This window comes from Oryctolagus cuniculus, chromosome Y (assembly GCF_051225735.1).
Source record: "Oryctolagus cuniculus isolate XC-2025 breed Fujian yellow rabbit chromosome Y, ASM5122573v1, whole genome shotgun sequence".
Lineage (NCBI taxonomy): Eukaryota > Metazoa > Chordata > Mammalia > Lagomorpha > Leporidae > Oryctolagus > Oryctolagus cuniculus.
The window spans coordinates 28,787,675-28,859,057 of record NC_142889.1 but is presented as its reverse complement, the minus strand read 5'-3'; the positions used below and the strand labels follow the sequence as shown (position 1 = coordinate 28,859,057).

At 49.6% G+C, this 71,383-nt stretch overlaps 1 long non-coding RNA gene and 2 pseudogenes across 2 annotated transcripts; 2 read left to right on the top strand and 1 right to left on the bottom strand.

Moving 5' to 3' along the window:
- Window positions 1-18,866: 18,866 nt before the first annotated feature.
- LOC149119449 (uncharacterized) lies at window positions 18,867-28,062 on the top strand. Of its 2 annotated transcripts, none has more exons than XR_016228634.1 (3): window positions 18,867-19,153; window positions 21,285-21,371; window positions 27,244-28,062. It is a non-coding gene; the product is annotated as an uncharacterized LOC149119449 (long non-coding RNA). The 2 variants fall into 2 exon arrangements; XR_016228633.1 differs by lacking the exon at window positions 27,244-28,062 and adding an exon at window positions 23,046-23,318.
- Window positions 28,063-37,182: 9,120 nt separating this feature from the next.
- Window positions 37,183-47,926, top strand: LOC149119448 (telomerase reverse transcriptase-like; annotated as a pseudogene).
- Window positions 47,927-51,511: 3,585 nt separating this feature from the next.
- On the bottom strand, window positions 51,512-59,328 carry LOC149119447 (sodium-dependent neutral amino acid transporter B(0)AT3-like; annotated as a pseudogene).
- Window positions 59,329-71,383: the final 12,055 nt, after the last annotated feature.

The window sequence follows — 71,383 nt, the reverse complement described above, 5'->3', positions numbered from 1 at the left end:
CTTGTGGAACATGAAGTCTGAAACAGAAACTTATTGGTCATACAGATGATAGTATGGCTATGTATTTTCAGAATTTTCCTGTGTTTTCCCTTAATTACCTTCTGTTGGGCTCATCAAATTTTGAGTTTCAAAAATTTTGTTTACTTCAGAAACAGAGACTCAGAGAGTTCCCATCCACTTGTTTACTCCTCAAATATCTACAGTGGCTGGCCAAATTAAAACCAAGTGCTGGAGGGGTCCGGCTTTGTGGCATAGTGGATAGGGCTGCTGCCAGTAGTTCTGGCATCCCAGTGCCAGTCCTGGCTGCTCCACTTCCCATCCAGCTCTCTGCTATGACATGGGGAAGCAGTAGAAGATGGCCCAAGTCCTTGGGCCCCTGCACCCATGTGGGAGACCCGGCAGAAGCTCCTGGCTCCTGGCTTTGGATCAGCACAGCTCTAGCCATTATGGCCAACTGGAGAGTGAACCAGTTGATGGAAGACCTCTCTCTCTGTCTCTGCCTCTGCCTCTCTGTAACTCTGCCTTTCAAATAAATAAATAAGTCTTTAAAAAAAAGTGCTGGGAATTCAATACAGATCCTTCCCCTGGGTATATGGAACTCAATTACTTACTGTCACCACTGCCTACCAGGGCTCACCCCTCCTGGAATCTGGAGTTGGAAGGCAAAGCTGGATGTCAAACCCAGGTACTCCAATGTGGTGCACAGACATCTTAACTATCACCTTAACCATTAGGGTGAATGGCTGTGCCCATAAACTATCTTAAATACTTTATTGTGGTACTTATATAGACTATTTATAGACTGAATTATTTTCTCCCCAAAATCCATTTGTAGAAACTCTAATCCCCAAATGACTGTATTTGGAGATAGGGTCACCAAATGGGCAATTAAGGCTAACTGTAGACCTTTGTGTGAGTCCTAATGCAATTCAACTGGTGACTTCATAAGAGATATACCAGGAATGAGATGATGCAGAAAAAAGACCAAGAGATTACATGGTGAGAATTTGGCTATCTTCATACCAAATAGAAAGGCCTAAATAAAAACCAAGCCGGCAGGCATCTTTCTCTTTGACACTTAATTTTGAATTTTAATTCTCCAAAACTTTGAGAAAGTTAATTTCTGTTGCTCAAGGCACCCAATCTATGTATGGAACCATATTATGGCTGCTCTAGCAAATACACTGCTTTGGGCCTGGCATTGTGGCATAGCAGGTCCCTGCACTACCAGCATTCCATATAGGCACCATTTTTAGTCCAGGCTGCTCCATTTCTGATCCAGTTCCTTGCTTATGTGCCTGGGAGGGCAGTAGAAGAAGGCTCAAGTGCATGAGCCCCTGCACCCATGTGGAAGACCTGGATGAAGTTTCTGGCTCCTGGCTTCAGCTTTTTGAGGAGTGAATCAGCAGATAGAAAATCTCACTCTCTCTGCCTCTCCCTCTCTCTACCTTGCAAATAAAATAAAATAAAACTTAAAAAAAATACACTGCTTGTTGCATTTTCTCTGAATGACATGATAATTTTATTCATTAATTTGTTGATAATTGCTCTACTGATTTAAAATATGCATAATTTATCATAATATTCTTGGAGTTATATTGTGCTACTTCACATACAATGTAGTAATTATTCAATAGAATAGTTCCTTTGACATCTACATATGGTACTCTTTCATTATAAACATACCTATTTTTTTTAACTTTTATTTAATGAATATAAATTTCCAAAGTACGAATTATGGATTACAATGGCTTCCCCCCCATAACGTCCCTCCCACCAACAACCCTCCCCTTTCCCACTCCCTCTCCCCTTCCATTCACATCAAGATCATTTTCGATTACCTTAATATACAGAAGATCAGCTTAGTATACATTAAGTAAGGATTTCAACAGTTTGCTCCCACACAGAAACATAAAGTGAAAAATAATAGGTGATTTTTTTTAAATGATGATGAAATCAGATCAGACCTGTTGTCATGTTTAATCCCAGTGAGAGTCAAGTTGGGAATTGATAATTTCTTTTTTTTTTTTTTTACAGAAGATCAGTTTAGTATGCATTAAGTAAAGATTTCAACAGTTTGCACCTCCATAGAAACACAAAGTGAAATATATTGTTTGAGTACTCGTTATAGCATTAAATCTCAATGCACAGCACATTAAGGACAGAGATCCTACATGAGGAGTAAGTGCACAGTGCCTCCTGGTGTTGACTTTACAAATTGACACTCCTGTTTATGGCATCAGTAATCTCCCTATGCTCCAGTCATGAGTTTCCAAGGCTATGGAAGCCCTCTGAGTTCTCCGACTCTTATCTTGTTTAGACAAGGTCATAGTCAAAGTGGAGGTTCTCTCCTCCCTTCAGAGAAAGGTACCTCCTTCTTTGATGACCTGTTCTTTCCACTGGGATCTCACTTGCAGAGATCTTTTGCCAGAGTGTCTTGGCTTTCCATGCCTGAAATACTCTCATGGGCTTTTCAGCCAGATCGGAATGCCTTTAGGGCTGATTCTGAGGCCAGAGTGCTATTTAGGACATCTGCCATTCTATGAGTCTGCTGAGTATCTCACTTCCTATGTTGGATCACTCTCCCCTTTATTCTATCAGTTAGTATTAGCAGGTACTAGACTTGTTTATGTGCTCCCTTTGACTGTTAGTCCTTTCATTATGATCAATTGTGAACTGAAATTGATCACTTGGAATAGTGAGATGGCATTGGTACATGCCACCTTGATGGGATTGAATTGGAATCCCCTGGTATGTTTCTAACTCTACCATTTGGGGCAAGTCAGCTTGAGCATGTCCCAAATTATACATCTCTTCCCTCTCTTATTCCCACTCTTATGTTTAACATGAATCACATTTCAGTTTATTTTCAACACTTAAGAATAACTCTGTATTAATTACAGAATTAAAACAGTCATATTAAGTAGAACAGACTAAAAAACTACTAAGAGGGATAATGTATTAAGTTGTTCATTAACAGTCAGGGCTATGCTGATCAAGTCACCGTTTCCCCTAGTGTCCATTTCACTTCAGGAGGTTTCCTTTTTGGTGTTCAGTCAGTTGTCACCAATCAGGGAGAACATATGGTATTTGTCCCTTTGGGACTGGCTTATTTCACTCAGCATGATGTGTTCCAGATTCCTCCATTTTGTTGCAAATGACTGGATTTCATTGTTTCCTACTGCAGTATAGAATTCTAAAGAGTACATATCCCATAATTTCTTTATCCAATCTACCTTTAATGGGCATTTAGGTTGGTTCCAGGTCTTAGCTATTGTGAATTGAGCTGCAATAAACATTAGGGTGCAGACCGCTTTTTTGTTTGCCAATTTAAATTCCTTTAGGTAAATTCCAAGGAGTGGGAAGGCTGGGTCGAACGGTAGGGTTATCTTCAGGTTTCTGAGGAATCTCCAGACTGACTTCCATAGTGGCTTGACCAGTTTGCATTCCCACCAACAGTGGGTTAGTGTCCCTTTTTCCCCACATCCTCACCAGCATCTGTTGTTGGTAGATTTCTGCATGTGAACCATTCTAACCGGGGTGAGGTGAAACCTCATTGTGGTTTTGATTTGCATTTCCCTGATTGCTAATGACCTTGAACATTTTTTCATGTGCCTGTTGGCCATTTGGATTTCCTCTTTTGAAAAATGTCTATTGAGGTACTTGGCCCATCTCTTAAGTGGGTTGTTGGTTTTGTTTTTGTGGAGTTTCTTGATCTCTTTGTAGATTCTGGTTATTAACCCTTTATCTGTAGCATAGTTTGCAAATATTTTTTCCCATTCTGTCGGTTGTCTCTTCACTCTCCTATTTCTTTTGCAGTACAGAAACTTCTCAATTTGAGGCAATCCCAATAGTTGATTTTGACTTTGACTGCCTGTGCCTCCCGGGTCTTTTCCAGAAATTCTTTGCCTGTGCCAATATCTTGAAGGGTTTCTCCAATGTTCTCTAGTAACTTGATGGTGTCAGGTCATAGATTTAGGTCTTTAATCCATGTTGAGTGGATTTTTGTGTAAGGTGTAAGGTAGGGGTCTTGCTTCATGATTCTGCACATGGAAATCCAATTTTCCCAGCACCATTTATTGAATAGACTGTCCTGCTCCAGGAATTAGTTTTAGATCCTTGATCAAATATAAGTTGGCTGTAGATGTTTGGGTTGATTTCTGGTGTTTCAATTCTGTTCCATTGGTCTATCCATCTGTTTCTGTACCAGTACCATGCTGTTTTGATTACAACTGCCCTGTAGTATGTCCTGAAATCTGGTATTGTGATGCCTCCAGCTTTGTTTTGGTTGTACAAGATTGCTTTAGCTATTCGAGGTCTCTTGTGCCTCCATATAAATTTCAGCACCATTTTTTCCAGATCTGAGAAGAAGGTCTTCGGTATCTTGATTGGGATTGCATTGAATCTATAAATTGCTTTTGGGAAAATGGACATTTTGATGATATTGATTCTTCCAATCCATGAGCATGGAAGATTTTTCCGTTTCTTGGTATCCTCTTCTATTTCTTTCTTTAAGGTTTTGTAATTCTCATCGTAGAGATCTTGAACGTCCTTGGTTAAGTTTATTCCAAGGTATTTGATTGTTTATGTAGCTATTGTGAATGGGGTTGATCTTAGAAGTTCTTCCTCAGCCATGGCATTGTCTGTGTATACAAAGGCTGTTGATTTTTGTGCATTGATTTTATACCCTGCTACTTTGCCAAACTCTTCTATGAGTTCCAATAGTCTCTTAGTAGAGTTCTTTGGGTCCCCTAAATAAAGAATCATGTCATCTGCAAAGAGGGATAGTTAGAGTTCTTCCTTCCCAATTTGTATCCCTTTAATGTCTTTTTCTTGCCTAATAGCTCTGGCTAGAACCTCCAGAACTATATTGAATAGCAGTGGTGAGAGTGGACATCCCTGTCTGGTACCAGATCTCAGTGGAAATGCTTCCAACTTTTCCCCATTCAATAGGATGTTGGCTGTGGGTTTTTCATAGATCACTTTGATTGTATTGAGGAATGTTCCTTCCAAACCCAGTTTGCTTAGAGTTTTCATCATGAACGGGTATTGTATTTTATCGAATGCTTTCTCGGCATCTATTGAGATAATCATATGGTTTTTCTTCTGCAGTGTCTTAATGTGGTGTATCACATTGATTGTCTTGTGCACATTAAATCATCCCTGCATACCAGGGATAAATCCCACTTGGTCTGGGTGGATGATCTTTCTGATGTGTTGTTGTATTCTATTGGCCAGAATTTTATTGAGGATTTTTGCATCTATGTTCATCAGGGATATTGGTCTGTAATTCTCTTTCAACGCTGCATCTTTTCCCGGCTTAGGAATTAAGGTGATGCTGGCTTCATAGAAAGAATTTGGGAGGATTCCCTCTTCTTCGATTGTTCTGAATAGTTTGAGAAGAAATGGAGTTAGTTCTTCTTTAAATGTCTGGTAGAATTCATCAGTGAATCCATCTGGTCCTGGGCTTTTCTTTGTTGGGAGGGCCTTTATTACTGTTTCAATTTGTGTCTCAGTTATGGGTCTGTTTAGGTTTTCTATGTCTTCCTGGTTCAATTTAGGGAGGTTGCATGTGTCCAGGAATCTATCCATTTCTGATAGGTTTCCCTGTTTGCTGGCATACAAGTCCTTGTAGTAATTTCTGATGATTCTTTTTATTTCTGTGGTGTCTGTTGTTACATTTCCTTTTTCATCTCTGATTTTATTGATTTGGGTCTTTTCTCTTCTCTTTTTGGTTAGTTGGGCCAATGGGGTGTCAATTTTGTTTATTTTTTCAAAAAACCAGCTCCTCGTTTGGCTGATTTTTTGTAATTTTTTTGGATTCAATCCTGTTGATTTCTTCTCTGATTTTAATGATTTCTCTTCTACAACTAGATTTGGGTCTGGTTTCCTGTAGGTTTTCTAGATCCTTGAGGTGAATTGAAAGCTCATCTATTTGGTGCCTTTCCAATTTCTTGATGTAGGCACCTATTGATATAAACTTTCCTCTTAACACTGCTTTTGCTGCATCCCATAAGTTTTGGTATGTTGTGCTGTTATCCTCATTTACTTCCAGAAAGTTTTTGATTTCTCTTTTGATTTCTTCTATGACCCATTGTTCATTCAGGAGCATGTTGTTCAATCTCCATGTGTTTGCATATGCTTTAGGGATTCCTGAGTTGCTAATTTCCAACTTCATTCCTTTATGGTCTGAGAAGCTGCATGGTATGATTCTAATTCTTTTGAATTTGCTGAGACTTGCTTTATGGCCTAGTATGTGTTCAATCCTAAAGAAGGTTCCATGTACTGCTGAGAAGAATGTAAAATCTTTAGCTGTAGGATTGAAAGTTCTGTATATATCTGTTAGATCCATTTGGGCTATAGTGTCGTTTAAATCTACTGTATCCTTGTTGATCTTCTGTCCTATTGATCTGTCTATTTCTGAGAGTGGAGTATTGAAGTCCCCCAGTACTATTGTATTGGGGTCTAAGTCTCCCTTTAAGTCTGTTAATAAATCTTCTAGATAAACTGGTGCCCTGTAGTTAGGTGCATATACATTGATAATTGTTATATCTTCCTGTTGAATTGATCCCTTAATCATTATATAGTGCCCCTCTTTGTCTCTCTTAACAGTTTTTGTGGTAAAGTTTATGTTGTCTGATATTAAGATGGCTACGCCCGCTCTTTTTTCATTTCTGTTGGCATGGTATATCTTTTTCCAGCCTTTCACTTTCAGTGTGAACATACCTATGTTTACATATTAAGTCAATATATGCGTGCCTTAATGTGATACATATTGCTTCAAGTAATCATCTATGCTTTAAATTAAGAGTTTAAAAAGGTATATAGTCTCTTATCTTTAAACACATACATGTTTACATTTTTTTTTATCCTGATACTTTCCTGTACAGTCATTTCTTTTAACCTGGAAAACTTCCTTTAGCATTCTATAGTGTAGTTCTACTGATAATCAATTTAGAGTTTTTTCATTAGAAAGTGTCTTATTCACCTCATATTTCAATGTTTATTTAAAAATCACAGTCACACACACAGGGAGACAGATTTTTATTCACTGGCTCAGTGGTCTACATTCCAGCTGGGCAAAGCAAGGCTGAAGCTAGGAGGCTGGAAATCAATCCATGTCTCCCAAGAGTGTGGCAGGGGCTCAAGTATTTGGGATATCACATGCTGCCTCCCTAGGTGCACACTACTCAGAAACTTTATTAAAATCAGAGGTAGGGATTGAACACAGGCAGTCAAATACAACATGTGGGCATCCCAAGCAACAGCTTAGTGCATTTCACTATGATATCCACTCCTGTTCACCTCACATTTTAAAACAGTATCTAGAAATACTGAATCAGGGATAGGAGGAGATGTTATTTGAATACTTTGAAGGTGTCATCTCATCATTTTTGGAGAGAACTCAGCTATCATTTAAGTCTAGTTGTGCCTAGTGTGTCACAAGCTAAAATTTCTCTCACTGCTTTCAAGACCTTTTCTTTGTATTTGGGTTTCTTCAGTTTGTGGTTTGCCTAGAATCATTTTCTATCTTTTCTGAATAAGGAGTTGTTGGACATTTTGATGAGATAAATTGATGTCTTTGGGGGCTGGTGCTGTAGCATATAAGGTTATTTCTCCACCTGCAGTGCCAGCATCCCATATTGGCACTGGTTCTAGTCCTCGCTGCTCCTCTTCCAATCCAGTTCTCTTCTATGGCCTGGGAAAGTAGAAGATGGCCCAAGCTGGGCCCCTGAATCTGCATGGGAGACCCAGAAAAAGCTCCTGGCTCCTGGCTTCAAATCAGCTCAGCTTCAGCCTTTGTGGCCATTTGGAGAATGAACCCGTGGATGGAAGACTTTTCTCTCTTTCTCTCCCTCTCACTGTTTATAACTCTACTTCTCAAATAAATAAAATGTTTTAAAAAATTGATGTCTTTTACAAAGCTTGGGAAGTTTTATCCATGTCTAAAAATACATTTTGTGATTTATTCTTTCTATTTTCCTCCCAAAGTCCAGTGGTATGTATGAGAATATTTCAAAAAAGATTGTGGAAAGTTGAAATAAAAAATGAGGTTGTTTTGCTGTAAGAATTTTTTTTTGAAATCCATACATACAAGGAGTTTTTGAGAAGTTCATTGATGAGAACAATGTTGTGGCAAAGCAGGTAAAGCCACTGCTAGAGACACTGGCATTCCATGTCAGAATGTCATTTGGGTACCAGCTTCTCTGCTTCTGATCTAGTTCTCTGGTGGTATACCTTGGAAGACAGCAGATGGCCTTGCCACCCATGTGAGGGACCCAGGTAAAGTTCCTGGCTCCCTGGTTCAGCCTGGACAAAGTAACAGCCTTTGCAAACATTTGAGATGTGAACCAGCAGATGAAAGATCTTTTGCTGAGTGTCTACCTGTCAAATAACTAAACAAACAATTTTAAAAGTTAAAAAGTGTCCATATGTGTTGCCATTGATTTCTCAACAATGTTGCAGTGGATTCATTTCTGAGAGGAGCAGCATGGTGGGGGCAAGAGGCGTGGAGTCACCACACAGACCCCGGGAGTCAGGTGAAAGCAGGCTTGAGGCGAGCAGCCCGCAAACTCATTTATTTCAGTTGGTACAACATCTTATATAGCCAAGACCAGCCATTCTGGTCAAGGGGTGGTCTATGCCCCAACCAATCACAGCCTGTTGCCAGGCAGTTTCCAAAGCCATCCAATTACAGCCTGTTGCCAGGCAGTTTCAAATCCATCCAATCACAGCCTGTTGCCAGGCAGTTTCCAAAGCCATCCAATCACAGCCTGTTGCCAGGCAGGCTCCATTGCCAGGTGGGTTTCAAAGCCATTCCTGAGTAACTGATGCTCACTTGCCAGTGGCCATCTTAGCATGGCCTTCTCATTCCACCACACATATGGATTTTTTAGATTTATTTTACTTATTGGAAAGGAAGAATTATAGAGAGAGAGGGAGAAACAGAGAGAGAAATAGTCCATCTGCTCTTTCATTCCCCAAATGGCTGCAACAGCTGGGGTTGGGCCAGACCAAAGGCAGGAGCTAGGAGCTTCTTCCCAGTCTTCCATGTGGGTGCAGGGGCCCAAGAACTTGGACTATCCTCTGTGGCCCTCCCAGGCACATTAACATGGAGCTGGATTAGAAGTGGAGCAACCAGGACTTGAACTGGTACCCATATGGGATGTCAATGCCACAGGCCAGGGCTTTAACCCACTTACCACAATGCTGGACCTGGGTCCATGTGGATTTAAAAATGTTTTTAGTCAGGTGAACTTATCTTTAATTTCACTTTCTGAAAAGTTTTTAAAGTAACATTTGTTAATTTTTTTAAGATTTATTTATTCAAGAGGCAAAATTACAGACATAAAGAGGAAGCGATAGAGATGTCTTCCATCTGCCTTTTCACTCTCCAAATGGCCACAACAAGCCAGAGCTAGGCTGATCCAAAGTTGGAAGCCAAGAGCTTCTTCTAGGTCTGCTATGTGGGTGCAGGAACCCAAGTACTTGGGCCACCTTCCACTGCTTTCTCAGGCCATTAGCAGAAAGCTGGCTTGGAAGTGGAACAGCCAGGACTTGAAACAGTGCCCACATGGGCTGCTCCTGCTGCTGGCAGAAGCTTAACCTATTATGCAATAGTGCCACCTCCATTTGTTAAATTTGTCTTTAAATTATTCCATAGTTTCCCAACCAATTTCCTTCTCTCTTTCATAAAGATTAGGCAACATCAATCTATTTTTTTCTCATTTTATTTTGTCTCATAAAAATACCACTCAATTACAGTCTGGAGGCTGAGAAGTCCAATGTCAAGAGGCCATATGCCTGCATCCTATCATGGCAGAGGTCATTACATGGTGAGAGAGCAAGCGATGGAACTCATAGCCTGAAATTCTTTTAAAATTTGGGTTAACTAACTCTTAAGGACAGAAACCTTGAGAATTAGGTTTCCAACAAATTCTTTTGGGAGGACATAATAAGGTCAGATTGTATTTCAAATTCTGTGGGTTTTTTCAATTTCCAATATTGTGGGTTTTTTTTCTATTCCAATCTGTTATTTAGCCCATATGTAGATTTCTATTGTAGTTGTTCTATTTTATAGCTATAGAAATAAATTTATGGTTTTTTTAAAACTTTCATTATTTATTGTTCTTTATATTTATCTTGTCATTTAAATACTAAAAGGTATTTAGTTTAGCTGTCTTTTATGCTACTTACAACATCTCAATACATTTCTTTCTAGGGATTTTTTTCCCTTGAGTATGAGTTAATTTTTCTTTCTTACATGTACTGATTCTGAATTTTATCCTGACTATTATAATGAAATGTAGAAATTGTGGACACTATTAAATTCTTAGGTGAATGATTTCTGTCTCATAAGGCAGTTACTTGGTTCAATTGAAATCCCAAACTTTTAATTTTTACAGTGATTAGTAACTATTTCTTTTTTTTTAATTTCTTTATTTGAGAGGTAGTTACAGACAGTGAGAGGGAGTGACAGAGGGAAAGGTCTTCATTCCATTGGTTCACTCCCCAAATGGCCACAACAACTGGACATGCACCAGTCTGAAGCCAGGAGCCAGGCACCTCTTCCTGGTTTCCAATGTGGGTGCAGGGGCCCAAGGACTTGGGCTATCATCCAGTGATTTCCCAGGCCACAGCAAAGAGCTGGACTGGAAGAGGAGCAACCAGTACTAGAACCAGTGCCCATATGAAATGCAGGCAGAAGATTAACCTATTGCACCACGGCACCGGCCCCAGTAACTATTTCTTTCACCTCCCAATAGTCCAATGCTTTTTATTGGTTCCTCTGAAATTTCCCATATGATTGCAGCTTAGGCGTCAGTAATTTTGATCCATTTTGCATGCAATTTTAGGAGCTTTCTCTTCTACAGTACTTAAATTTCTGTTCCCAGTATTTTTTATTGTCTTCTCAGCCCTGGATTTTTCCCTGTTACATCCTGAGTCAATGAAAAGGCAACTTTTACTTCCTTGATCTGTACATGTGCAGGAGTGTGTCTTCTGGTAATATCTCCCAAATGTGTGAGTTTCCCCTTTATATGTCCCCTCAGTCCAGTTCCTGCCTTTTAGTTTGATTCCTCCTCTCTTCCCCAGGTAGTTGTGCTACAAATTTCTTCTAATTTCAGTTTCTTTTTCTGTTAAGGGTTAATCTGGCTAAATATGTTGTTATCACTATGATACTCTAGTTATTTATATTTAAAAACATGTCCTGTACATTTAATATTCTTCATTATTCATAGTTTCATTTTTTCTGTCCCAGGAGTCACTGCTTCAGGTGTATTTTTTACTGTGCAAGTGAAATATTTCTTGCATAGGGATGATTTTACAAAGCAGAAATAGGGAAATAGTCCTATGTGCCAGATTTAGCTCACTTCCTATTTTGGTGTGGCCTTTGAGTTCATTTGTTGTAACTTTTTCAAGGTTGCTCAGAAATCTTCATACTTACAATTTCTGTTTATTACCAAAAAAAGGACCCACTGCAATGAGCCAAGGGATGAGCTTCCAGTTGTGGAACCTTATTGTCATTGCCTGCTACTCCCAACAACAGTGGGTGATAATACCCATGGGACATTGACAACCAATCTTATATGAGCCTATGTTCAGAGTCCATATTGAGGTTTCATAACAGAGATGTTTGTACATCCATATGGCTTTTGTTAGTCACCAACACATCCAGAGATAGAACTGATACCACATGGCCCAAAACCTGTCACCAGAATTACATTGTAGAAGCAAAGCGTCCATGTGGCCAAAAACCTGAAGGTCAATTAAGTCATCCTCCAGGTGACACATTCTAAATGTTGGAAGAAAACCTACCAGGAGCAGAGCCAAGGGCCAATCCTTTTTTTTTTTTTTTTTTTTTTTTTTACAGGCAGAGTGGACAGTGAGAGACAGAGAGAAAGGTCTTCCTTTGCCGTTGGTTCACTCTCCAATGGCCACTGCACCATGCTGATCTGATGGCAGGAGCCAGGTGCTTCTCCTGGTCTCCCATGGGGTGCAGGGCCCAAGCACTTGGGCCATCCTCCACTGCACTCCCAGGCCATAGCAGAGAGCTGGCCTGGAAGAGGTGCAACTGGGACAGAATCTGGCACCCCGACCGGGACTAGAACCCAATGTGCCGGCGCCACAAGGCGGAGGATTAGCCTATTGAGCCGCGGTGCCGGCCCCAATCCTTGCTTTGAGAAACATATCCTTTCTTATATAGCTTGTGATCTGTAGCTTAAGCTTTCTGTTTCAGTGAGCTTATGATTTTCAGTAAGCTTGTGTGGTTTATCCTGTTCCAGGCTGGAAGACTGCCTGCCTAGCCTATGCAGGAGGCCAAGAGGACATAGCACACCATGCCCCATGGGAAAAACCCTGGGTGAGGGCTTAGCACACTGCGACCCACATATGGCATGACTGCTGGCAGGCAGCAGGGGCCCCAGGTACATATCTCCCACCCCCACTTCCTGCTGGGGGCCTTCTAATTGTCAGCTAAATGATCAGCTCTGAGATGTGGCCCAGACCCATAAGGCCACCTGGAAGACTACATAGGCTACATAACCTTCAAGCTGATTGGAGTAGTATAGTGGCACCAGTATCGGCTTTATCCTATAGAATTAGTGTTGCTACCCTGAGCTAGATACTCCCCTTTGCCTGCCATATAAAAGCTTGTGCCTAACTGCTAATAAACAGACATGTTCACCAAAACTGTCTCTGGTGCTTCTTGTCAAGGAACACCATCGCCCCACCATCCTGACAGCGTGGGCCCCACAGGACAAACCCACAAATTTGGAAAATGTTGTTTTTACTTTGCATATTTTCAGACCCCCACCTCCAGGGAAGTCTGATACTGCCCCAATCACACAATATCCAGTGTTTTCATCTGAGATCTCATTAATGTTGCCCTTTTCCCTGATATAATTTTGTATCCTCAGTGAGATGAGAATAAATGAAATAGTCTGATTTTCACCCTTTTTTACCTTGAATTAATTTCTACCTTAAACTTTTTCAGAATCTGGAAACTCTCATAACATGAAAAATGTCTCTGGGTTGAGTTCCCACAGTTGCCAATCTGTTGGATTTTCTCTTCTTTAGGTCTCTTTCAGGGAAAGTTTGGAAGTACAGAATCAATTTAAGAAACCACTAGTGCCACAAAGGTGACAGTTTATGGTAGTTTTTATAACAGTAATTACAATAGTACTGATACAGATTGGTCCAATATGGGGTATGTTTAGCAATTAGAGCTAAAGTATGATCATAGTTAACTATTGAATCATAAAACAAGACACAAAAGTTTGAATCTAAGAAACATATTAGTTGAAACAATACACTGTATAATTTTAATTTGTATTTCCTTTTCTATTTATTTATTTTTTTATTTGACAGGTAGAGTTATAGATAGTGAGAGAGAGAGAGAGAGAAAGGTCTTCCTTCCATTGGTTCACCCCCTAAATTGCTGCTTTGGCGGGGGTTGCACCAATCCAAAGCCAGGAGCCAGGTGGTTCATCCTGGTCTCCCATGCAGGTGCAGTAACCCAAGCACTTAGGCCATCCTTCACTGCCCTCTCAGGCCACAGCAGAGAGCTGTACTGGAAGAGGAGCTGGGCTGGAAAAGGAGCAACCAGGACTAGAACCTGGTGCCTTACAGGATGCCAGCACTGCAGGCGGAGGATTAACCAAGTGAGCCATGGCACCAGCCCCTGTATTTCCTTTCTTACAGCAATTTATATTTTAAAGATTGGTTTTTGCAAAACAGGAAGTAAGCTGTAATCCTTTGTTCAGTTTTCCATTCAGATGCCATTTCCTTCCTTTTCATATCAATGTCTGATTTTATTATCAGGAACCTAAATAATCTGTGGTGTAACTTGTCTTTTTTTTTTTTTTACCTTGTTTCCTATTTCTTTAATTTTGTTATAAGAAATTTTGATACTAATAAGTCAGGCAGTTCACATATTTCTCAAATTTTTGTATACTTTCTGTGAACTGTGGAATCACCTTTAGCTTTATTCCATGTATGTATTCATGAAAATTTATTGAAAAGTCCACAGGCCCAATCCATAGACTTGCAGTGATATCCCAGGAGGCAATTTCCTTTAACTGGTGCTCTTTTGCTGATTTCTCAGGATATCAGGGCAGTTAACTAGATTATGGTTTGATATGCAGTGACTCTTACTCTCTTCAGGGCTTCCACATTCAAGATGTATATCAAATCTCATTTTAAGTTCAGGCTGATAGAATGGCCTCTCCTAGAACATTGCTGATCATTGTGACTAAAGAGGGCAAGGAACCAAAAGTGTGCTGTTCTCAGAAGTGAAACACGTCCCTTTCACTGTATTTGCTTGACCAGAGTCATTTTTCTGCCCTTCTCTGACTTTTTCCAGAGTGAGAGTGGGAGTATGTGATCCTCTCACAGGAAACAACACTGAAAATGAGTGGGTAGTGGTCCCCACACATGGGTATTTCTCTCCTCTAACATGTATCTTAACCACATTTCATACTCAATAACACAGCCCTAAAGTGCCATCTATTTATCACTATGCACTCAAATTTAGAATCTGAGTGATGCCAGGAAATTATGTTATGTCCAGATGTGCCTTTTCTTGATCCATAGACCTGCGAGTTAAGCAGAAAGTTATCTGTTTCTCTGGCCCAATGTGCAGGCATAGAGCACAAACAGCATAGTCACTGTAAGCATTCAATTTTTAGAATTTTTATTGAAAAGAAAAAGAGGGGCCAGCACTGTGGCATAGCAGGTAAAGCCGATGCCTGCAGTGCCAGCATCCCTTGAGGGCACTGGTTCAAGTCCTGGCTGCTCCACTTCCAATCCAGCTCTCTGCTATGGCCTGGGAAAGCAATAGAAGATGGCACAAATCCTTGGTCTCCTGCACCCACGTGGGAAGACCCAGAGGAACTCCTGGCTCCTGGCTTCAGATTGGTGTAGCTCCAGCCATTGCAGCCAATTGGGGAGTGAACCAGTGGATTGAAGACCTCTCTCTCTCTCTCTCTCTATCTCTCTGCTTCTCCTCTCTCTCTGTAACTCTGGCTTTCAAATAAATAAATAAATATTTAAAAATGTATTTATTGATTTTTCTTAGAGAAATAAGAAGACAAAGAAAGTTCCCATCAACTGCTTCACTCCCCAAATGCCTAAAGTGACTGGGGCTGGGGCTAGGCACGTAAAAACCTGGAGTCACAAAGTTGATCCAGGTCTCCATGTGACTGACCGTCACTTGAATCATACACTTCCAGCACTAGAAGGAAGCTAGAGTCAGGGACCAGATATGAGAATCAAACTTAGGCACTGTAATGTAGGACATGGGCATCCTAGTTGCTTTGCTAGTTTCCCATTCTGATATGATGATTTTATATTACTTTTATATTCTAATTTATTGAATCATCCTGATAGTAGTTTTCAGGAGATCATCTGGGTCTTGCAGGTGTATATTGTATGCAAATCATAATAATTTTCAATTATTTTTCTCTTATTGACTAATATCTCATATAAAATGTTAAAGGATTGTGATGATGGAACAGTCTTATCTTCCAGTACTTCCCTGTTAACTCTGATGCTGCCTTTGAGCTGAAATGTATATAGCTTATAAAGCTAAAAAGAATTTACCAGGGGAAGGCACTGTGGAGAAGTAGGTTGAGCTACTACTTGGGATTCACATACCTATCATCATAGTGCCTGGCCTGAGTCCCAGCCTCTGTGCTTCTGATCCATATCTCTACTAATGCATCCTGGGAGACATCAGATGATGGCATAAGTGCTCTGGGCTTTGGTCTTGCCCAGGTCTGGCTGTTGCAGCCATTTGAACCAGTGGTTGGAAGATTTTCTCTCTCTCTCTCTCTCTCTCTCTCTCTCCCTCTCTCTCTCTCTCTCTCTCTGGCTCAGAAGAAAATAAAATAAATAAATAAACATTTTTAAAAGAATAATGTGTCATATCTCTCTAATTGAGGATTTGTTTTATAAATGGATATGGTATTTAGCCTTTTTGGGGGGGGGACAGGCAGAGTGGACAGTGAGAGAGAGAGACAGAGAGAAAGGTCTTCCTTTGGCATTGGTTCACCCTCCAATGGCCGCCGTGGCTGGCACACTGCAGCCAGCACACCATGCTGATCTGAAGGCAGGAGCCAGGTGCTTCTCCTGGTCTCCCATGGAGTGCAGGGCCCAAGCACTTGGGCCATCCTCCACTGCACTCCCTGGCCACAGCAGAGAGCTGGCCTGGAAGAGGGGCAACCGGGACAAAATCTGGCACCCCGACCAGGACTAGAACCCGGTGTGCCGGCGCCGCAAGGCGGAGGATTAGCCTAGTGAGCCACGGCGCCGGCAATGGATATAGTATTAACAACATTTAGTTGCTGTGTTTTTTAAAAATCATGATCTAGTACCGCTCTGTTTCTTCTTATCTGGATAGATCATCCTTAGTGCCTGTGGTATCCTATTGGGAATCCCATCAATGATGGGATAGGCTATTCCCAACTCTTCATTAATCAATTCATTTGTTGATGCCTCAAATTGAGCAGCTTCTTGGACAGGAGGCACACCATGAACTACAGCAGCACCTAGTTGAAGGCACTGGGTGGCTACCCCACCCTTTCACTCCCAACTGCCAAGGGCCACAACTTTGTCACATGCAGGCACCTACAGATGCCCACAGCACTGAGGCTAGCCTTCCAACCACTTCCCAGTGTGCCCCTGGCCAGCTGCATGGTGGCCCCACTAGCCTGTCACTGTGATCTCTTAACACAGTCAGAATTCCATTGTTCCTTTCTTGTGGGGAAGGTTAGTTCTAGGTATATAAGAAAAACTTTTATAGTATATTTGCAATTACAACATTAACACAGATGGAATATATTTCCATTGTGTTTTTCTTACTGTCAGCATACAGAGCACAAAATAGGCTTCATCTTACATTAGAGACACGTAAAACACACTGAGAGAATGGATTCCCTATTTACCTGTTTTGTGACCCAGAGCTGAAATGCTGAAGACAAATGCTCTGTAAAAGATATTGGTGTCATAAGACCAGACTGTTATGTCCACCCAATGTGAGTAACAGCATCTGGACAATTCTCAGAGGACCCTGTACAGGGATGTGATGCTGGAGATCTACAGCAGCCTGCCATGCTGGGGTGAGTGACACTCCCCAGTCACACCCAAATCTACCTATTTCATCTCATTTGATAAGCAAGTAGCTACCTTATAAGGTGTAATTCTGTTTAGGTATAGGATTTGAGTCCATGAAGGATGTGAGTATCCACATTCTCCAGCAAAGGATTTAAACTGGCCCTTCTGTTGCACAACTCCTGAACCCAAGCCATTGTCTTTCAAAGAACTTGACTTAATGATGACAAATTCCTTCTTCCTTCCTTCCCCTCTTCCCCTCTCTCTCTTACCCCTCCCCCTTTTCTTGCTTTCTTTGAAAGGAACAGTTAGAGAGCTCTCCCATCTGCTGGTTCACTCTCCAAATGACCACAACAGCTGGGTGTGGGCCAGACTGAATCCAGGCACCTGGGAATCCATCTGGGTCTCCCTGACATGGGTAGCAGGGTCCCAAATATTGGAGCCAACTTCTGTTTTCCCAGGTGCATTAGCAGAGAGCTGGATTGGAAGTGGATCAGCCAGGACCCGCTGCACACAGAGATTTAACCTGCTGGACCACAATGCCAGCATGAAGTACAACTAGACTAGATTGTGTTTGAAGAACTGCCTGCTGCAGTTGTTTCTCCTCAACCCTTTCCTAATTATAATCAGTGAGATCTCCAGGGCACCCCCACCCCCAAATGACCATATAAATACTCTCAGCTTTTCCAAACCTCCAGACCGAGTGCAGGCGGGGAGTGTTTTTGTGTTTGCCCACATATATAAATACCCTCTTTTCAGTTGAGTTTCTGAAGAGGATAAATGTTTCCCCTCCTCCCTCGGTGCACTTGTCTGTCTCCCAGCACTCCCCACAGTGCGGCAGAAATTGTAATATTCAAAGAGACCAGAACTGCCTGGCTCTAGACTGCTACACATGAAACAGGAGACTAGGAATACAGAGTGGGACTGAAAGAGCCCTTAGGGGGGATGAAGTGGAGTAGAGAGCTGGAATTCCAACCAGGGAAGAGACGCAATTCAGGGGTAGGCTAGGAAGAGAAAGAGGGGTGAGGAGTAAGTTGTTAAAGTATTTGCAAAGTCAAAAACCCAAGGGGCTTAGCAAGATGGGGAGGAACAAGTACGTAAGGGCTAAGTTGGAAAGAGGTGAGGGACCACCAGAGTCTGCAAGTGATTACGGGGTAAGTTTAGGGGACCCAGAGGGTGTGACCTTCAAACAGTGGCCTGAGCCCCAGACTAAAGGTAGGGGTAGCAGGGAAGTGTAGGGGGCGGGGCATCCCTGGTAGAGACTGAACGGGCTCCCAGAATCTGCAGCGAGTGGAAAGAGAAAGGGGGCAGAAGGCAAGGGGTTCAGCAGCGGGGGAAGCCCTGGAAAGATGCTGGGGTGGCTGAGGGTTGGGACGGGGATGGTGGTGGGGGGGGGCTCCTGGAGAGCACACGAGTCGTGCAGCAGGAGCCCTTGTCCACGGGACGGACCTGTATCGGCCGTCCGGGTCGCGGGCGGGAATCCCGGAACCGTGGCCGCATAGCCACTTCTCCTGCACCCGGGGGACCTTGGGGCGGGCTCCACCGCGCCTCCCTGAGGGACTGGAAGGAGGAGGACTGGCGGGAGAAACGACCCGTTGACTGACAGCAGGTAGTATCGCCTAGGAGCCTGCAACCTGAGCCGCCGGCTGTCCCGCGCAGGTGCCGAACGGCACCGTCCCGGGAACTTGGAAGAGAGAAGTGAAGCAAGCGCGCCGGGTTTGCCGGCCTCTCCGCCCAGGCGCAGCAGAACAGGCGAAAAGCGCGCGGCGGCGGTCCAGTGGCCGCAGGAGCCTGGCGTTAAGGATTCTTTTCCCTCCTAACAGCTTCCTGCGTTAGCAGCCGTGAGGTGGTCTCCAAGTTGGAGCCAGGAATAAAGCTGTGGTGGTGGAAGAAGCCCTCAGCCTGAGCCTCTCAGGTCCGTCAGCGCCTTCTAAGTCGGAGGCTGGGACTAGGAGGAGTCAGCGGGTGTGCTGCGCGCTTCTCCCGGTTCCTCCTGCGCTCCCGGTCTTGAGGAGAGTTAGTTCAGGCATCTGCAGTCTCCATGGTAGGCCCTCCTGTGTGCATCCATCCTCCTTGTGTTCTGTTGTCACTGACTGTGCCAGCGTTTTATTTTTTGTCTACACTTTGTTGAAATGGGTTACTCCCGTTAGTCCTGGAATCCTGGTCAGAGTCTGACCTCTATTTCCTTCTCTGACCCTGTTGGATACCCTTGTACATAAAGACAGTCGTGTCTGGTGCTATAATAGTTTTACTTGGATTTTAGTCGTTTTATTGTCATTATCCCCCTTCATGTTGATCCTCAGTTTCATTCAAAGTTGCTGTGAAATTCTGTTTCCCAACCACAAGGTCCTCTCTGACTTCTGATTGGATTTGCTTTTAGCTTAGATCTCAGCAGATCCCCAGTCAGGACGGACACTTCACCCAGGTCTTCCCAGGTGACCAGGCTACATGCTGATGGGTGCTCTAGCTGTAGTCACGCCTTTCTTGTTGTGCATGCTGAGGACAGTCCTGCAAATCACCCTCCCACCTCCACTGCTGCCCTTTGGGAAAAGCACATTAGCCCTAGTCATGGCCTTTGAGGATCCCCCAAATTCAGTCATGAGATGCAGACCTGCAATACAAGAATAAACAGATTTAAAGGGAAATAAATGCTTATTTGTGTTTTGTAAAAAATTAAACAAAGGCGAGATAGCTATTCTTTCCTCAGAATTGACTTAAAGATAATTTTTTTAGAGACTGAGAAAAATCAGTTGTTTTAAGAAATTTAATTAAGTGTATTTAAAAGCTATACTTTTTTGTATATTTCTGTCAACTAACATATATAAAGTGAAAACTAGTGTAAGGGGGCTGGCAGATCGTAGTAGGAGACATAGTCACCTCTCTCCATGGGTTTATAGATGGAGTACAGCAAGGAAACAGGGGTAAGAAACAAAAAGAAGAAAACAAAAGTAGGACCTGGACATGGAAGCTTTAGTTATTCAAACTGGATGCCCCAAATATTGATGCTCATTTTTTAATTTTTCACCAAGCTGGGAAGATATGATCCCAAAGCACTGGTCCTGTCCTGCAACTGCTTTGTATCAGACAAGCATCTTGCAGAGTATCTCTGCTCCCCAGAGTATCTTTCAGGCAGTTGGGAGACCCAGGCTCTGAGAGGGATCAGGAGTGGGTTGAACTGGGGAGGTATATATTTGGACAGAGCTGAAGCCAGGTTTACTTGGGAAGGTAGTGACTTCAGGGCCTTCTTCCTGAGCCTGCATGTCTCAAAAATGAGGTCAAGGGGTAGAGGGAAGGAGTGACTGGGAATGATGGGACTCACTGTGAGTGCAGCATGGATTATGGATGAGGCTGCACACATTCTGTCCACACTGTGCGTCTGATCTGTCTCCTGAGGTGGAGCAGTTTCAGTACCTGGTCACCTGGTTCAGGAACCACCAATGGCAGTGGGCAGGACCTCATTTGCTTTTGCTTTCTGAGATGTGTGCAGCTGCTCCTGTGACTGGACTAGGGTTCTGATTTCTCTGCCTTTCTTGACCACCACTCATACCGTGTTCATCAAGATCCTTGCATATCCCCTGGTCTCCAGATGAGACATGGGGATCATTTTCCTGATGAAGAAATTCTGTATTTATCAGTGAGTAGCATAGTTCTCTCTTTTACCAGGGTTGCAGATATACTGTTAGTATCCAGGAGATCCAAACATGCTCAAGCTGCTTACGTGTGAACTTGGCTTACACACTATACATTTCTTGACACTGCAAGCTAAGCAAGCCTGCCAGGCATTGGGTGGACAGAAGCAGGTGGGTTGTGAATCTTGCATGGCCTGTCCCAGAGGAATCAGCAGAATGCAAAAGTGAGACAGGAATGAGTAGAGCAAATTGGGGTCAAGGAGAGATCCTGTACGGTATGGCTGGGTGCAGAGATAGCAGGATCTTGCTGGGCAGAAAGATCTCACAATGTGCCATCATCCCTAGCCCCTGGTTCCCTACCTGCAAGTAGCCACTGCTGCACCGTCGTTTCTTTGTCTTTTTCCACTCTACTCTCTCTATATCTTTTTCCTCTTTGGTTTGGCTTTAGCTTTTTCCAATTTTTCTAATTTCTTAAGGTAGAAGGGTAGTTTACTGATATCAGATATTGTTTTTAAAATATCCCCCATTCACTGGTTTACTCCCTAGATGCCCACAACAGCCAGAGCCAGACCAGGGTGAGGCCTAGATCCTGAAACTCCATTCCTGTCTCTCTCATGCACGGAAGAGACTCAGGTACGTGATCCATCACTTGTGTGCACATTTTCAGGAAGCTGGAATATTGGGCAGAACCAACGCTCAAATCCAGGACATGGACATTTAAAGGGGCATTTTAACCACTAGGGCAAATGTGCGCCCCTAATTTTCTCTTGTGATCCTTCATAATCAGAAAATACCTTCTGTGAGTTCAGTCCTTTTAACATTTATTTAGTCTGTTTTATGACTTAGTGAATCTTATATGCATTTTGGCTTTTCAGAGTTCAGATATAAACAAGATAATATATTTGCCTTTCTGTGCCTGACTTGTGTCACATAATATAATGTGCTCTATTCATGTATCTTGTCATGTGACAGAATTTTCTTCTTTTTCAATCTGAGTAGAATACATTTTAAGTCCATTCATGTGTTGGTGAACATATTCATGGATTTTATTTCTTATGTACTCTACATGGGAGTACAGCTATATCTTAAATATAATGGTTTCATGTTCAAATATATACTTAGTTTTGGAATTAATAAATCCAATGCAAGTTCTATGTTATGTTTTTAGAGGAAACTTCATACTGCTTTCTAAGCTATCTGATTTAATTTACATTTCCAGAGACTATTGTACTTATGAACACTTAACTATTTTGCGTCTTTTTGATAGTAGCTATTCCATCAGGTGAAAGGTGATACATTATTTTTGTTTTATTTGTGTCTCATCATTAATAATATCAAAGATGTTTTCATATGTTGACCATTTATATATCTTCTATTGAGAAATGTCTATTTGGGTCCTTTTCCTATTTTAATAAAGATATTTGAGTTATTTTGAGTACTTAGATTCCCTTATACATATTTGTTGTTAGCCTCTTTCTAATGTGTGGCTTTTCTCTTCACTTTGTCATTTATCTTGCTGTATAAATATTTTTTAATTTCCTATAATCCCAGTATTCTGTGTTTCTTTTAATGCCTGGCTTTTGGCATTACATCCAATAAATCATTTTCTGGACTGATGTCTTGAGACTTTTTCCTGTTCTGTTAGTACTTTTCTAGTTTTAAATTTTATGTTTGAGCATGAAATCTATTTTTTAGTGATTTCATATAAATATTTAGATGTAGCCAATTTATTTTGCATGTGGATGGCACATTATTTTCAGCAGGATTTGTTGAAGAGACTACTATTACTACATTTTATGTTTACTACATTTGTGTACCTTATTTGAAAATCAGTTAATTGTCAATTTTTAGGTTTATGTCTGGGCTTTCCGTCCTAGTCCATCAGTCAATGTTTCTGTTTTTGTGCCAGTACCATGCTGTAGCTTTGTAATACATCTAGCTTTGGTGTTTTTGCTAAAGATTGTTTTGGTGATTCTTAATCTTTCCTATTTATACAAATTTTAATATTGCTTTCTGTTTCTGTGAAGAATGACATTAAAATTTTGATTGGGATTGCATTAAATATCTACATTGTTTTGTGTGGGTAGGAAGGACATTTTAACAGTATTATTTTTCTGATCTATGAACATGGACTAGCTTTCCATTGTTTCTGCTGTCTTCAATTTCCTTTATTCATATGTCACACTTTTGAGTATGCAGATCGTTCTCCTTATTGGTTAATTCAATCATAAGTAGTTTTATTTTTATGATGTTTAAATGAGGGCTTTATTTTAACTTTTTTGATTTATTTATTTATTTATTTGAAAGGCAGAGTTACAGAGAGGCAGAGGCAGAGAGAGAGAAGTCTTCCATCCACTGGTTCACTCCCAAAATGGCTGTGGTGGCCAGAGCTGGGCTGATCTGAAGCCAGGAGCCAGGAGCTTCTTCCAGGTATCTCAAGTGGGTGCAGGGACCCAGGGTCCTGTGCCATCTTCTACTGCTTTCCCAGTCCATAGCAGAGAGCTGGATTGGAAGTTGAGCATTCGGGACTGGAACTATTGCCCATGTGGGATGCTGGCACTGCAGTCAGCAGCTTTCCCCCTATACCACAGTGTGGCCCCCCACAATGTATTTTTAATTACTTCTTTAATCTCTGTCATTTCCTTTTCTTGCTGATTTTCTTATTTAGTGTTTTTCCTAATTTGTTGAGCTATAACATTAGATAATTAAATTGTTTATTTGATATCTTCTTTTTTGTTGTGGTGATATTGTACTTCATTTTGCTACATCCTATTAGCTTTGTATGCTGTTTCCTTATTTTCTTCAAGGTATTTTTAGCTTCCCTTTTTAGTTTTTCTTTGTTCCTGTAGTTATTTAGGGTTGTATATGGCTTAGTTCCTACATATTTGTCTATTTTCTAATTCACCTATTATTAATTTCTATTTTCAGACCACTAGGGTGTGAAATTATACTTGATATGATTTTAATCTTAAATTTGTTGACATTATTTTTGTGGCTTAATGTATGACCACATATATTGTATGTGTACTTTGGATGACTTTTGATTTTATTGTATTGTTCTTAGACAAAATATGTTTTTTTTGTTTGTTCTTTTTCTAGATTTTATTTATCCCAAAAGTTACCTTTAGCAAGGTCAGAAGTACTTGTCCTTGGGAGCTTCCAGTTTTTTTTTTTTTTTTAACTTTTTTTTAATGAATATACGTTTCCAAAGTATGAATAATGGATTACTATGGCTTCCCCCCCATACCGTCCCTCCCACCCACAACCCTCCCCTTTCCCACTCCCTCTCCCCTTCCATTCACATCAAGATTCATTTTCGATTATCTTAATATACAGAAGATCAGCTTAGTATACATTAAGTAAGGATTTCAACAGTTTGCTCCCACACAGAAACATAAAGTGAAAAATAATAGATGATTTTTTTTAATGATGATGAAATCAGATCAGACCTATTGTCATGTTTAATCCCAGTGAGAGTCAAGTTGGGAGTTGATAGTTTCTTTTCTTTTCTTTTCTTTTCTTTTCTTTTCTTTTCTTTTCTTTTCTTTTCTTTTCTTTTCTTTTCTTTTCTTTTCTTTCTTTTTTTTTTTTACAGAGGATCAGTTTAGTATGCATTAAGTAAAGATTTCAACAGTTTGCACCCCCATAGAAACACAAAGTGAAATATATTATTTGAGTACTTGTTATAGCATTAAATCTCAATGCACAGCACATTAAGGACAGAGATCCTACATGAGGAGTAAGTGCACAGTGACTCCTGTTGTTGACTTTACCAATTGACACTCCTGTTTATGGCATCAGTAGGGAGCTTCCAGTTTTATCATGAGGTCTTTGACTAATAAATCTTGCTTTTAAATCTCAAAAAAATCGGGCCGGCGCCGCGGCTCACTAGGCTAATCCTCTGCCTAGCGGCGCCGGCACACCAGGTTCTAGTCCCGGTCGGGGCGCTGGATTCTGTCCCGGTTGCCCCTCTTCCAGGCCAGCCCTCTGCTGTGGCCAGGGAGTGCAGTGGAGGATGGCCCAGGTGCTTGGGCCCTGCACCCCATGGGAGATCAGGAAAAGCACCTGGCTCCTGGCTCCTGCCATCGGATCAGCGCGGTGCGCCGGCCACAGCGCGCCGGCCACGGCGGCCATTGGAGGGTGAACCAACGGCAAAGGAAGACCTTTCTCTCTGTCTCTCTCTCTCTCACTGTCCACTCTGCCTGTCAAAAAAAAAAATCTCAAAAAAATTATTTTTTATTTATTTATTTGGGAGGCAGAGCTACAGAAAGGGAAAGACAGAGAGAAAAGTCTTCCATCTGCTGGTCCACTCCCCAAGTGGCTGCAATGGCCGGAGCTGAGACAATCTTCAGCCCAGAACCAGGAGCTTCTACCAGGTCACCCTCACGGATTCAGGGGCCCAAGCACTTGGGCCATCCTCCACTGCTTTCCCAGGCCATAGCAGAGAGTTGGATCAGAAGAGGAGCAGCCAGGACTAGAACTGGCACCCACATGGGATGCCTGCATCATAGGCAGAGTCTCAGCTCACACCATAGCACCAGCCCCCAGAATGTTTTGTATATGTCTGGTAGGACCATTTGTTCCTAATGCATAATTCAGTCCCAATGTTTTCTTGTTGATTTTCAATCTAGATGATCTATTGTTGAAAATGGGGATTTGAAATCCCTGCCTTTATTGTGTAAGTCTGTTTTCCTTTAAATTTCTTATATGTATTCCTGTGTTTTAGAGACAGAGAGATATTCTGAGTTTAGGTGTGTGTACAATTTTATATCCACTTGATGAACTGATACTTTTATCACTATACAGTGACCTTTGTCTCTTTGTTACAACTTTGGCCTAAAGTCTGATTTAGTTGATCTGACTTATAGTTACCTCTGATTATTGTTGCTTTTCATTTATATTGATTATCTCTTTCCATCCCTTCACTTCCAATCTATAAATGCCCTTTAAAGTAAATGAGCCTCTTGTAGCCTCTATATAGTCATATCTTTATCTTTTTTTTTTGTTCTCCATCCATTGTTTGCCTTTTATTTAGAGAATTCATTTACATTCAAAATAATTATTAAGAGGTGAGGATTCATTACTATTTTATTAATACTGTTGTTTTATAAATTCATCTTTTTTTCATCTCTAACCAATATCCTTTGTGACTTGATGATTTTCTATAGTGACATACTTTGAATCTTTTAAAAAATCTTTTTATTATCTCTATTTCAAAAAGTTAATGAAATTAGAATTAAAATATAAGTTGATTTTGGTGAAAAATATTTTGAAATTGCACATTTTCCTGAACTTTTAAGAGATTCCCTCATGATATAGTTGTTTGCCTAGTGGTTTTCCTAATTCTTCTATTTAAAAAAAAAAAAAAAAACTCTAGGTTGAGAGCCTTAATTCTGATATCATTCACAGACTATCCTTTTACTCCCCCTCCTCCTACATTTTATGTTGGAATGTCACATTTTCACCTTATACTTTGTATCATTTAGGAAATGTTGCAGCTATAGTTATTTTTCATTTATTTATTTATTTATTTTATTTAAGAAGTAGAGATACAGATGGAGAGAGGTAGAGAAAGAAAGAAAGGTCTTCTGTGCACTGGTTCTCTCCCCAAATAGCCACAACAGCTGGAGCTGGGGTGATCTGAAGCCAGGAGCCAGGAGCCAGGAGCTTCTTCCAGATATCTCATGCAGGTGCAGGGGCCCAAGCACTTCAGCCATTTTCTACTGCCTTCCCAGGCCATAGCAGAGAGCTGAATCAGAAGCAGACTAGCTGAGACATGATCCTGAGACAAGAACTGGTGCTGACCTGGGATGCCAGCGCCACAAGTAGAGGCTTAGCCCAGTATGCCATAGCTTCAGCCCCTATAGAGTGGCTTTTAACCTTTTACTAGTGATATAATTTATCAGTCCTCCATAATTAGAATATTAGAGGTTTGAATCTGATACTGTATGCACACTGGCTGATGAGCTTTGTATTTTCACATGATTTCTTTTTTTTTATTTATTTTTATTTTGACAAGTAGAGCTATAGACAGTGAGAGAGAGAGACAAAGGTCTTCCTTCTGTTGTTCACTCTCCAAATGGCCACTATGGCTGGCACTGCACTGGCCTGAAGCCAGGAGCCAGGTGCCTCCTCCTGGTCTCTTGTGGGTGCAGGGCCCAAACACTTGGGCCGTCCTCCACTGCCTTCCCAGGCCACAGCAGAGAGCTGGACTGGAAGAGGAGCAACCAAGGCTAGAACCCAGCACCCATATGGGATGCTGGCACTGCAGGCGGAGGATTAACCAAGTGAGCCACAATGCTGGCCCCTCACATGATTTCTTTATACTAGTTAGTATCCTCTTCCTTCCCCTTGAAGAATTTCCTTTAGCAGTTTTTCCAGTGAATGGCGATAAACACCTTTACCTTTTTTTTTTTTTAATAAAGTTTCTTTATGTTCCATTTTTGAAATACAGGATCACTGAAAATAATACATTGATTCACATTTTCTTGTTTACTTCTTTCAGGACTTTGAATAAACCATACCACTCCCTCTGGACTGCAAAATTTCTGCTGAAAAATATATTGACAGTCTTACTACAGTTCCATTGCACATAGTGAGTTGTCTTTCCAACACTACTCTCCAAAGTCTGTTTATGTCTTTAAGTGAAGAGCCAATTTTTCAAACCTTCCTTTTAATGTAAAATGTAAAAATGTGCATTTCCTTCCCTGACCCTCTGTCCTCCACCCTTCTTTCTTTACACTTAACCCAAAATGAACCCATTTCCTTTCTTCAAAAGTTTTAGAGTAGGAATCTTGCATCTCCTGTGCTCATGCCACAGCCCTGTGCTCCTGCCCCAGGCCCTGACTTGCTCTGACACACACAGCAGCAGGCAGGGATGGTGCTGTGCCTCTTGTCCACTGCATATGCTGAAAGTTACTCCCTGTCTGAAATTCTCCTAGGTAAGGTACCCTGCACTGGTTTCTTCATGCTGGATTCATCCCAAGGGTTAGGGAGGTGGGGGTGATATTGAGGCCTGAATTTCTGAGGGATCCCTCCTTCTTTAGGGCAGTCTCTTCCTAAGGAGACATGTCTGGGGCAGGGTGGGGAGGCAGGAAGCACAATAGGAAAGGGGTAGATGGAATGTTTGAGAAAGGTGTTGAAAGTACACCTGCAGTTTGGGGAAGTTCCATACGGATATACTTGCTGGCCAAGGATGGTAACTGCCCTTTGGAGAGCTCAGATACAGTGCATGGGACAGAGCTAGGATATCCTTGGTGACCCTGGTATTCTAGCATACATGCTATCCAGTCACTCCCTGGCATTGAATATGGGGATTGGCATACCAGTGTCATGCCCCTAGAGGGCAGAATCTCATTGTTTAGCAGCCTTCTCTCCAAAATTTACACATTCCTTTCCAGGGTGAGTCTTTGTCACAGTCTTCCTTGTGTCAAGGTCCCCCTCTTCTCCTGGCATTCCCCTTTCATTCTCCCCCCTCTTGGTGAAAAGTGACTTTCACTTGTGTCCTTCCCATGACGATAATTAAGATGGTTATTGTGCAAGGCTAAGTCAGTTGTGTAGACATGTGGATGGCACCTGCCCCTTTCTTAATGAATAGAGCTCACCTCCACATGCCAAGGCTGCTGTGACAGTGTTGGTATGTGTTAAACAGAACCCTCCAGCTTGCATCCCCTGTTCCCAGCCCTTACACCATTGTCACCATTTTGTGTTTTTACATTTCCATCAGAACCTAGAACTTTTGCTTTCATTTTGAAAGGGAAATGAGTTTGTTGAGAAGGCTGAGAACACAAGTATCACATAACAATTTAGCTCAGTTTCTCCTATACTTTCAGGTGCAATGGAGAAGTCATTTGGGACATAGACTCCTAGGAGTACTTTCTCATCTGGCCTTGTACTAGGCATGCACTTTGTCATCTTTTTCCCTTACATGTCTGTTCCTCCTTAATCTGTCCTCAAAACCTATGGCAACTTCATTATGGTGCATGATGTGTTAGAGTAAATGTCCCTTTGTCTATAGCACAGTCTGTAGCACAGGAATGCCCCTGGCCAGAATGTCCTCACTGTAGGCATATTACAGCCTTATTGGTGAGAATGCACATGTTCTTGTTAGAATGTGACAAAGAGTAGACATCCTCAGACATCAAGTAACAGCACTGGAAACAGCAATCTAAAGTCACTTGAAGTCATACTTAGTGGTCCATCCTGCTTTACCTGCCCTTATGTGGGTCTTTTTGAGGTGACGCCACTTATCTCTTACCACTTATCTCCAGATACTTTTGAGGTCTCAGAATCAAGAGATGTATTCTTCAGGTTTTCTGTTGTTGCTAGGGCTTGAGACACAGCACCCCTAAAGTGACAGTAGGAAACCAGAATACACTGCCCCAACATTCACTGCTCTTCGCTATTATGTGCTGGTTATTCTGGGAAACTGCAAGCACCAAGGAACTGTGAAGTGTGCTTTGTTAATAGAAGTTTCCATCTATAAAAAATATTAGAATTATTATCCTGTTATTCTAATAGCAGACTAGTATTAGTAGTATTCTAACAAACATTTCAGGAAGAAGGGGGCTCTGGACAAGCATTACTACTAAAGAGGGTTTTTATCCATTTTGAGCTTTTAGCTGCTGACACATTAGATTGTGAGTCAGTTCTGTGTCCTTTCCAATCAGATTTCATTAGAATTACATACTTTAGTGCAGTAAGAGATTCCTTTTATATATTGCTCACAGATGCTACATTCTTTTTTATAATATATGTTATAAAAACAAAGGCAGGCTATACTTGTATATGTGGACTAAACATATGGAAATGTTACCCACAAAATGTGGCTCTTATAGTCTGCAGCTTTGTAATGTAGAATTCTCAGGGGCTCCTGTATGGCAAAGACTTTAGCTTGGGAGGTATAGTATAAGACTCAAATTCTAGGCCGGCACTGTGGCTCACTAGGCCAGTCCTCCACCTGAGGTGCCGGCACTCTGGGTTCTAGTCCTGGTTGGTGTGCAGTTTTGTCCCAGTTGCTCCTCTTCCAGTCCAGCTCTCTGCTGTGGCCTGGGAAGGCAGTGAAGGATGGCCCAAGTGCTTGGGCCCTGCGCCTGCATGGGAGACCAGGAGGAAGCACCTGGTTCCTGGCTTTGGATCAGCGCAGTGCGCCAGCCATAGCGGCATTTGGGGGGTGAACCAATGGAAGGAAGACCTTTCTCTCTCTCTCTCTCTCTCTCACTGTCTAACTCTGCCTGTCCCCTCCCCCCCCCCAAAAAAAAGATTTTGTGCTTAACTTCTTGGAGGAGGTCTACTATGGGCCTGTGTTTCAAAAGTCAAAGTATATCATGCAGAATTCAATGGCTATGCTTTGAATTAGCCTCTAGCACTTCACTTTAGCCATGGACACACTCATTGTGTTTCCTTTAGAAGGAAGGTAAATATCAAGACTTTACTGCTTGCAAAGTTTTGTCTTACCCTATTAATGTTCGTGGTGATTTATGGAGTGATTCTGCAGAAAGTTCTATGAGTGTTTATAGGGAATGAGTTGTGTAGTTTTATATGTACACATACACACATTCAGAACATTCCTTCAGCTCTTTTTCTCATGACTCAAGACTACTACAGTTAAATGATCTGATTATGGACTCAGTCAATAAATGTAACTCATTTTTACTGGATGCTGTTTTGATGTCATAGCCATGATTTTCTATTAATTTTAATTTTCCCATTCTACTGTACTTTTCTGTTTGATCAAGAATAAGCCTAATGACTGAAAGGATATACTGGATTTGGAGACTCGACCAGGACAGCACTGTGATCATCTCGGATTGTGAGGCAGCTACATGTAGCCTGTGAGCAGTGCATGATGAGAAAGATGTGGAGGCACCCTGTGGTGAGCTCCTTGTATGTATGTCAGTGTCTGCTACTTTAGATCCACTCATGTGTGAGCTCTGCTGAAAGGGAAGTACTCTGTAGTCAACTGGAACTCATTCAGCCAAAACCTTGATTTTGCATCCCTACTACCTATTGACTGGACTTCCATGTGCATATTTTGAGCTTAATTATACCTCTATTATCTCATTTCAGATAGTGAAAACTAGATAAAGAGAGTATAGATTATTATCAATGATCATTGTTACTAAGCAGCCAAATATGATTTAAACTAAGATCTGAGGCAGGTGTTTGGCCTGGTGGTTAAGATGGTACCTGGGACACCTAAATCCCATGCTAGAGTGTCTAAGTTTGCATCTTACTTCACTCCAAATTCCAGCTTTCTGCTGATGCACAGCTGTCATTGATTTCTCACCACCCCATTTGGAGACCTGAATTGAGTTCATGGCTCTGAGATACAGCCTGGTCCATCCCTGGCCATTATAGTCATTTGAAGAGTGAACCACCCAATGGGATTCCCTCCCTTGCTCTATCTGAAGCTCTCTGTCCCTCAAGTAGATTAATATAATTTTAAAAATACAAAAATTAAGGTCTGTTTAGCTTTCTAAAAATATGTATTTATTTATTTTTAAGTCAGTTACACAGAGAGAGTGAGACACAGAGATCTTCTATCCACTGGTTCATTCACCACATAGTCACAATGGCTAGAGCTGGGCCAGTCCAAAGCATGGAGCCAGGAGCTTCTTTCAAGTTTCCCATGTGGGTGCTTGGGCTGCCCTCTACTGCACTCTGAGGTACGTTAGCAGGGAGCTGGATCAGAAGTGGGGCAGGTGGCAGCTTAACCTGCTATGCCACAATGCCATCTGTTTAATTTTTAAACTTGAGTTGTTTGGGGACCATAGGTAAGTCTTAAAAGTACCCAAAGTGTTAATTTTAAAAAGCTGTGGATGTAGTTGAAAAGCTGGAAATTAGAAGACTAAGCACATTGATCTATATAAGATCAGCAGCTGCAAAGGATGATAGGCTGAATGAACCATCAACTTCTCTTGACTCTTGTTAAATTTTTTAGCTGGAGGGGTCTGTGCTGTGGCACAGTGGGTTAATGCCCTGGCCTGAAGTGCCAGCATCCCATATGGGTGCTGGTTCGAGACCCGGCTGTTCCACCTCCAATCCAGCTCTCTGCTATGGCCTGGGAAAGCAGTAGAAGATGGCCCAAGTCTTTGGGCCCCTGCACCTGTGTAGGAGACCTGGAAGAAGCTCCTATCTCCTGGCTTGGGATTGGCACAGCTCTGGCCATTGTGGCCAACTGGGGGAATGAACCATCAGATGGAAGATCTCTCTCTCTCTCTCTCTCTCTCTCTCTCTCTCTCTCTCTCTCTCTGCATTTCTCTCTGCCTCTTCTGTGTAACTCTGACTTGCAAATAAATAAATCTTAAAAAAAATTTAGCTGGAAAGACAATTGACACCTTTTTTTAAATTTGAGACAGGGAGATAAGAGAAACAGAAACAGAGAAGTCTCCCACCTTCCAGCCCAACTTACATATAAATTTCTGCAGTGCACAGGCCAAGGACAGGAAACACAGTTCTTCTCTTCCATGTAAGTGGCAGAGACAGAATTAAATGAGTCCTAACTTGGTGTCTCCTGGGATGCACAGTAGCAGGAAGCTGGAGGTGGGAGCCAAGCCAGGATTTGAACCTAGGTAGCTAATATGGGACAAGGGCATCTTAAACCTATATCTTAATCACTAGAGCAATCACTAGATCAAATGCTCAAACTAGATCCACAATCTCAGGAGGCCAGAAGTATCATTTATGGTTTATATTCTTATGACAGTGAAGAGAATCAGGATGCAGGGAACTGTAAAATCCAAAAATAACAAGGATGATCTCTGTAGTGAGATGTCAGAGTCATATTGTAAATCCTGTACCAGAGAGAACCAAATCACTCCTCCCTCTGTAACTCTGGAGGCCTCTTAGTCAATGTCAGTTTCTCCCAATGGGAGCTTCTAGTCAGGTTTGCTCTTGCCCATATTATCCAACAGCTCAGTGATCCTGCTAAAGTGCTTTGTTGTGGGACATTCTCTTTGATACTTCCCTCTCTGAATTAAAAAATGACAAGGCAATGGACGCCTTATGTATTACTCCTTTACAAAGAGACCTGAGGTGTATAAGGCAGGGGACCTTGATATCAGGCAGTCAGAAAGGCTCATTTACAAATTAGGGATCGATGTAAATATTGAGGTCTATTGGATTTAAAAAAAAAAAGAAAATTTATTTGAATGTCATTTACAGAGAGAGAGAGAGACAGAGAGATCTATACACTGGTTGACTCCCCAGATGGGTGCAATGGCCAGTGGTGAGTCAGGCTGAAGTCAGGAGCAATTCTATTGGGTCTTCTATTGGGTCTTCCACGTGGGTGGCAGGGGCTCAAGCACCTGGGCATCTTCTGCTGCTTTTCCTAGGCCATTAGTAGAGAGCTGGATCAGAAGCGGAGCAGCTGGGACACGAAATGGCACCCATAAGTGATGTCAGCATAGCAGGCAGCAGTGCTATCTGCTACCCCACACCACCAGACCCAAAGATACTGCTTTTGGATGGAGATTCTTCTGGGCATTTTATTCCCTGTCTGCCCCACCCTTTATTCTCTTACACATATGTTCCAGGTAGATTATGTTTAGAAGATAATCCTACTATAATTTATTTCTAGTAAGGATTGTTTATCAAGATTAATAAATGTTAATGGTTTTAAGAACTTTGGATTACATGCAACTGAAAGACCATGTTATAAAGAATTGGGTACTATGTTAAACACTTGGCATGTGCTAAGAATTAATAAAGTAACCTAACATGCAATGATGAAATTAAGAATCCAGCAAAGATAATAAAAGTCTGGGTAAACCTAAAAATGCATGTAGAGGACGGGCATTTGGAATAGCAGTTAAGATGCCAGTTACGATATCTGCTTTCCACATTGGAGGGTCTGAGTTCAGATTCAGACTCTGATTCCTGATTCCAGTTTACAGCCAGTATGGGCCTTGAAAGGCAGCTCAAGAATTTAGGTCCTTGCTGTCCATGTGCGAGATCTGGAATGAGTTCCCAGCACAGAGCTCTGGCCAAATACAGCCCTGACTGTTCCAGCATTTAGTAAGTGAATCAAGAGATGCAGGCTCTTTCTTTTTCTTTCATTCTTCCCACCCCCATCCCTTTGCCTGTCAAACATGCCTGTAGAAATTCATGGTGTAATCAGTCCTTGGATTGATAGAAATTCTCCTGAAGAGATGCTTACATATTGATTTAAAAATGTATAACTGTACTTATATAAATGATCATATTTAAAATTTCCCCTGTATTATCGCTGTAGTTTTACATCATTCAAAATCTTTTTAGCATAGTGATTTTTTTTCAGTGTGAAGCAAAAGTATTCCCAAACTATTCCTTAGGTTTCCATTCACCTCTTTTCAAATGAATCCCAGTCTTCACCTCATTTCTCTTAAAAGTAGCATTTCCAACTAAGGTACAGAAAAGGGACATTTTTCTTAGAATTGCTTATTTTATTTGAGAGGCAGAGGGACAGAAACAGAATGATCTTTCATCACTTGTTCACTCCTCAAATGACCGCAATACCCAGGACTGGACAAAGTAGAAGTTCATCTGGGTCTCCCATGTGGGTAGCAGGTCCCAAACACCTGGGGCATCAACTGATGCTCACCCAGGTGAGTGAGCAGAAAGCTGGATCAGAAGCAAAGCAGGGAATAGTGCTGTGGCATAGTGGATGAAGCTGCTGATTGCGGTGCCGCCATCCTGCATGGGAACTGGTTCAAATCCTAGCTGCTCCTTCCAATCCAGCTTTCTGCTATGGCCTAAGAAGGCAATAGAGGATGGCCCAAGTCCTTGGGCCCCTGTGCCTGTGTGGGAGACCTGGAGGAGACTCCTTGCTCCCAGCTTCAGATCAGCACAGCTCCAGCTGTTGCGGCCATTTGGGGAGTGAACCAGTGGATGGAAGACCTCTCTCTCTCTGCCTCTACCTGTGTCCCCGCCTCTCAAGTAAATAAATAAATATTAAAAAAACTAATCAGGACTTAAACTGGCAGCCAGATATGTAACTGAAGGGTTAAAAAGTTAAAAGCCACTCCCGCTCCCCCTGCCCTCCTCTGGTGAACTTCCTGACCTTGTTAGACTTGCTCTGTATAGCCATTCTCTTTAAAGTTAGTTAGTCAGTGAATTACCCCAATGTAGACGTAACCTTAGTTTCACCTAAGTAAGATAGAAGGAGTCACTGTTTAGAAATTAACAAACCTTCACTAAGAAATCTATTTGCTCCTGGAACTCTGACCCCACCATATGTCCCTTATCGCCATTTGGCTGCATTCCTAGGTACCATCGAGGCAGTTCTTGTAACCTTGTTGTGTGGCCCTCCCTTTTGGTAATAGGAGGCTTTTTGATCCTCCCTGTATAGGCCATATGGTTCTCTGATGTCTAATCAAGCCCTTACTCGATGTCCTGTACTCCCTGTATTCATAAATCAACTGATTGTAAAATCACTTAACTTGTATCAATTGTTTACTCTGCACCGACTGTTTGATCTATGCAATGATTGATTTTCTTTGTTTAAATGTGTATAAAAACCCCAACTCTCTACTTCTTGGGGCTGCCTGTTCTCTTATGCTCAGGGGCCCCAACATGTTGGATCATCAATAAACCTTACCCTTTGCTAATTGCATGAGAGAAAGCCTCTTGGAGTCGTTCTTGGGGTGGTGGACGCTTTTTCAACTCTAACATAACCTGCTGTACCACAGTGCCAGCCTAAAAGTAAAGTCTTGAAATGAGTCACTCATAGTTGTTCTACATTAGTATAGGCACTATGGCTTAACAGGTGGGGCCACCGCCTGTGGTGCCGGCATCTCATATGGGCACTGGTTCAAGACCTGGCTACTCCACTTCTGATCCAGCTATGGCCTGAGAAAGTGGTAGAAGGTGGCCCAAATTCTTGGGCCCTTGCACCCACATGGGAGACCCAGAGGAAACTCCTGGCTCCTGGCTTCGGATCGGCTCAGCTCCAGCTGTTGTGGCCAATTGGGGAGTAAACCAGTGGGTGGAGGACCTCTCTCTCTCTCTCTCTCTGCCTGTCCTTCTCTCTGTGTAACTCTGACTTTCAAGTAAAATAAATCTTTAAAAAAAAGTTCTGTTCACAGGCATTTGTGTGTGTATATGTATATATACATATATATTTTATATATTCATTTATATATTTATATATACATATAAATGTATACCAAAATGGATTATATATTAAAAATAAAACATTTGGAAAGGGACTATTTTAAATCAAAGTCGTAGTATAATAAATTTGTGTCCTTATTACATAAATATTTGTATGTGGTTTATAATTCTTGATAAGTTAAAAAGACTTCAAGGATTTAGAAAGAATAATGTTTAATAATGTGTGATTGATATAATTACTGAACATTGATGGTAGTAAAGTTAGATATAAATTTCAGATTTTTTTCCAGTGTCATTATTCTGTCTTATTACATTTTATTCGTATTTCCAGATGCAAAAGCAACATTTTTGGTATAATCTTTTTACAGCATTAGTTCTCTCTTTTATAAAACTTTTTGGTTAAGTTGACCAGATTTAGGCATTTTGAGAAAAAAGAATCTTAGAAGGCCTAGGATCTGAAAAGTGAAAATCAGCAATTCAGATCAATAAAGGTTACCTGTAAATATCCTCACATAATATCTCAATAAGTTAGAAATTAGCATCAGGAAAACTCTTCTAAAGATGTTCCTTGGCTAGGTAGTCTAAAAGTCTAAAACTCTTAAACTGAATCATAACTTACATTATTTAGGAGAAAATGATTTTTAAAGGTCACTGATCTTGGCTGGCGCCGTGGCTGAATAGGCTAATCCTCCGCCTTGTGGCACCAGCACACTGGGTTCTAGTCCCAGTCAGGGTGCCAGATTCTGTCCCGGTTGTCCCTCTTCCAGGCCAGCTCTCTGCTGTGGCCCGGGAGTGCGGTGGAGGATGACCCAAGTCCTTGGGCCCTGCACCCCATGAGAGACCAGGATAAGCACCTGGCTCCTGCCTTTGGATCAGCGCAGTGCGCCGGCTGCAGCGCGCCGGCCGTGGTGGCCATTAAAGGGTGAACCAATGGCAAAGGAATACCTTTCTCTCTGTTTCTCTCTCTCACTGTCCACTCTGCCTGTCAAAAAAAAAAAAGTCACTGGTCTTAAAGCTGTCAATGTCAGAGTCCATGTTGAACTGAATGAAGGGCATCTCTCACTGGTGCTCTTTATAAGGCATAGTTGGCTACACCAAAACCAATTTGTTTTTAGCTTCCATCATGGCAGTTTATTAACAGAAAGCCATCTGGTGAGTCAGCAACCACAACTGTCACCTTTCCTGTGGGTGCTGTGTGAGCGTCTGGGTGACGTCCTCAATCGTACCCAAGTGGGCTGACTGGGCCCTAGGTCCAGGGGTCTTAGTTCTGTTCATCTGTGGCCCAGAGTTTGATGTGTAGGGCAGTGATGCCTGGCTGGTTGCACCTCTGGGCCACGTCTGGCCAGCCAACATGGAAGTATATGGTGAGGATTTGTCTAGGTCAGCCTTCACCTTTGTCCCACCTGTCACTGGGCAGATGGTTTCCTTGACAAACAGTGACATAGACAAAGGTGTCATTGAAGGAGGTGAAGAAGTGACAGATACCAAAGATACTCTCTCAGAAACCTGGTATCCAGGCTAATGACCTGTTATTTTTCTTCTCTTTGTGAGGTGTTACTTCTGTGTGTCTTCTTCAGACTCTACCACTGAAATGAGAGGGCAAGGCCAAAACACCAGTTTTTACAAAGAGGAGTTCACTTGGGTGGCCAACATAGGAGGTAAGGGCTCTTGCTCCAAACCACCTATTTCCTTGTTGCTCAGGGAGGGCTTTGCCATAGGCACAAAACAGCAGCTGGGGGAAATTCAGGAGGAGTCTTGGGCTTTCAGGAATGGTCTTGTATGTTTCTTCTGTGCACTGGAAGATTCTCAGGTGATCTGGTCTTGTGATCAGTGATAGTGTATCTTTGCATTGTTACACTTGGACACATCTGTCCTAGGAGATATTTTTGAAAGAAGCAGCAATTGTCCTCTCAAAAAACAATTTGCATGTGGTTGGTGATATATAACAAAAGTTGAAGAAATTGGTTTCTTTTTGCTGGCAGGGCAAGGGAAGGAACCCTTATGAGGAAACCATTTTTTTTTTCCTTTTAAAGATTTTATTTATTTGAAAGGTGAAGTTATGGGGTATAGTTGGTGGGGTGGGAGACAGAGATATTTCTTTGGCTGGCTCACTTCCCAAATGGCCACAGTGGTTGGGCTGGGTCAGTCCAAAGCCAGGAGCCAGGAGCTTCTTCCACATCTCCCATGTGGGTGCAGGGGCCCAAGTATTTGGGGCATTATGCAGGGAGCTTGATCAGATGTAGAGCAGCCAGGATTTGAACTGGCACCCATATGGGATGCCAGTGCTGCAGTTGGCAGCTTTACCCACTATGCCACAATGCTGGCCTCACCTTTCGTATTTTGGATGAGCCTCTTACAATATTAGTTTATTAATTATTTTTTAATTTATTGATTTTTATGAATCTTTTTAGTGTTTTCCTTGTGCCAGAATCTTTTGAGGCTTGTCCAACTGAAACAGAGAGAGACATTCTCTCTCCAACCTGTGAGAGGCCTTTATATAAACAGGTAAATAAAGAGAAAAATGTTCCTGGCAATAAGCACTGTGGGTTCTTGAATAAGGGTAAAGGGACAAGTAGCACTGGCTAAAGACATGCCTTGAAGCAGCCACTTCTGCAAATTTAACTGGCATGTTGCCATTTATGTAGATTGGGAGAAGAGTAAGCCAGGGAGAACTTTTTTTTTTTTTTTTAGATTTATTTTGAAAGAATTTAAGGATCTTAGAGGGTGTTGGGGCAGAGGTTTCTAAAAGGCTGATTGTTAGGTAAGGAGTCTTGAAGGTGGGCTGATGCTGTCATGGAGCTGATTTCTCTTTTCTAGAAGTTCTCATGGAAGATTGTGGCCATAGCTTTTTCTCTTTATAGTACCAAGGTGGATCTCAGTCATCTATTTTTGTTTGTTTCAGTTGATGGGCTTTTCTGTTTTGATCTTTGTGATACATATGGATCTTTTTTTTTTTTTTTTTTTGACAGGCAGAGTGGACAGTGAGAGAGAGAGACAGAGAGAAAGGTCTTCCTTTGCCATTGGTTCACCCTCCAATGGCCACCGCGGCTGGCGTGTTGCAGCCAGCGCACCGTGCTGATCTGAAGCTAAGAGCCAGGTGCTTCTCCTGGTCTCCCATGGAGTGCAGGGCCCAAGCACTTGGGCCATCCTCCACTGCACTCCCGGGCCACAGCAGAGAGCTGGCCTGGAAGAGGAGCAACCGGGACTAGAACCCAGTGTGCTGGTGCCACAAGGCAGAGGATTATCCTATTGAGCCACAGCACCGGCCTCTTTCTTTTTTTTTTTTTCTTTCTTTTTTTTTTTACATATGGATCTTTGTATAACCTTTTTTTGTCTGAAGAGATGTTCCTCAGGATTTAACTTAATTAGCAGTTTTGTGACATTTGTTGATCCTTGGGAAATGTCACTGTACAGGTGTTTCCCAAAATTAACCCTACGTAGGTAACTTTGAGTAACTTATCCTATGTGAAGCAAGTAGAAAAACAAGTTTTTTACCTTTTGAAGCTCTCAGAATTTTCTTCTCTTTCTTTGCTTCTCTAATTAAGCTGCAGCTGTCTCTTGCCTCAACCTGATGCCCTGATCCTGTCTCATGCAGTTTTGTTCCTGTACTTTCATTGGTATAGTATTAGAGTCACAAATGCAAATAATGAAATAAAGCCTTCAGATAACCAGAATGACCAAGCAAAAGTGACAACCAAGCCCCAAATTATTGTTTGTTCATGGAATCCTTCTTTGGCAGAGTTTTGAAGTGCTGATACTAACTCTCCTTTTCCCTCTAAGCTCTTTAAAGTTCCCTAAAGTCTCATTATTTGCAAGACCATAAAAATAGGATGATACAAATACATTAACAGAAGTTAACTTTCCATCAATAAATTTGTGGAAAATATGCATTTTTTAAAAAATTTTATTTAAGTTATACAAATTTCATATATTTCATATATACAGATTTAAGGACATAGTGACACTTTCCTCCTCTACCCTCCTTTTCAATTTGCATTTTTTGAAGAAATTTTTGAAGCCCTCACATATATTATGTCACTTATTATTTAAAAAAATATTCATCTTTGAAATATCAAAGTATTATTCCTTCTTAACTCCTTAGGTGAGTACAACAAAATCTATTTTTTAAAAGATTTATTTATTTTATTTGAAAGGCAGAATTACAGAAGGAGAAGGAGAGAGAGAGATCTTCCATCAACTGGTTCACTCCCCAAATGGCCGCAATAGCAGGAGTTGGGCCAGACCAAATTCATCTTCCTCATCCTTCCCAGGTGAATTATCAGGAAGCTGGATCAGAAGCAGAGCAGCCTGGAATTGAACTGGTGCCCATATAGGATGCTGGTTTCTCAGGTGGCAGTTTAACCCACCACACTACAGTGCCAGCCCCTACAGTAAAATCTTCCGGTTCGTATTTCATATATGAAATTATAATTTAGCACAATACCAAAATCATACTGTTGAGAGTGAAGTTCATCATACTGAATTTATTTTTAAATGGTTTTAAATGAGTGTGTTTCTTTTAAAAAAATGTTTATTTTAATATAATTGAAAGGCAGAATGACAGATTTTCCAACTTCTTCTTCAGTCCACGAATGACTGTAACTGCTTCTGCTGGGCCAGGCCAGAGATAGAAGCCTGGAATTCCATCTGGGTTTTGGCAGTGGGTGTCAGGGTCAGGTCACAGACATTTGAGGCAACATCTGCTGCCTCTAAAGGTGCATCAGCACAAACCTATATCAGAAGCAGAGCAGCTAGAACTTTGAGTCAGCATTCCAAAATGGCCTAGTTTTGCTCGGACCTCTGCACTGACCTGGGAGACCTGGATGAAACTCCTGGCTCCTGGCTTTAGCCTGGCCTAGCACCAGGTGTTGCAGCCATTTGGGGAGTGAACCAGCAGATGGAGGACCCCCCTCTGTCTCTCTCTGTCTCTCCCTCTCTCTCTCTAACTCTGACTTTCAAATAAATAAAAAATAAACCTTAAAAATTTTAAAACCTCTTAATTATAAAAACCCTCCCCACATTAGGTATAGAAAGAATATATATGACAGACCAGGTGTCCCAAATGGTAGCTTTATCTGCGGTGCCACATTTCCCACCATATATTCTTTTAGAGTCAAAAAATATATCTCCCTTTGGCTTCCATTAGATTCCATTCTAATTGCTTCTCAGGCTTTTGGCTAAGATAAGTGTAGATTCCATTCTAGTGATGGGTTATGAATGGCTGACCTGGTAAGGAAATTGATCAGAAAGTTAGGAATAAAATTGCTTGCCACATGTATTTCATTGAAGTACATAAATAATATGATGTGTGTTAATTTTGAATATTTTATTTATAATAGAAAATAAGGCCTATGAGTACATTAAAAGTAATTATTAACATCAATCAGAATATTTGAACTTCAGTCTTAGAATCTGATTATTCATTCTCAATGTTTCTGACAAGTCGCTCTTCATGAATGCAGTGATTCTCAGCTAGGATGGGGTTGCACTACCTCAGGGACATTGAAAGTCTGGGAGGGCCTTTTCAGTTATGGTAGTGCCTGGGGAGCACTCCTGGCACCAAATGCTCATTATTAGTGCTCAAGGCAGTCCTCGCTGCCTGAGTTTCCTTTTGCTGGCCACAGTTCTTCACAGATTCCATGGGAGAATCTGCTTGCTTTTGGGAGTTGCTGGAAGATGCCTGCATTCCTTGACTGGAGGATTTTTCCACCATCTCATTGTCCTTCTGCAGTCCACAGTTCCTCTGACCACAGCTAGCAAAGCTTCTTCACTTGTAAAGACTTCGTGTACTGAGAATGGTCTCACCTACTTTATCTGGGTTAATTTTCTTACCCTAAGAACTTAGACACAATCACACTTGCAGTCTGTTTTGCCACGTAAGCTAACACATTCACAGGTTCAGGAGATAAGGACATCTTTGGGAGGAGGGCTGTTACAGGATGGCCTAGATATATGCACAGAAAGGTGAGGGGGCAAAATCTGAGGCAACTGTTCCTCATTACTGATAAATTTGTGTTAAGTCCAGGGTAGTTATTTTGAACAAGAATTGTCTAAATTTCAACTAGATCTGTATGATGATGTACATTTGACTTCAAATGGAATCATTTTGGGGCTGGCTTTGAGGCACAGTGGTTAAGCTACTACTTGCAGTGCCGACATCCCATATTGGAGTGCTGATTTATGTCCCCTCTATAATTCTGGTCCTAGTTTGGAAAATGGCCAAAGTGTTGGACCTATGCCACACATGTGGGAGACCTGAATGGAGTGCCTGGCTTTGGCCTAGCCTAGAACATTCTGTTGTGGCCATCTCTGCTCAGTTTTTAATTTTTTTTTAAGATTTACTTATTTATTTGAGAATTATTGAGACTAGGTCTTCCATTTGCTGGCTCACTCTCCAGTTGGCCACAATGGCCAGAACTGGGCCAATCCAAAACCAGGAGTCAGGAACTTTTTCCAGACCTCCCACGCAGGTGCAGGGGCCCAAGTATTTGGCCATTCTCCACTGTATTCCCAAGCAATTAACAGGGGGCTGGATCTGAAGTGGAGCAGCTGGTACATGAACTAATGCCTATATGGGATTCTGGCGCTGCAGGCCGAGACTTAGCCTTCAGCTTCGTGCTGCTGGACGGCGCCCGCGGAGGCCTGCCCTGGGCCTTCACCACCTGCAGGAGCAGCTACCTGCCCAACACGGTGACTGAGACGCTGCGCGACAGCGGCGCGTGGGGGCTGCTGCTGTGCCACGTGGGCAACATGCTCATGCACCTGCTGGCGCGCTGCGCGCTCTACCTGCTGGTGTCCCTGAGCTGCGCCTACCAGGTGTGTGGGCCGCCTCTGTAGGAGCTCTGCGCCCGTCGCCGAGGCCCGGCCCTCCTGCACCATGCGCTGTGGGACCCAGGTGGGCCCCGTGGCCACGCAATGGGTTCGGAACAGCAGCGGTGGCGAGGCCTGGGCGCCCCTGGGCTCGCCCGCCTGCAGTTCGGGGCGTGGGCGTGTCCCGGGCCTGTGCGATGATGCCTGCGGAGTGTTCAGAGACAATACGCTCCAGGGCTTCCACAGGAGTGGACTAAGCGGGAGCCCGGCCACTCCGCTGCCCGGTGGTCACCACGTCCGAAGGCTCAAGTGTTTGCGGAGACCAAGCGCTTCCTCTACTACTGGGCGACGGCGAGCGGCTGCGCGCATCTTTCCCACTGAGCTCCCTGCGGCCCAGCCTGGCGGGCGACCGGAGGCTGCTGGAGGCCATCTTCCTGGGCTGGATGCCGAGGCCCAGGGGTAGCCGCAGGCCGCGGCCCCTGTTCCGGAAGCTGCTTGCGAACCACACGCGGTGCCCCTATGGCTCGCTCCTCCGGACGCACTGCCCGCTGCGGGGGCCGGCCACGCAGGTGCAGTCCTCAAGGCCGGCCGCTGACCCCCAGGAGGACACGGGCTCCTGGCGCCTGGCGCCTGGTGAGGCTCCTGCAGCAGCACAGCAGCCCGTGGCAGGTGCATGAGTTCCTGCTGGCCTGTCAGTGCCGCCCGTCCCCCCTCCCCTCCCCCCCCCCCCCCCCCCGCGCCTCTGGGGCTCCAGGCACAAGCTTCCCTCCCGAGGAATACAAAGAAGTTCATCTCAGGAGCTGATCTGGTAGGTGAGGGTGCAGGACTGCACCTGGCTGTGCGAGAGCCCAGGTGAGCTGGCGTCGGCCAGCGCCAAGCCGGGAGCTGAGGGGGTGGTGGGTAAGGCTGCCCCGCGCCCCCTGGACTGGACCGTCCCCTGCTGATGGGGTGGGGTGGGGGATGTTGGGTCATGTGCTGGGCAGGGGAGAGGAGCAAGGTTAGACTTCCTGTGAGTGCTGCCCAGGAGGAGGGAATGGGGCTCCTGCCCTGGCTCCCTGTGTGGCTGAGCCAGAGCCCCCATGATGTTTCCCATTTGAGCTCCAGGGGACTGTGGCAGTGTCTGCCAGCTCAGGCCCCCCACCTCCCGGGCTGCTCCTGGATAGGTGGGGCTTGAGTCAGATGGCTGCCTCCCTAAGGCCCGATGGGGAGGGCTTGTAGGGGTGGATGCCCTGTCAGGCTCCCCAAGAAACCTGGCCAGTGATGGAGATATGCAGTGACCGCTCTGTCCTTGTGTCATGGAAATGCCCCCACAGTGGGAGATGTGACATCAGCCCCGGGCACCCCCAGCACTGCTCTGTGCACCCACCCAGACATTGTGTGCTCAGGCAGTGGCCACTCTACTGCCTTCGCGGAGGGAGCAGAGATGCTGAGGTTGGGGATCTGCCTCCTGCCAGGCCAGCTGGCCACCTGCTGCATGGGGCAGGATGAGCCAGCTTTCCCAGTGTGGGCTGTGCACGGGAGAGGTGGTGCTGCTGGTGCTGGGCTGTTTCTGGTCCCTCTTGCTGCAGCTGCGGGGACCCTGTCTCCCTCGCTGTGCCCTCGGCGTCGGCCGGATGGCCTCACCCAGGCCACTGTGTGCTGCCTGCTGAGTCCTCCCCTCCCTGAGGGCTGACCCTGTGTTCTTGTGTGTGGCTCTGTGTCTGGCTCAGCCTCCTGTCACCCCTCCCCCATTGCCCTTTGACCTTCAGAGTGACTGAGTTCTGTTGTCCCATGGGGTCCTCTCTCAAGCCTTTGTTTTGAATTTCAGTGATTTCTGTTTATCTTCTTCCTAATGCCTTTTTCAGGCTTTCCTGTCATTCTATAAATTTCTGATGGTGGATGTGTGGCTATGCATTAGCCTCTAAGTACTGCTTTTGCTGCACCTTATGTAGTAATATGCAGTTATTTTGATATCAGTTACTTTTTAAAAGATTTGATTTATTTTGAAAGAGAAGAAAAGAGAGAGAGCTTTCATTTGCTGGTTCATTCCCCAGATGGCTGCAACTGCCCGGGCTGGGCCAGGCTGAAGCCAGGAGCTTCCTCCAGGCCTCCCACCTGAGTGCAGGGACCCAAGCACTGGGGCCATCTTCCACTGCTTTTCCAGGAACATTAGCAGGGAGGTGGAGCAGCCAGGACTGGCGCTCGGCTCTCCCATGAATGCCGGCATTGCATGCGGTCCTTAACCTGCAACTCCACAGCACCGGTCCCTCTGTGGTGACTTCTGAGGTGGCGGAGCCTGCACAGGGGGACAGTTGAACCATGAGGCCTGGGTGGTATCCTACGGCTCCTGTGCCGGGCTCCTGAGGGTCAGCTCTACCCGCTCAGCATGGTCGACTGCAGGGGTGATGTGGGGTGGTGAGTTCTCAGTCTCCGCGCAGGCACATGGTGGGACCCTTGGCTGCTACATGAGCCTTGGCCCCAGGGGCCATCTCCTGCGCTCTGCCACCTCCCGGCTCAGCTGACCACTCCACAGCGCCATCCTTGGCTGGGTGTGAAACTGCGGTGCCATTTGCTCCTGGGTTTTTACTCTGCTGGGTTCCTTGGCTTAGCTGTAGCTCAGCCACACACACGGGTGAGGTTTCCATTACTTCCAGCCTGCTGGACGGCATTTAGGGAGAGGCTGGCCAGAGTGTGCTGCTCATCATTTCTTTGAGAGGCAGAGAGAGACGATGAGACAGCACCCATCCTCTGGCTCACCACTGAAATGCCTGCAGCAGTCCCCAAAGCCAGGAGCCAGGAGTAGCCTCCAGGTCCCCGGCACCGTTGCCGCTGCCTCCCTGGTGTCCCCGTTCCTCGGGCTTTGCCGTCTTCGGCCTTTGGGTCCTTGTAAGCCACCTGTGGGTGGCTGAGGGCATTAAACCTGGCCCAGTGCCATTGGCTGTCCTGAGCAGGGACCTGGACTCTGGCCACTGTCCCTGCTCGCCTAGCGGCCGTCCCTATGGTCAGGGTCTGCCCTGCCCCAGCCCCTCCCCAGTTTCTCTTGAACCGGTTATTGGTGGGCCCTGAGTTACTTGTGAGGTCTGATGCCAGGGTCCACAGGGGTCCGGCCGTGTAACCATGCTGTGTGTCCCGCCAGCCCCTGGTCTTCCGCCCAGAGGCTGTGAGTTTGACGTCACACCTGGGAGCCCTTTCCATGTTGTCTGCTCTGCGTGCCAACCCGAGCATTGCCTGTGAGCCGCGTGTGCGATGGGATGCCAGGGGCCAGTACACGTGCAGCGACATGTTCACCAAAGCCAGGGCAGCCAGCTCAGGACTGCAGGGTCCCTCATGCCCTGCACTCCTACCGTGGCTGCCTCGTGAGGGTGCACGTTCGGGGTCTGCCTCGTTCCAGGGCATGGCCACGTCCCGGCCATGGAGCACAGACTGAGGGAGGGGATCCTGGCTAGGTTCCTGTTCTGGCTGCTGGACATCTATGTGGTGGGGCTGCTCAGGTCCTTCTTCTACGTCATGGAGACCACGTTCCAGAAGAACCAGCTCCTCTTCTACCACAGGAGCGTCTGGAGCAGGCTGCAAAGCGTAGGCATCAGGTACCGCGTGTGGCATCCATGTCCCGGCTCCCCACAGGCTGCGAGGCCCTGTGCTGGCCCACGGAGGGGAGGCCCTGTGCTGGCCCATGGTAGCCCTGTGCTGGCCTGCAGAGACCCTGTGCTGGCCCACACCCTATATGCTCATGCTTGGGCTCAGTCTCCTCAGGGCGCTTCTGAGGGACTTGGGTCGTGAGTCGCAGAGACCCCTCCTGCAGGGACACCTGGGGGTACAGGCATCCCCTCTGGATGACCTTGGTGGGGGTGGCATCAGGGGATGGGGCCTGAATGGTGGAGATGCTGGCTCCTGGTTCTGCTGAGTCAGACTGAGGGATCAGGACTGATTACGCCGAGTCATGCCAGGTGTGGGATGGGAGCCTCAGGCCCCCATGTGGGGGTTCCTGGGAGGTGTCTGTGGTGTGCGAGGGCATCTGTAGCCCTCGCCCCACCCCACAGAGTGTGCTGTGTCCACAGGGACCAAGGTTCCCTGACCCCAGCCCCGGGGCGTGTTGCCAGCAGCACCTGGAGTGGGTGCAGCTGTGGGAGCTGTCAGACGCGGAGGTCCAGCAGCAGGCCAGGCCAGCCCTGACCCTGTCCCTGACCCCAGCCCTGACCCCAGCCCCGGGCATGTTGCAGGCAGCACCTGGAGTGGGTGCAGCTGCAGGAGCTGTCAGATGCAGAGGTCCAGCAGCAGCCAGGTCGGCCCTGCCCACAGCCCTGACCCCCTCTGACCCCGGCCCTGACCCCAGCCCCAGGTGTGTTGAAGGCAGCACCTGGAGCAGGTACAGCTGCGGGAGCTGTTGGATGCAGAGGTCTAGCAGCAGGCCAGGTTGGCCCTGCCCATGGCCAGACTGTGCTTCATCCCCAAGCCCAGTGGGCTGCGGCCCATTGTGAACCCGGACTCTGTGGTGGGAGCCAGAACATTCCGCAGGGAGAAGGTGACCTGGGCTCCATCTTGCCCCACACAAAAGCTCACAGGCTTGTGCCTGTGTGCTCAAAGATGGGTCCTGCTGTGAGTGGATGAGGAGCTGGGGGAGGTACCCAGCTGGGCCTGGGAGCCCACAGGGGGCACTGGCCAGGGCCCTCAGAATCCTGCCATGGCGCCGCATGGAGGGGAGGGAAGAACAGCTGTCACTGCCCCCTGAGGACCACAGGACTCGTCCCGTGGCTCCCCCGCCCCCTGTGGCTCTTTCTGTGGCTTTGCCCCCATGGCTGCTGGTGCCTCTGCCACGGTGGGGTGATTTTGTCATCAGTTAACGTTGCTGCAGTCACTCCAAGGACCTGGCTTCTGTGGGGGGGGGTGCTGTGGACCCCAGCCCCAGGCAGCTGCTCAGCTGGAGCTGGATGGATGGCTAGCATCCCTGAGGGTCACATGTGTTGCTGGGTGAGGGTTCCTGAGGTGCAGTGACAGGAACCCTGAGGAGCCCGGCCAGTGGGCTGAAGGCCGGCTCTGCATTGGGCTCTCCCAGGACCCTGGGAAGCTGGGTGGGCTTGTGGCTGCCCACCCTTTACAGCCCCCCTGAAGCTGCATCCTGTGTGCCCCAGGCCCGGTCCTGGACCTCGCACATCAGGACTCTGTTCAGCATGCTCAATTACGAGCGGGCGCAGCAGCCCAGCCTGCTGGGTGCCTCTGTGCTGGGCCTGGGCGACGTCCACTGGGAGGCCCTGGAGGCTGCAGCTGACCCGGCCCTGACCGCAGTCTTCAAGACCATCCTGGACTGAGGCTAGAGGAGCGGGCACATTGCTGTTGGGGGAGGGGTCATCTGAGACACAGGGCAGGGCCTGTCCTTGGGGCCTTCTTCCTTCAGGTCAGTCCCCTCCCTACTGTCAGGGGAGCAGAGCCCACCACTGAGTCCTCTCAAGACCCCATCATGAACAGCCAGGAGGAAGCTCATGGAAGACCTGGCCATGGGCCGTGGGCCTGTGAGCATGTGCCCTGCCCCGGGCCTGCTCATCACCCCCGAGTGATCCAGGGCTGCCAAGGGAAGCCCTGTGCTGTGTGCTTGGTTAAGCTGCCCAGCTTGAGTGAGGGGAGGCCCCAGGGCGCTGACCCACATGTACCTGGGAGCAGCAAGCTACCCACCCCCTCATCCAAAGTCCAGGCTGAGCATCCCTGACCCAAGGTGTCCACTGTGCAGCCCCGCCCAGGCCTCCCCTTGCCCCGTCCCTGCCTCCGTCCCTGCAGTGGTCCTCTGGAGCCAGTGTCTGGTGCAGTGTGTGTGGACTCCCCTACCGTCCTCAGATGCCAGGGCAGGAGGACACGTGGCCGCCGTGGAGGAGTGTTGTTCATGTGCTAGAGCCACGTATCTGTCAGGCAGCGTGGCGCTGCCTAGTGCCTGATGAGGATGAGTAGGGAGCCCCCTTCCCCCGGCAGGCCCCAGCGTACAGGGGGCCTAATGTGACCTGAGGACCCTACTGAGAGCAGGAAGGGCAGTGCTGGGGGGGATTTGGTGAAGGAGTGGCCTCAGCCACAGGGGTGGCTTGGGCAGCCTGAAGCCTGGCAGAGCAGGCACCTGTGTGACATTTCAGCTGCTGTGAGTAATTCTAGAACCTAATGGGATGTCACAGATGGGGTCATGGACATGGACCTTGGACAGGGCTCCTGGCACCTCGTGCTGGGTTTTATGCCACAGGATGTGCCCCTTTGCTGCTGCATTCAAAAGATGTCCTGGTGACTAAGCCGACAAGCCCAGGGGACCCCAGACCATCCTGGTGACTAAACTGATGTGCCCAGGGGACCCCAGACTGTCCTGGTGACTAAGCCGACATGCCCACGGCGACCCCAGACCATCCTGGTGACTAAGCCAACATGCCCAGGGGAACCCAGGCCATCCTGTGACTGAGGCAATGTGCCCAGGGCACCCCAGACCATCCAGGTGACTAAGCTGATGTGCCCAGGAAGACTCCAGACCATCCTGGTGACTAAGCCGATGTGCCCACGGGAACCCCAGACCTTCCTGGTGACGAAGCCAACATGCCCAGGGGAACCCAGGCCATCCTGTGACTGAGCCAATGTGCCCATGGGACCCCAGACCGTCCTGGTGACTAAGCCGCTGTGCCCATGGGGAACCCCAGGCCCTGCTGTACTGTCACTCAGGTTCTCAGGCTTCACTGAGTTTGCCAAACCTTGGAAAAGCTGAGCTTTCATAATTCACAGATTTATTGGTTCATTTGAGAGTGACAGGGAGGGGGAGAGAGCTTCCATCCACCTGCTCCCCTGGTGGCTGCCATGGCCAACACTGAGCCAGGAGCTCCATCGGGGTCTCCCACATGGGTAGCAGGGGCCCAGGTGCTTGGGCATCCTCTGCTGCCTTCCAAGGCCATTAGGGAGCTGGGTGGGAGCAGGGCAGCCAGGACTCCAGCCAGTACCTACAGGGGATACAGTGTTGAGTGGCCACTTTGTGGGCACGTGATCGCCACAGGTGAAACGGCATCAGCCTCTTTGCTGCCCAAGCTCTGGCCTTCCCAGTGAGCAGCTCCTGACAGGGGTGGGGCAGGGAGAGGGAGATGGGGCGGAACCCCCAGGGGGCAGGCTTACAGTCACCTGTGGGGGCTGCTGTGACTGTGAGGGATAGCGCCCCCCAAAAAACAAGATGGCTGTGCCCTGCTCCCCAGTGCCCCCTCCTGGTCGTGCTAACTGTAGTCCCCCATTGGGTGACCTTGTGGTGGTGGTGGCCCTGTCTGCCCCAGGGGCTGTTGCCCATGAACACGGTGTCCAGGAGGGAGGGGCCCTCTGTGGACTCCTCTGTTTTGGCCACATGAGGGCAGCATCTGCTCCTGTGCCAGCCCCTGCCAGTCAGGGATATCACATGGAGGGCTCATGCCCATGGGGGTGTCACGCTGGTCGACCATTGCCCTCTGCAGCCCCTGGGCCATGTCCACATTCACATGAGTGTCCATCTGTCCACACATCCATGGCTGAGTTTTCTGGAGGCTGGGTGTCCACTGGGTCTCTGTCCCCATACCCCACCCCTCCCCTTTTGGCCACTGAACCAGGGCTCTGACACCACCACCGCCAGCCCCTGAGGGCCCCTCCAGGCCAAGCTCCTGGGCACAAGGTGGCCAGGTGAGGTGTGGTCAGGAAGGGCAGCCCTGGAGCCATTCAGGGCAGTGGTAGGGTTTGCAGGCCACAACGGCAGTGTCGGGACAGCGTTGCCCTCACTTCCCAGCCCTGTGGGGGCCCTGCCAGCACTGTCTACTGTGCAGAGGGCAGGTCATGAACCATGAGGTCTCTACAGCATACGAGGGGGGGGGGCTGGCCAAAGGGACACCACAGGGCAGAGCTGAGAGTGGGCAGATGCCTGTGGGTCCCGCGAGCTCCCGTCCCCTCGGCTGTCTGCTCAGAGCTGCTGTTAGCAGTGATGTCCAAGCTAGCAAGATGGGGCTGAGCCCTGGGATGCCCCCTGTGGTATGGGCTCCCCTGTGTGACACCCCATGCTCACTGCCACCTGTCAGCATGGCGTGGGGAGGGGGTGTCATGATGGAGGGCTAAGTGCCAGCCTCCCCCACTGTGGGCTCAGACGTGCATGGAGCGCTGGGGCTGAGTGGGTGTTTAGCTCTCAGCTCCTCTGCAGCTGGGCCTTGGTCACACCCATGGTGGCGAGAGCTGCCCCCAGCACAGATGCTCCTTGAGTGATAACACACACATGCCTTGCCAGGTGCCACAGCGGGTGTGGCCAGCTGTGTGTTTCTGCAGGGCACTGGGAAAAGGCTAGGGGCTCTGTGGTACTGGTCTGGCAGTGTGAGGCCGAGGTCAGTGGTCAGAAGGAAGTGGGGGTGGGGTGGGCAGGTTGGGGCTGACTGCCTGGGTGCTTGGTGGGTGGAGGGCGGCTGGGGACCTGGAGGGAGTGGCCGAGAGGCCCCGCGGTAGGAAATCTGACTTCAGCAGCCTCTGCCCTTGAGCATGGGTGCTGACACTGGTGGTGTCTCCCAGAGTCCTCCCTGGCTGGGCTCCCAGCACCCGTGTGTCCCCCTCACATGTGTGCAGATGACTCCTGCCCCCTATCCTGGGCTGGACTTGGGGGTCAGCCTGGGGCTGGATTCCTGGCAGGGAAGCTGTGCAGGGCCTGGCCTGCCGTCAGCATGCCTGCCCTTTGTCCATCATCACAGCTTGAGGCTGTGTGGGCAGCACTGTCACAGAGGGACTCCTATGGCAGCCAGGAACTGGGTGTGCCCCTGGGTGGACTCTGCCTCCCATTTGAGGGCAGAGCGGACCCTGGATAGAGCAGACCCAAGACATGGGGAGCCAAGGGTCCTGCAGAGTTGGTGGCAGGGTGTGATGAGGTCACCCACGGCCATCCCTGCCCCTCAGTGGGCCCTGCTGTCTTGCAGCCTCAGGCTGCTGTCCAGCCACTCATCCTGCTGCTGCCTCCTACACTTGGCCACCAGCCGGGCCAGTGAGATGCCCGGGACCCACAGAGCAGGCAGCAGGGACAGGAGCATGCAGATGGCTTGCACCCAGCCAGGGTAGAGTTTCTCCTGCCTGGAGGGGAACTGCTCCTGCAGGGGGCACAAGTGAGAGAGAGCTCAGCCTGGAGTGGTCAGACCTCTGGCTCCAGACCCCAGGCCTTGAGCAGAGCGAGGATGACCTGACCACCTGTGCACGGAGGCAGCCCCAGTCCTCCCTGGGACTACAGGAGGGCAGCATCCTGGGTGGGTGCTCAGGGATGAGGGAGCTGGGGCTTGAGGCTCCCTCTGGGTGGAAGCCCTCAGGGAAGGCAGGGGCATGTGGTCCCCACCCACTGGCCTCCAACACTTGTGGACAGGTGAGGTGTGATCTGAGACCCCAGGATAAAGCAGAAAATTCTCACTTCCCCCAGGTGGACCCTGAGGGGTTCTGGTGCTCACTTGGAGGGGCAGCCCAGGCCAGGTGTTACATAGTCCCCTGTGTGGACCAGGCAGGGAGTGACCCTTTGCCAGTCTGCCTCCTGACCTCTCCCAGACACTAGAATTGTCACTTCCCTGGCTGGCTGTCCATGTGGAAAGTGCGGGCTGGAAGGACTGATGTCTCCAGGGTCTGGACACTGCTCTGAGGCCCTCGAGAGGCTCCGGTCCTACCAGGGTCACCCTGCAGGTCACTGCGGCCCCTTGATCCCTGTGGGAGGACCTACGTGCTGAGGGTTCCAGGCCTGGTAGCTCAGTGTCCTCTGGGCCAGCAGGACGAGGTAGGCCAGGAAGACACTCAGGAGGAGCAGGGGGCTGGCCACGAGCCACACCACCCGCCAGTAGAGGCCTGGCTGCTGCCCTATCATCCACACAATGTCATCACAGAACCTGCACAGACTTTGGGCTCAGTGGCGCTGCGGGGCCCTCCCCACCCCCCCAGGTTTCCTGTGGACCTCAGCTCACTGCCGCAGGCTGTAGATGTAGATGACCCCCACCACCTTGAAGAAGGTGAAGACTATGAGGTTGAAGGAGGCCGCATAGCTGTTGAAGATCTCCAGCCAGTAACTTCTGGACTGCAGCATGAAGCAGGTGGCTGAGAGCAGGCAGGCTAGGCAGGCCAGCCCTGAGGTGCAGGGTCTGGGTGGGAGGCCTGCACCTGCCCCTTTCCCCCACCCCACCTCACCTCACCTGCCGGAGGTGGGTCAGAGCTTGGCCTCAGTGGGCCACGGTCAGGGCAGGTCCACCCATGTCCTGCCCGGAGCCGTTGGGCTGTCCTCGGGGAGTGGGCTAGCCCAGGGCCCCTGAGCTCTGTATAGGAGGCAGCAGGCATCCCTGTGGCTGAGCTGTGCACTCACCTGTGAGGGCCTCCTTGGGGATCCCCGTGGGGATGACCCCCATATCCAGGAGCAGCGTGATGATCCCCTCCATGTTGGTGCCTTGTATGATGCAGGGTCTCACGCAGCCATGCAGAGAAGGGCCAAGTGCAGCCAGGGCAGGAAGTGCGAGCCTCATCCTGATGCCCCAGGTGCCCAGCCCAGCCCAGCACCCCCAGTGTGGGCACAGCCACCGGAGTGGGAGCCCCAGCCCAGCACTCCCTCACCAGTGTCGGCAGACACCCTGGGAGTGGGAGCCCTGGAACAGAGAGAAGCAGCTTTGCATGGTGCAGCATGGCCACCACTTGCTATGCTCTATGAAACTCTGGGAATCCAGCTAGGACGTGACAGGACCCTGTCCTTGGGGTCCAGGTGAAGGAGCTGGAGAAGCCCCTCTTGCACTGGTGAGGGTGGTGCTGAGGTGAGGCTCACACAGTGAAGCACAAATGAGGTGCACACACATGTGAGGCACACAGGTGCACATGAGGCACACACACACACGTGTGAAGCACACACACGCTCACACAGTGTTCCTGAGGCACCGGCTCCTACCGCACTGGCCATGGCTGGCCTGTCCTCTGCCTCCTCCCTCTGAATGGTGTGGGATTGGCACAGGCACCACCCATTGGCTCTGCATGTGGGGGCCATCCTGGGTGCCGACGGGTTCAGCAGGACCCCTGCCCCACCCACTGGGTGCCTGAAGCCCCCTCCAGGGATGTGTACTCTGCAGGGGCAGAGCTCCCTGTGCCAGAGGCTGCAGCCCACCCAACTCCCTGAATGAGACGTGTCTGGATGGTCGGGTGGAGGGCCTCAGGGTTGCTTAGGCAGCATCGGCTTCCTGGGGCTGCCTTAGGGCTGTGCACTGTGCATATCTCAGAGTGGAGACATGCATAGTGCGTGTGATCCTAGAGGCCCCGGGCACACGGGGTCAGGTGGCAGCCCCCTAGAGGCTCCAGAGGGCACCCCTCCTGCCCCCTGTGGCTGTCCCCTACTCGGGGCCCACATTCCCCAGGGCAACCTCAGCTCCATCCACACCTGAGTTTCATCTGCTGAGACCCTTTTTCCAGTGAGAGTCCTCAGAACACTGGCATGCCTGCCCCGCCCCTGCCCATGGCGTGGCCCAGCCTCACCTGCCCAGGCACTGTCCATGGTCTGTGGTGGCCTGGAAGCCCATGATGGAGAAGATGACAACAGAGGCATACAGGGAGGTCATGCTATTCACCAGAGAGATGACCATGGTGTCCTTCTCACAGTTGTTCCTGCACACGGGAGCACTCAGGGCCTCGGGAGGGCCCCCACCCACTGAGCCTGGGCCCCTCCCCACTGCCTCATTCTACTCCTTGACCATTTGTGGAAAGGCTCAGATCTGTGCTGAGTGCCCTGTGGGCCCCAGACCTGCCCCAGGCCAGTCAGGCTGGGCACACACAGCAGCTCCTGGAACGGACAAGCCAGGTGGAGCCCACCCCAGGCCAGCAGGTCCCACAGCACCATCCCCAGCTCAGCCCTGGCTGGCTGGCACCACATCACCAGGGTGCCAAGCAAGCTGGGGCAGGTGCCCACCTGGATGGATTGTAGCTGGCAAAGGCGATGTGTCCACTGAAGGCCAGGGACCGGGAGAAGATCTGGGTGGCTTGCATCCATCCACACCCACAGGTTCTGGAGAATCTGCCTCTGAAACATGAACACAGCAGATGCTGTTCTAGAACATTCCCTGGTCCTTTTGGGTCACACCATAACCAGGTGTGACCTGTACAGATTCCAAGAACCATTCAGGACTTTGTGCCAGGAGGGAGCTTGCTTGGCGTGGTAGTTGACACGGCTCCCCTGTTCTGCGATGCAGCCAGCAAGCTGTGGCTTCATCAGGCCCACGGCAGAGTGTGGCTGGCACTCGGTGGTGGGGCTTAGAACCAGATCTGAGCTGACTCTGACCCGGGCATGCTCCCTATCCTCTCCCACGCATGGCTTTAACCATGTGAGGCCCCTGGGCAGGGGTGTTTGCACCCATTGCCCCATTTGCCTACTGCTGGGTGTCTGGGGAGACAGCCTCATGCCCAGGTGTGCAGCTGACTCCTGGTGGTGGTCAGCAGCCCTGAAAACCCCCTTGGGATCCTGGACCAATGGAATGGTCTAGAAGTGCTGCAGGCTCTGAGTAGAAGCCCCTTGGTCCTGTGTGCCACACCTGCTGGACGTTTCTGCCCCAGGTGACAGCTGATTCCTGCCAGCCCCTCCCCCACACTCCTACCTTGTCAGCACCTGGACTTCCTGCAGGTGCACCAGTCCACACACCCCAGACCAAAGTCCTTGTCCCAACCCTGCTGAGACCCCGAGGCCCGCATCCCTTGCCCACTGTGCCCCCTGCCCCCCTCCACTTATGTTGTGGGTGAAAAGGTAGCGGAGCCTGTGTGTGACACCAGACAGCATCAGGCCCCTGATGAGGAAGATGGTCAGCACCAAGTAAGGGAATAGGGCCGTGAAGTAGATGGCCTGGAGGAGATGCCAGGTCAGATGCACAGTGGCCCTGCAGGAGCGGGGGAGGGGCCTTGCCCCATTGTGACCACTCATGTGGCCCAAGGTGACCACACAGGCATGGCACTTTGGGTCAAGCTCTGAAGGTGTATGGTCACACAGGACCCATGGGTCTGCTAAGGTGGGTACCAGCACTCAGGACAGGCAGGCCCCCTCCCCCACCCCAGGCTGCCCCTCATCCTGCCTTGGGTCCTCCTGTGCACACCTCAGGCTCTCAGCCCAGCCCCCTCTTTCCCCTGTCCTGGTGGCTCCCAGTCAGCGGTGGGCCAGGGCCGGCCCCACATCCCCACACAGACCAAAGCCACAGGGCCTCCCCAGCGCATTCCTAACAGGATGATCTGTGAGAGCCACAGGGTCTGGTCACTGGCTCTGTCCTCAGAGCCTCGTGGGAAAAGGCTCAGGCTGGTGGCTGCTGGATTGTGTGGGCCGCCCTGGGGCAGGGGGTGTGAGGAGCCCTGACCATGCCATGAGTGTTCAACACCCCCCACCCGTGTGCCCCAGCGGCCCCAAGGGAAGGCCCTTAGACGCCAGTCGCCTGTGAGAGAAACCAGTGTCTGCTCTCTATCACATATTTTAAGTAAGTGTAAGAACATGGCCAAGGCTTAGAGAGGAGTGGAAGGGAAAAGGGGGGTGTTCCTGGAGGACAGTGCATGCAGACCACTGCATGTGGGGCACACGTGTCACCTGAAGACGGCCCGTGACAGGCCCTGAGATCCGGTACCAGCCAGTGGGCGCATGGCCTTGGCAGGGGGATTTGGGTGCAGACCCCACCCATTGGTGGCTTGGCAGGGTCGGGGGAGGTCATGGCAGGGCCTCGAGGGGTGGTTCCAGTGGGAGCACGGGTTCTGAGAGCTGTGAGTCCCCTGTGTCTCTTCTCCCAGGGTGGTCCCTCACCACCCTGCAGCCGCCCGGCTGCCTGAACCGAAGGCGCTGCCCATCTCGGAGCCCGAACCTCCAGACCGTGAGCTACATGTGCCCTCCTCCCTGGTGCTGCTCTGGGATCCAGCAAGAGTCAGAAGCCTGACAGTGCCTCTGCCACACAGGAGGCGGAGTGGAGGCATAAAGAGCAGAGGAGGAGGACCAGACGGGGAACAGTCAGGAGGCAGAGGCAAACCTGAGCCGCCAGGGAGGTGCTGGCTCTGAGTGGGGGCTCCTCAGGCCAGACCCAGTGGAGCAGTGGCTATGAGAGGCACTGTCCACCGAGATGGAGGGGCAGGGAGAAGTCACAGTGGCCGCCAGAAGAGAGCCGGCATGGCTGCCTTGGCACAGAGTGCGGTTCAGGGCAGAGACTGTCACCAGGATGAGAAGCTGCCCATGGGGCCCCGAGTGTGCCTGCTCCCCCATGCCAAGCCAACACTGGCAGCATGGGGAGGGGGCCTTGGAGCTGGAGGAAGCTGCTCTCACCTTCCCAGTGGTCTCAATGCCTCTGATGATGCACAGATACACCACAGCCCAGCAGATGACCGAGCAGATGAGCAGCCGCTACTGGACAGTGCCACTGTCGCTGATGTCAGCAGTGATGTCCAGCATCTGCCGGTACCAGAAGTAGCTCATGGCGCTGCTGCCCTGGCACTCTGCCATGAACCCTGCAGCCAGCAGTCCCGTCACAGGCCGGCCACAGGGCCCGGGCCCAGTGCACGCTCTGCCTCGAAAGCCAGCAGGGCCACGGGCACCAGCGCACTGAAGCGGCCCCCACCCTCCAGCCCAGCTGTGCTCTCTCACCTCGCTCTGAGGCTGAGATGGGGAAGGGAGGCCCAGGGCTTGGTGTGTGAGCGTATGGGGATCTGGGTGGTCCCTGGGTCCAGCGGGGACCAGTGAACAGGAGAGGTCACCTGTCCACACTGGCCATGCCCTCACCCATCCTGTTGCCTTCCAGCAGGCAGTGGTTCCAGGGCAATGGGTGCTGGAAGGAGTTGAGGAAGTACTACAGCACCCAGGTGAGGATGGTGTTGTAGTACAGGCTGACCAGGAAGGACATCATGAGGCAGCCCAGCCCTGCAGACAGCGAGGACAAAGTGTCACACAGCAGGGGAGGAGCGGTGCCACCCACGTGCAGAGCAGGTCCTCCTGGGGAGCTGAGAAGGGGGTGGCCTGCCTTCACTGCCCAGGTAGGGGGAGATGGCTGTCCACACCCCAATGCTGCCCCTGTGCAGGTGCTGGCCGATGGCGAGCTCGATGTGGAAGAGTGGGATCCCCTCAAAGACCAGGGTGATGAAGTAGGGGATGAAAAAGGCCCCTGTCAGGACACAGGGGTCGGGGTGGCCACCCTCTGCTCCCCATTGGGGCACCTGGCATGCTGCCAGTGGCCAGCCTGGGTTCTGGCTGGGTGTGGTTGGTGTAGCTGCTGGCTGCATGCTCAGCCTCATGGGAGAATAAACCAGCCGGGCAGCACTGTGGAGCAGATTCAGAGGCTGTCTGAGCGGCCAGTGTGGATAGGCGGAGTGTGTGTGGCCAGTGTAGACAGGAGTGTGCCCAGCTAGTGTGGAAGATGTGTAAGTGGCCAGTATGGACAGGCAGAGTGGGCATGGCCAGTGTGTACAGGTGGAGTATGTGCAGCCAGTGTGGACAGGCAGAGTGTGTGCGACCAGTGTTGACAGTGTGGACAGTGTGGACAGGCAGTGTGGGCATGGCCAGTGTGGACAGGCAGAGTGGGTGCAGCCAATGTGGACAGGTGGAGTGTGCACAGCCAGTGTGGACAGTGTGTATGTGGCCAGTGTGGACAGGCAGAGTGTGCAACCAGGGTGGATAGGCAGAGTGTGTTCAGCCAGTGTGGACAGTGTGTATGTGGCCAGTGTGGACAGGAGGAGTGTGTGTAGCCAGTGTGGACAGGTAGAGTGGGCACAGCCAGTGTAGACAGGTGGAGCTGGCAAGCAGACACCTGGAACAGGAGCTGGCATGAGGATGAGGAAGGGCCACAAGCTCAGAAGACCCTGGAACTGCCCAGAAGCGAGGAGGGTGAGTGCGGCTGTGCAAGATGTGGGGGCACTCTTTACAAAATTCTGAGTGATGGGCAATGGGCACTGAGTGGCTGGGGTGAGACCACCCATCAGCGCAGCCCGGGGAGGAACGGGGAGTAAGAAGACAGAATGTTACGGCATGTTTGGCCATGCTTGCCGCATCTGGAAACAAGTGCCATAGCAGCATGTTGGGGCGGCCACTCCTCCCTCGCCTGCATCCCTGATGAGAAGCCCCGTCCCCCGACCTCTGCATCCCCGAGGCCCTGGCCCCTGGGGGAGTCTCCCCAGGTTCCTCACTGGAGAGGGTTGTGTGTCCCAGGCCTGCCGTCACATGGGGGCACTTGGGCAATGACAGCCCTGAGGGCAGCAGCCCCTGGCTGGTGCACATGTGTGGGCCACACAGGTGCATCTGTGTGCTGTGACTGCTGGTGAGCCCAGGGCTCCTGTCATCCTGCAAGGAGCCTTGGGAGACACCAGCCCCCACGAACATGGACACCAGGATGATCGCCCCCTGGAGACTGGCTCCACACTGAGGGGCAGCACCGCTGAGAATGAAGCTGCATGCTGGCCTGGGACCCCATGTGCAGGCCCCTGAAGTCCCCAGGGCTCAGATGCCAAGGCTGGGCTCTTCCTGGGGCCCCACATGTCTGGCTTTTTGGGACAGTGGTGCTGCCCAGAGGTCAGGGGTGGGGAAGGGCAGTCCCTTGGGTATCCAGATGTGGCTGGCAGGCTCACCTCCACTGTGGGTCTGGCACCTCCAGATGTTCCCCAGCCCCACAGCAAACCCCACACAACTGAGCATGTACTGGAGCTTGTTGTCCCACTGGGGCCTCTCGTCCTCCCATGCACCCAAGGCTGGATCTGGGCCAAGGTCCTGGGCCATAGTGGTCCAGTGTCTCTGGGAGCATCCAGACCACACCGCACCTGCACCCTCTGCTGGCCTAGAGCCCGAGCGTCCCCTCCGTCACATCCTCTGGTTTATTTAAAGGAAAGCTGGTGGAGCCCTGTTAATTGGTAACCTGGGGCCTGGCCATGCCTGCATCCCTGGCCCCTTTCCCATGAGTGTGTCCAATGTCAGCTGCAGACTGGTACCACCACAGAGAGAGCTGTCCCCACGACAGCTGTGTGCTCCTGTTGGGGATGCTCAGGGGCACGGTGAGTTGGCTTTTAGTTATTTATCTGTAACAAGTGTTTTGATGTTGAGGTAATGCAGACTCTTTAGGGTCAGAAGTCCCTGCTCCCCTCCCCCACCCTCAGTTTGCCAAGGTGGCCACATCCTGTGAAGCTGAGTCGAGGGTGTGGACACCTCAAGACCCAGAACATTCATCACCAGGGACCCCCACCCTCCATCCAGGACCCTGGCAGCCCCTGACCTCCCCATGCCATGCAGTTCCCAATGGGGTTAGCAGATAAAGGCTGTTGCCTGGCCACATGTGGTGTGGTGGCTGTGGCTTCCCTGCTTCTGGGGCAGCATAGGAGGGGGCTTAGTCCTCAGACCACACCTGTCTCCTGACACCTCGGGAGTCTGACCATGGCTTCCTGGCCAGTCCTATGTGGCCTGCACCAGGGGCTGCACCTGCTCCCTAGCCCAGCCTGGGGGCCTCAGAATGGAGCCCACACCCTCCCTAGAGCTACAGGAGTCCCTGGGGTGACCCCCACTGAGCACAGCAGGGCCTTTGAGAGGCAGACAGTCCTGCCCAATGCCCAGCCTGTCCCGGCCACAGCATGTGGCTTTGTGGACAGCATCCTGATTGCAGCCCACGGGGGAGTGGAGCTGACCACCAGCCACACTGTCCCTGGGGACACACTCGCCCATCTGGATGCACACTCGAGGACAGTGGATGCAGTGGTTTATTTAGATGGGGACACTTGATGTCCATGAACCTGCCTGTCTGTCATGTTGACAAGGATGCCAAGCAGCAGCACTGTGTTTTGGAGGTATCACACAACCACCAGCCTCCTGGATGACACACCTGGCCGTGCCGTGCCAGGGGCACTGCAGGGCAGTGGAGGGGTGAGTGCTGAGTGGTCAGAACATGTCCAAACTCCACCCTGCTCCGTGTCTGCAGTGTGCCAGGTAGCTGGAACTGCAGGACTGGAGTTTGTGGCCGGGGTCTCTGGGAGGAAGGGGACCCCCCAGCATCCCAGCCCAACTTGTGAGAATTCTATAAAGTCCACTTGAAGGGAAGCACTCAGGCTTTTCTGCAGAACGTGGAGGTGGCCGTTTGTGGAAGCAGACGCCACAGGCACAGCTTGCGTGGGCTGAGGTTGGTGCCAAGTCCCAGGGCCATCCACCCTGACACAGCCCTGGGCTCCAGGGGGGCCAGGAGGCATACAGCATCCTTGGTGGCAGGGGCCGAGGCCAAGTTACCCTGTAACCCTCTCTCCCAACATCTGGCTAACAATTCAGTTAATGTCCCTGTAAGAAAACAGCTGATGTCTTCCTCTGGCTGGGCCGCATTGAGCTGCACTCAGAGCGTCTGTCCATGGCAGGCAGAAGCAATGATTAAATGGTGAGTATTCATTAAGCCAGGGGTGGTGGGGCCAGGGCATGGAGGGGGTGTGTGGCCATGTCACCACAGGCTCAATGGGCTTCTGGTAAAAGGGCCCAAACCCTGACCTCGGGGGTCTCTAGGTCAAGCGTCTGTAGATAGGGGGAGGACACAGGGTGAGGGCTGGGAAATGAGAATGGCTGCAGGGCCGAGTCAGCAGCCCACACTCCAGGCTCCACGGCCATCCATGGCAACCTGGGGTGCAGCAGGTGCAGCCTCCCCACCCCTCAGCTCTTGACTTTGGGGGACATACTCAGGGCTGTGTGGCATGCTGTACTGTGTTCATGACAAGGAGACTGGGCCCACATGGTACACGTGTGTGCCATGAACATGTAAACACAGATGCACACATGTGTGTGAACACGTGTGCACCTGGATATGCTCACACATGCATGTGCATACAAGCAGTGTGCGTATACGTGTAAGCACAATGCACACGTCCACATGTGCACAAAATATATAGCTACATATGTACAGATGCACGTACACACATACACATGCATATGCACACACCCATAAAACATGCACATGTATGCACACAGGCATACGTGCACACAACACATACATATCCAGGCATGCACACAATGCTGACATAACTCACATGTACACACACGTGTGCATAGACATGCATGCATATGGAGAAACATCACATACACATGAATGAATATACACATGTACAATGTACATGTCTACATATTCAAGCTAGTGCACACACATATGAAATGCTCACACACACACATAAATGTGTGCATGCGTGCACTCACACACACACGCAGCCTGGGGACCTCAGTACTTGAGGTCCCCATTCATGGAAGCCGTGGACTGCATGCTGACCAGGCCCTGCTGGTCCCCTGGCTGCTGGCAGTGGCCCCTGATGAGCTTGCAGATGGCGAAGCAGGGGATGATGAGGCTGGGCATGCCAGCCACGACCACCACCACCATGTACACCCAGGGCAGGTACCTGACCTGCCAGGATTTGAGGAACTCCTCCTGGGGGAGAACCAGGCCAGAGGTGAGCACATGCAGGGCCTCTGCCCTGACCTGTGACCCTCCCCTGAGCACACCCAGGGCCTCCACCCTGACCTGTGACCCTCCCCTGAGCACACCCAGGGCCTCCACCCTGACCTGTGACCCTCCCCTGAGCACACACAGGGCCTCCACCCTGACCTGTGACCCTCCCCTGAGCACATGCATGGCCTCCACCCTGACCTGTGACCCTCCCCTGAGCACACGCAGGGCCTCCACCCCGACCTGAGACCCTCCCGGCATGGGCGGCCCCAGGCACTCACGTAGCTGGGGTACCAGACACTGTAGATCAGCTCCTTGCTGACTTTGACCGTGAAGTAGAAGGGGAAGATGACCAGCATGATCTGGGGGCTGACAACCCACCACATGAGCTGCCAGAAGATGTTGGGTTTGTGCCCAATCATGAACTCAATGTCCTTGTTGAACTTGGAGACAGAGGCTGGGATGGTGTCAACTGACCTGGGTGAGACGCTGCCTCACCCTGTACTCCGGGCCTTTCACAGATGGACGTGTAGACAGGTACAGTGCCAAGCACAGCTGCACAGCTGTGGGGCCAGGCACATGGCCAAACCCACACTGCATGATGTTACCAGAGCATGGCCAACCCTGTGTACCTTGGCCTGCCCCTCAGCTGCACACCTGTACCTGCACACACGGCCTCTGAACACTTGGCCTGCACACACCTGTGCATACCTATATCTGCACACACCTGGCCTCTGTACACCTGTGCCTCCACATCTGTAACTGCACATCTGTACCTGCACACCAGGTCTCTGCACACTTGGCTTCTGCACACCTGTGCCTGTGCACACCTGTGCCTGTGCACACCTGTGCCTGCACACCTGTACCTCTGCACACCTGGCCTCCACACACCTGTGCCTGTACACCTGTACCTCTGCATGCCTGTACCTCTGCACACCTGGTCTCCGCACACCTGTGCCTGTACAACTGGCCTCTACACTCCTGGCCTATAAACATCTGTGCCTGCACACCTGTGCCTCTGCATGCCTGTACCTCTATACCTGGTCTACACACACCTGGCCTGCACACACCTGTGCCTGTACACCTGTACCTCTGCATGCCTGTACCTCTGCACACCTGGCCTCCACACACCTGTGCCTGTACAACTGGCCTCTACACTCCTGGCCTACAAACACCTGTGCCTGCACACCTGCACCTGTACACCTGGCCTACACACACCTGGCCTGCACACACCTGTGCCTCCACATACCTGTGCCTGCACACCTGTACCTGTATACCAGGCCTCTGCACACTTGGCTTGTGCACACCTGTGCCTGCACACCTGTACCTGTGTAACTGGCCTCTTCACACCTGGCCTGCACACACCTGTGCCTATACACATCTGTGCCTGCACACCTGGCCTCTGCACACCTGGCATCCACACACCAGTGCCTGCACACCTGTACCTCTGCATGCCTGTACTTATACACCTGGCCTCTGCACACCTATGCCTGCACACACTTGTGCCTCTGCACACCTGTACCTGTACACCTGGCCTCTGCATGCCTGGCCTGCACACACCTGGCCTGCACACACCTGTGCCTGCACACCTGTGCCTCTGCATGCCTGTACCTGCACACCTGGCCTGCACATGCCTGGCCTTCACACATCTGGCCTGCACACCTGTACCTGTACACCTGTGCCTGCACACCTGGTCTCAGAAGCAGCTCGCCTTGATAGCTTCTCAGGCTGCTCTCTGGTGGCCACCCCACCCAGCAAGGTGAGTGCCCAGATGTCTGGCCAAGTGGGGGCTGAAAGTCCCCGCTCTGGATAGGCCTGGACTCCAGGGAGGAACAGCCCCCCACTGCAACATAGGTACCCCGGGCTGAGGACCCCAGCCCCACTGCCCACCCACCCATAGTTCCTCTGCTGCACCTGCACCCAGGCTGCTGTGGGGGGCCCAGACCAAGGCTCTTGCTCAGCCATGTGGCAGAGGGCCTGCTCTTGCTGTGGCCTCCATGCTCATATACCCCAAGTTCTGGGCAGTCTCCCAATGCTGCTGTCAGTGCTTGCTCTGCACAGCTAGGTGTAGGAGAATCTGGAAGCCAGAGGGGCCCTGCAGAGCCCCCTCCCGGGACTCAGGGCTGCTGCTCTGCTGTCTGTCCTGTGCCCCCTGAGGCTGGCCCCGGCCCAACTCCCTGCTGCCTCCTCCCTCATACCTATCAATGCCATACATGTAGAGGATCCCAAACACCTAGCAGAATGCAATGATGAGCAGGGGGATGGAGCTCGCATATCTGTCTGGGAGGGAGAGCCAGTACTGGCCATAGTTCTGTGTGAAGATGAGGGCCAGGAGGTAGGTCCCCAGGCAGGTGAGGCCTGCAGGGAAACAGAGCCGAGCGGGTCCCAACCTGTGGCCCAGTGGGAAGGGGACACAGCTGGGCCCCCCGTGGCACACGCACCTGTAAGCAGCTCCTTAGGGCACTTGGCGGGGATGAGCTTGAGGTCGTGCAGTGGCACAGCCATGCCCTCCATGTTCCCGAACATGGATGACAGGCTCAGGCAGAAGAGCATGAGGAAGAACAGCACGGACCACAGCAGCAACACCGGCATCTTGGTGATGGCCTCTGTGAAGACAATGAAGGCCAGGCCCATGCCCTCCATGCCCCGCATGATGGCACCCAGTCACCCAGGGCCTGTTGGTCCCTGACGGCCACACTGGTCATCCTGTCAGCGCACGGCCCACTGACCGAACAATACCAAGCAAGAATGAGGCTGATCCTAGGCCTCCTATTGGCTCCAGATACACGGGTAAAGCAGAGCTGCAGGCCGGGAGGTGAGGGTGCACGGGGCCCGGGGCCCTTCGCCAGGTGCGCCCGGCCCTGGCAGAGCCAGGAGCAGCTGAGGGCGCCTGGGCTGGGATGGGGAATGCCAGCAGCCACCTGGGGCCCAGAAGGTGACACACAGCTGACAACAGGTGACGCCATATCCCATCACCAAGCTTGGTGCTGTGGGAGCCAGCCTGGAAGTAGTGACACCCCCACAACCTGGGGGCTCCCGAACAGAGAGGAGGCAGTGTGTGGGGAGCCGAGCGGCAGCAGGATGTGCCACAGCCAGCGTTGTGGCGACCAAGGGGAAGTGGATGGCAGCCCCAGGGAGCAACCTGGGGGGCCGGCGGGGGCGCTTCTGCCTCCCACTTGCTGGGGTGCCTGGGACCTGCCTCCGAGAGGAAGGAGTTCATGCCGCAGCTCTGGAACATGAGCTGGGCGTAGGCCGCAGGGTCCATGGCATTCCACCAGAGCTGCATCTCCGCGAAGTTCTCCTGGGTCACATTGCCCTCCGGCAGGTTGAAGGCGTTGATGAGGGTCAGGAGGTTCCTAGGAGCAGAGCCAGGATGACACAGCGCAGGGCGTGGCAGGGGCAGGACCACTCACGTGCTGAAGCAGTCATCATAGCGCTCGGTGGTGCAGAAGCCGATGATGGAGTAGATCACTGTGGCTGCTTACACGGACATGAAGCCATTGATGGAGATGACCACCATCTCGCACCCCACAGGCAGAGGTCGGCAAAGGCACCACTGCCAGGCCCAGGACTGAGGGCCCAAGGCCTGCTGGGAAATGGGCTGGGCGGGAGTCCACCTGTGCCCCTCCAAGCAGGTGCAGGTGCTGAGGATTCAGAGGGCCAGAGGGCTGTGCCCAGCATGGGAGCCCAGAGCAGGGACCCTTGGCCCTTGCCCTTCACGCCTCCCCCACCACAGCCTACTGGCTCTGGGGCCCCCGGAGCAGCTGTCCCCTTGATTCTGGAGCAGGAGATCCCTGGGTTCAAGTCCCAGCTGGGCCTCAGGTGCCCCTGGACCTGCCGGGCATTGGTGTAGCCGACACACATGATGCCATCGGCCATGGAGACCCGGCTGGACCCACAGCTCCACTCCCAGGCATGTGCCTGGAGGTGGGGTCGTTCCCAAGAGCCACAGAGCCCCAGGCACCTGCGGAGCAGCCGCAAGGCCCTGTAGAGCTGGCAGGACAGGGAGAGTGGGTCACGGGGTGGGACTTGGGCTGGTGGGGTAGGGAGAATGTTCTGGAACTGGATAGAGGTGGTGGAGATGTGGGAGCCACCTGTCCTGCCAGCCAGATGGAGCCTCTGTAAGGGTCAGCACCCGGGAAGCCAGGTGCCACAGGGTCAGCAGGGTCGCCCTCCTCATACCTCCCCCAGCACGCCCCCACCAAGGGCTGCCATGCACGCTCTCGCGAGGGTGGCCGGGTTTCCAGGTCTGATGGAGAAACTGAGGCGTGGTCTGCTCCCGGCACCCCAGGACCCCTGCACCCTCTACTCACTGCATCGAGTTAAAGCTGGAGAAGGAGAGGAGGCCGCCGAGGGCCAGCGAGAAGGAGTAGAACACCTGCCCGCCCGCATCCAGCCAGGTGACCGGTTGGCCAGCTCGGTGACCTGCGCAGAGCGAGAGCGCAGCATCAGCGGGCAGTGGGCAGCTGCAGGCGGCACTCACGTTGGGTGTGAAGAGGAAGGCGATGCTGGCGCCCGCGCCCTTCAGCCTCAGGCTGCGGATCAGGAAGATGGCGAGCACGAGGTAGGGTAGCCTAGAAGTCGTGTACACGGCCTGCAGCGGGGCAGGGAGGCGGGCTCACGGCGGCCGGCGAGGGCGCGCCCTGCACCGCAGCACCGCAGCACCGCAGCCGCGCGCGGCGCCCGCCCCGCACCTTGCCCGTTGTCTCGATTCCGCGGATGGTGCACACGTAGAGCGCGCTCCAGGCACACGTCAGGCACAGCAGGATCCACCGCTGCACCGAGCCCGTGTCGTTGATGGACGTGGATATGTTAAGCGTCTCGCGGTACCAGAATTAGTCCACGGAGGAGCTGCGCGCACACTCATCCGTGTAGCCTGCCAGGGCGCGGCCGTGACGCGTGTCGGCGGGAGCAGCACACGTGCACGCACCCGGGGCTGCATGCTCCCTAGCTCCTGACGGCCTCCCTCTCCCTTGGCTGCCCTGGGTGGAGCGGAGTCTCGGGGCTCCCTGTCCCCAGCCCCTCCAGGACCCTGGCTTCGGCCCCAGGTGCAGCTCACCAGTAAGGTTCTGGTCCAGCGGGCACTGGCTCCAGGGCAGCCGGTCCTGGAAGGAGTTGAAGAAGTACCAGAAGATCCAGGCGATGATGGTGTTGTACAGCCCGACCATGAAGGATGCTAGCATGGCGGTGATGCCTGCGTGGGCGAGGGGGCTTCAGGGGAGATTCCGCACGTGGTGGGGCAGGGGCTCCTGTAGGTGCTTGCCTCTAACAGAACCAAGCATGAAGGGACCAGGAGAGGCAGGCAGGGGAGGCCTGGATCTTGGGCTTCAGGGCAAGGGCCTCCTGCCCCAGGAGCTCTCATCAGTGGACCCTGCCCCCTGCCCTGGCCAGAGGTCTGAGGGAGCCAGTGCCTCGGTCACAGAGCTGGTCAATGAGTGACCCCCCGGGCTGGCAGGGTGTGGGAGTAGATGGAGGCCGCCTGAGCAGGTGGCCAGCGCCCCCTGCTGGGCTCTTACTCTGGGCAGGCAGGCTGTGCCCCTCCACTCTATGCTGATACTGCCCACACTTCCCGGGTGCCCAGGGAGGGGCCTACCTCACCCTTGAGGGCTGGGTGCATGGCGCTCCACATGCCCACAGGCCCCTTGTGCAGCCTCTGCCCAATGGCAAACTCCAGGTACAGCAGGGGGATGCCCTTGAGGACCAGCAGGATGAGGAATGGGATCATGAAGGTCCCTGGGGAGGCAGCACCAGTCAGGGCAGGTCCCCTTCTGGAGGGGCCACGTAGGGGCTGTGCAGTGCCAGCCTGGTGGCCCTCCCAGCCCGCGACTGCCCAGGAGCCCCAGCGTGTGCGGGCAGCGTGGAGCCAGGCAGGACCAGGCCGCCTTGCAGCTGAGTGACTGATCCATCACAGACTGGTTGCTGCCCCTGGAGCCGCTCCCCTGGGGCTCCCAGTGAGCTTAGCCAAGATGCAGGAGCTCTGTCGTCCATGTATGTCCAGCCCCAGACCTGACAGAACTGTGCACACGTGTGTGTGCATGCATGTATTGTGCATGTGCTGTGTGTACACGTATGTGTGTGCATGTCGATATACATGTGTGCATGTATGCACGTGTGTGTGCTTGTGTGTTGGCGTGTGTGTACTGTGTTTTGTGTGTATGTGTGCTTGCATGTGAGTGCATGTGTGTGCAGTGCGTGCATGTGTGCACACGTGTATGTGTGCTTGTGTGTGTGTATACTACCAAACTTGGCCTTCAGTGTCTGTCAGGTCTCTTGGTTGTGCCCTGTGTGTGCTCCATGAGAATCACATTGATGGGAATTTTTCTCAGTCCAAAGACAACACCAAGGTGGTTGTTTGGCCTGGGGGTGCGGGGCCCACAGCCCACTCCAGAGGGCCTGGGTTTGAGTCCCAGCTCCACTCCCAGTTCCAGCCTCCTACTGATTGCCACCGGGGAGATGGCTCAAGGACCTGGCTCCCCGGCACCCACATGGCTTGGCATTCAGGGAGTAAACCAGCAGGTAGAGCTGTCTTTCAAGTAAGTTAGTTAAGTAAAAAAACACGCAGCACCAGGGGACAGTGGCAACCTGTGAGGAAATGCTGGTGCGTTCTGACCTCAGGGATTCTCGCCCAGGAACCCAGAGAGCAGCTGGACTCTGCTCAAGACATCACCATCACTCAGATCTGGACCAGCAAGGGCCACGTCTCAGTAGATGAGGGCCGAGCAGAGTGCCCACCCCAGAGCTAAGCCCAGGTCTCCCCAAGACCCAGCCCCAACCCTGCAGAGCAAGGCAGCTGTCCCCCAATGGATGGAGAGATGGACAGAGGAGCAGAGGAGTTCTGTGCTCGGGCCTGGGTGCTGTGTGACATTAGTGGATGACAAAGAATGCCTGTAGCCCTCACTCACAGGAGGACCCCAGAGAGACAGGAAGCAGAGCAGGGCTGCCTGGGGTGGGGCCTGGGAGTCAGGGACAGGTGGGCACCCAGCTTTGGGCTGGGGAGATAGAGCTCTTGAGAAGGTGGCAGAGGCAGCTGCACATGGCTCCACCTGCTGCCCCTGCTGCACACGGCACCATCAGCTGCACACGGCACTGCTGCCCCTACTGCACACTGCACGGTCTGCAGCCAGCTCTGCCTCCCCAAGGCTGAGGTCCCCCCATCTCAGGTTCCTCACTTCCCCCACCCTCCTCACCCTAAGGGGATGCTCCCGGCCATCCCTGGAAGCTCTGGCCTGAGACTTCTGGGAAGTGACCTCTGAATGTGGATGACATTGACCTCATTCTGAAATTACAGGAATTCAGGGCTGGGCAGGAACAGGAGACTGACCAAAAAGTTCAGTTTGTCAGGTTGTACGCAAACTCAAAGGAGAAGTCCCCACTGGCGAGAGTCAGCCTGAGGCTGGGACAACACTGAGTAGAGGCCTCAGGCCATCATGGCTTGCACATGTCCAGTGGGCCATGAGAATGGCCTGCACAGGTGAGCCCCCACCTGGTGTCCACAGGTGCCTCCCAGGCCCTGGGTGGGCCAAGGTGGCCCCCTTCCAGCTGGGGGCTTCACCGGGAAGGAGGCACGCAGCAAACCACACAGCCAGAAGCCTGGATGCCAACGGTGGCCCCACACCTGACACCCAGTGGGTGATGTCTCATCCCTGGATGTGGCACAGGATCACCTCGGCCTGTGCTGAAGGCAGCGCCCAGGAGCAGGAAGCAGAGGCCTCCCCAACCCTGTGCCACATGGCAGCGGTGGAAATGAACTTCTGTGTCATCAACGTTCTAGAACAGATCTCTCCCTGTGGCCACTTAACCACTTGTCTGGGCTGTGCCGAGTCACACTGCCAGCATACCAGGTCGGCCAGCGTTCTCTGGAAGCATCCTGGTCTACAGTGCTGGCCTCCCCAACCTGGCCCCAGCTCTGGTGCTCCCAATGCCATGGTCTGCATCTTGCTGCAAGCCTGGGCAGAACCCGGGGGAGCCACCACAGAGCACCTGCTGGGCCTGTGCCCTCATCTGCTGCCCAGTGCGCCCCGAGAACTGAGTGTGAGGAGCATGGGCACCCAGCACCTGCGTGTGGGGAGAGGCCTCTGCCTCCCAGCTGCCGCGGCCACAGACGTTCAGCTGCTCCCCTGGAGTTGTTTTCCGCCTGTACCCGCAATGAACTCTCATTCCAGCGTTTCTCCGCACATCTTGTGAGGTGAGTGGGTGTCGGTAAAGTCTCCCGCTGCTCCCTTGGGAACCGCCTTGTGCCCCTCACTGGCTCCTCGTGGAGTTAACATATTCGCTGGGCAGAGATGGCCTCCTTCTTGTCGTGCCACTGTGCCACCGGGGCTGCAGCAGGGGTGGCCTTAAATCTGGCCGGTCCTGCCTTGGCACCCCACAGTTATCCCGTCTCCTTCCGGCCATGGCCTAAAGCCCTTGGCCACGTGCGCCAGACAGCCAGGTGTGTCCTGAGCTCCAGGACACTATGAGTTTACTCATTTGTAAACATTACTAGATTTCCCACATTGGCAAGACAGCAATACTCCCAAGATATCAAGCGTTATAGTTATTTGAAAAGAAATCTTGTCAATCAGGCTACTGCCTAAAACAGAAAAAGGACCAGAACCAATGGCTGGCATTGTGGCACAGTGGGTTAAGCTATGAATTGTGATGCCAAATCAGAGTGTTGATTTGAATCCTGGATCTATACTTGACCTAGCTCCCTGCTAATTCACCTGGGGAAGCAGTGGAAGATGAACCAAGTACTTGGATCTCTGCCACTCGTACAGGAGATCCAGATGAAGTTCCTGGCTCCTGGTTTCAATTCAGCCCAGCTCTGGTTGCTATAGCCATTTGAGGAGTGAACTAGTTGATGAAGCTTAATAACTCTCTCTCTCTCTCTCTCTCTCTCTCTCTCTCTCTCTCTCTCTCCCCTCCTCTCCATTTCACTCTCTCTGTCACTCTTTCAAATAAATAAACCACTAAAAAATACAAAAAGAAAAATCACAATTATTTAAACTAAATGCTTAAAAGCATTAATTAAGTTGAGCATCTGACCATAAAAAAGCAACTGTTAGCAGAGCAGTAAACTATAGGAATGTCCCTATTATAGTTAAGATTGTCTATAATGAACAAAAACAGGAAAATTAACATGGAACATTGAAAGCTCATTTCTCAAGGGCCAGCACTGTGGTATAGCAGGTAATGCCATCACCTGCAGTGCCAGCATCCCATATGGGTGCCAGGTTTGAGTCCTGGCTGCTCTACTTCTGATCCAGCTGTATGCTATGGCCTGGGAAAGCAGAAGATGGCCCCAGCACTTGGGTCCCTGCACCTGAGTGGGAGACCTAGAAGAAGCTCCTGGCTCCTGGCTTCAGATCAGCCCAGCTCTTGCTGTTGTGGTCATTT